At 38.6% G+C, this 70,178-nt stretch overlaps 4 protein-coding genes across 4 annotated transcripts in view; 3 read left to right on the forward strand and 1 right to left on the reverse strand.

Moving 5' to 3' along the window:
- Window positions 1-28,377: 28,377 nt before the first annotated feature.
- LOC134654315 (histidine-rich glycoprotein-like) lies at window positions 28,378-29,323 on the forward strand. Its single transcript, XM_063509781.1, has one exon. The coding sequence runs from the start codon at window positions 28,512-28,514 to the stop codon at window positions 29,235-29,237; it is 726 nt and encodes a 241-aa protein (XP_063365851.1). The 5' UTR covers window positions 28,378-28,511; the 3' UTR covers window positions 29,238-29,323.
- Window positions 29,324-35,710: 6,387 nt separating this feature from the next.
- Window positions 35,711-36,592, forward strand: LOC134650970 (histidine-rich glycoprotein-like). Its single transcript, XM_063505937.1, has one exon. The coding sequence runs from the start codon at window positions 35,861-35,863 to the stop codon at window positions 36,590-36,592; it is 732 nt and encodes a 243-aa protein (XP_063362007.1). The 5' UTR covers window positions 35,711-35,860.
- Window positions 36,593-43,478: 6,886 nt separating this feature from the next.
- Window positions 43,479-44,487, forward strand: LOC134650964 (histidine-rich glycoprotein-like). Its single transcript, XM_063505924.1, has one exon. It carries the CDS (start codon window positions 43,636-43,638, stop codon window positions 44,422-44,424), a length of 789 nt encoding a protein of 262 aa, XP_063361994.1. The 5' UTR covers window positions 43,479-43,635; the 3' UTR covers window positions 44,425-44,487.
- Window positions 44,488-69,182: 24,695 nt separating this feature from the next.
- Window positions 69,183-70,178, reverse strand: part of LOC134654322 (histidine-rich glycoprotein-like) — a 1,117-nt gene continuing 121 nt past the window's right edge. The window contains exon 1 of the mRNA XM_063509790.1: window positions 69,183-70,178. This exon is cut by the window's right edge and continues 121 nt beyond it. Coding sequence (XP_063365860.1) covers window positions 69,272-70,075 — 804 coding nt within the window. The 5' untranslated portion in view covers window positions 70,076-70,178 and the 3' untranslated portion in view covers window positions 69,183-69,271.

Here is a 70,178-nt window from a genome sequence, read left to right on the forward strand (position 1 = left end):
TTTATACTATTTATTCGATGCGGCCTCTTAATACACGACAGGTCGACGGGACGCGGTCCTCAATCCAATCTGCGCTCTATCTCTAAAATATAGAGTCCATCTGCTAAAGGAAATCAGGGTCGGATGACATTCTCAGATTTCCTCAAACACGTTTTTGACTCGTGTAAGTCGAAATAATGTTATTTCCTTAAATTTAATCTCGGCCAATCAAGAGTTAATTTTAGGGTAAATCGTATTACTTGTTCCAAGAATCCTGATTTCAGATGTTTAACAACATGTTACAAGTTTTAATCATAATTTGATACAAACTTGAAGGTCGCTCACGCTGATTGGTGGCTAAATGAAGTGAATGTTGTGCGTGAAGTGCGCGCCAATTATCAAGACGATCATCAAGGTCGTATCAAAACCAGTTCAAAACTGTAAAAAGTTGTTTAAATCTTAATCGGACTCAAGGCATCAAATATTTACATTTTTAAGATCGTCATATCAAAGAAATGTAGCGCGTGTAGTTACTAGGGCTATCCAAAAGTCCTATTTAATCATGGTCCTTAAATTTTAATGAATGAATGAATGACACAGCATCGGAAACAACGAAAAATAATCAAGCAGTTTGGAGTTGAACCTAAATAGTCTCCGCTTTTCTAATAAACCAATGAGTCTAATAACCAAATAAATTTGACCCTTATGTTGCTATATTAAATTCTGAATATCATATAATACTGTGTAAGCAATAACGCTAACTAAACTCCCAAACACTGCAATCTAATTGTCGTACCTACTTCTAAGTAATTCCCAACTGCAATTATCCAGATAATGCTAAAGAGATTTATCCAAAATAACATTTAGCGAGGCCGAAGTTCTTAATGAAATAAGTTAGTAATCCTCGGGTAATTCGTTTAGCTGCCACACACAGACAGATACGTAGTTTGAAGGCTTCCGGGGATCGCTTTTAGTTATAGACGGCGAAACTTTTACATTTAAACAATGGTACAATTTGAGCAGATATAGCAATAGTTATTTGTACAACAAGAGATCAAAATTTGATATTTCTTCGAGTGCTTATTTTGAGTCCCGTGCAAGCGAAAGATTCTATACTAGATTCACGAGCGTAGCGAGTGAATCTAATTTAGAATCTTGAGCGTAGTAAGGGACTCAAAAGCGCACGAGATGTAAATAACTTTGATCTCGTGTAGTTCACAAAACTTTTCACCTCAGCAGTGAGAACATATTAGAGAACCCGAAAAATGTATTCCTTCTTCATCACTTACCTATTCACTCATGTTTTCTTAAGGCGAAACAGGAGCTGAGATTTAAATATTTTAGGTAAATATACCCGTCTCGCTAACGGAAGCGGCTCCTAAAACTAGTGCGATAAGGACAAGGCGAAAACTCCTGCGTAAAAATCTCAAAAATCGAGGTTTCGTACTCGACTGTTTCCTCCTCCAAAACTTAACCAATCGTAACCAAATTTAGAAATCTAAATGATTATGAAATTATCTGTGTCGGACCGTTTTGATTTTTTGGCTAATTGATATCAGTTTTGAATACCACGCCTCTCATTGCGGCATAGTCAATTAGACCATTTTGGCCATTTTTGAAGGGCTCTAGCGCTTTAAAAAACAAAAATATCAAAAAAAGCAAAACGGTCCGACACAGATATTGACAACATTAATCTGTGTTGATAAAATCATTGCTCTAGCTTGAAAACCCACGGAGGAAACAGTCGAGTACGTTTGTATGGAGAAATGACCACTCCTGTTGGCTCTTAAGATATACCAACATTAAGTTTTCACCTCAGCAGCTCGAACAAGGGTACTTTGTGTAGGGTTTTTGGTATTTAGCATACCTATTTAATTCTATTTAAAGTTACGGGTAGTTTGAAATAAGACCTAGCATACCTACTTAACAAGTTTTTAAAGTTAAGGGTAGTTTGAAATTGAAGACTGTTATTGGTTGGGTATAAAAAGAAAGACACTTGGCGGACAGCTCTCTTTGGTTGTTGAGTCGTGCTAGCAGGCGGTTGTCAAGAGAAGAGATTATTGTGAATTGGAAGAAGACAAGAAAATAAATGGATAAATATCTTCAAGGTGTTGTTATTTTTACACTTCAGAAGTGTGCAGAACGTAAGTACACGCCTACTGCTATTACTTATTGATTTAGTGAGATAACTGATAACATGACCCTTATTCTGAGCTTGGAGATAATTAATTAACTATACGAAATTCTAATGGATTACGTAAGAAATATGGTACTGGTAACATTTTTATTTAATTTAAATGAGTACCTGCATCATAATTGCATATCAGTTAAACTTAGGTTAGTTTGACCCATAAATGTAATTAAATGGACATAATATCAATGTGTAATCATAAGAATATATGCGTCAGTTGGTCGAGAATTCAAAGTATTCAACCACCATGCCACCGACAGCTAGGCATAATAATGTTCAGTTAACAAAATCAAGTACACGTGTTCTTCTTAATAAATAGATACGTGACTGTAGTTATTAACTTCTTTGCTACTTACTTACCCACACACATGTGGGAATTAGGCAGAATATGTCAACACGTGGGTCTTGTATATGTGTTGGTTGGAGTATTCAAGGGTGCCTTAATTTTCATTATTTCTTCACTACGGCGCATAGTTTCAGAGATAAATTGATATTTATGATTTATAACCAGGTCTCGCAATTTAATTGAAGATTTTGAGTTTTGATTTTGATCCTTAATGTTAAAATTTGTGGAATATAAGTAGATGGCTTACTATGCAAACGGGGCATTGAATTTTCAGTCATTTTTTTTGCTACGACGCATAGTTTTTGAGATAAATGAATGTTTATAATTTGAACTACCATTAAACATTATTTTGTCATATAATTCCTTTATAGTTTATAAGGTATTATGATATAGTATATAGGTATATGTAACACCGGATACTTTTACGTTTCATGCCGAGTTGTTGGAGAATATGGCTGACGATGACTCATGATGATCAACGGCGCTTGCGAACACCAGAAGCCTCGGTCTTCGCGAAAGGGAATGTAGCTGGAATAACAGCGGCAGTGAAAAAGGAATCCAGACCGAAGCAGAGTCCTGTTGTGAAAGTCAGGAGTAACCCCGCTTCGACAGCCTTAGCGAGAGGCACGCGCCACTGGACATCAGGTCATGTACACCTACTTTTACTATTATATTATGAATGATTTGATATGGTAATGTGTGTTAGATACCGTGAATTGCTTGACTTCATCTCGTTCATCGACATCTAGCACATATAACATAAGTATAAGATGAATATATTGCCAGAGGATAAGTTGAGAAAAATAAATTTGATGAACCGATAGAAACTATTACTTGTGTACCAATTATGAGAAATTTTTGCCTAAATATGTCAATGCGATATAATAACGCGTATATATCTTATCTTACGAAATAATAGATACGATCTATGAGTGGTTCTCAGCCGGTCAGGCCTTTGACCAACGTTTGTGATTTCTATTTGAACTGCAAGGAAGCTCCACATTTATAATGCCATCTGATTATAAACAAAATTGGACAATAATTAGCTCATTAACGGCACAATTTTCTGTGAATTGATAAACATAACATACGTTTTTATTAATAAAAATTAATAAAAGACATAGACAGGAATATAAAACTAAGACTAACTACAATTAAAATAACTAAATGTGAATTGATTGATTTGTTGCTTTGTTTATTTATTGGTCAAATATCGAGTATCGAGTATCGAGTATCGAGTATCGAGTATCGAGTATCGAGTATCGAGTATCGAGTATCGAGTATCGAGTATCTAGTATCGAGTATCTAGTATCGAGTATCTAGTATCGAGTATCTAGTATCGAGTATCGAGTATCTAGTATCGAGTATCTAGTATCGAGTATCGAGTATCGAGTATCTAGTATCTAGTATCGAGTATCTAGTATCGAGTATCGAGTATCTAGTATCTAGTATTGATAGTCATTTGGTTTATTGAATTATGGAGTCATTTGGTTTATTGAATTATGGAGTCATTTGGTTTATTGAATAGAGTCATTTGGTTTATTGAATTATGGAGTCATTTGGTTTATTGAATGATAGAGTCGTTTGGTTTATTGAATTATACGAGTCGTTTGGTTTATTGAATTATACGAGTCGTTGGTTGATTGAATTGTAGAGTCGTTGGTTGATTGAATTGTAGAATCGTTGGTTGATTGAATTGTAGAATCGTTGGTTGATTGAATTGTAGAATCGTTGGTTGGTTGAATTGTAGAATTGTTGGTTGATTGAATTGTAGAATCGTTGGTTGATAGAATGATTGAATTGTAGAATCGTTGGTTGATTGAATTGTAGAATCGTTGGTTGATTGAATTGTAGAATCTTTGGTTGATTGAATTGTAGAATCGTTGAATGATTGAATTGTAGAATCGTTGAATTATTGAATTGTAGAATCGTTGAATTATTGAATTGTAGAATCGTTGAATTATTGAATTGTAGAATCGTTGAATTATTGAATTGTAGAATCGTTGAATTATTGAATTGTAGAATCGTTGAATTATTGAATCATTGAATTATTGAATCATATTTTTAATTCATAGGTTACTGCAGTTAATGTTGCAGCATTACATTGAAGTGATTTTAATATGATGATTTTAATATAAGCGATAATGAAGAGTGCATGGTTGAACCTGTTTACGAGACCTTGATTTGGTTCATAAGCTACTAGAACTCGCCACAATTAAACCGAGATCGAGGAGGATTGATGGCCTCTTATTGGTTATATTATTATGTTTAAATATTATGTTTAAATCATTACTAGATAAGCTGATATATTAAATAATGCATGAACTATAAAAAACTCGTCAAATAATAGTAGATTACCATTTAGGCAGTTTTTAAAAGAGACAATTTAATAATAAGAGATATTAATTTCAACTGGGAGGTTATTAAAGACACGTATTGCGGTAAAGAATTCACTTTTATACTTTTACTTATTGCCGAACTTGAAATTTGATAATTATATTTATACTAGTGCGCAAATCGTAATTAAAAGATTTATTCTTAATATTTTGTGTTTACAAAAAGGCGAAGCTCCAGTAGAGATCTACACTCAATTAACGCAAGTATTTCCTTGAAGAAATCTCTGAGTGGATATTGGTGATACATGTTGCGTGGGCAGTTTTCTTACAACCTAAACATAATTACAACGTCGTCGTAGTCACCCCAGTAGTTAAATGATACCATATTTCAGTTACAAAATGTGCGATTCCATGGTATACATTTCTGATTGTATTCTAGAACAAGTCGGAAGGTACGGATAGGTAAAACATCAGGTTTTTGCAGTTCTATTGTTTATGTCTGCCATGTAACATTTGAAACGTATAATTTATTTAATTCAACGTGTAGAGAAAATATTACTGGTCCTTTTTCTGCGGAAACACGCCTATTTAGGTGCTATGTTTATTCCCGAACTGCGGGATTTGGTATGCTGTAAAGACGTTTAGTGAATTAATATACTGTTCAAAATATAAAAAAATCTAATAGTCTGAAAATCCCAACGCGTCTTGCAATTGACGGACTAAGTACTTTGTCAGCTTGGATAAATACTAACAAGCTAGAATATACGACCTTCTCTGAAAACATTGGGAGGGGAGCTATTAGGTATAGGTTTTTAGTACCAGATGATTGAATTAATGCATTGATAATGGGAACATAATAGGTCAAGTTGTACACAATAATTACTTAATTATCGCTGTTATTCATCATAGTAATATTTTATAAATTATAGTCAGGGTTAAAGTTACTGAAAGGTTCTCGGGAAATATTCCTGTCTCAAGAGTGAGGTTTATAATTGAAGATTTCTTGACATGATAATGGAAAATGATGTTGAAGCCACGAGAATTTGATTTGATTCGTGTGCTGACACAGCTGAGTACTACCATTTTAGAAAAGATTTGAACTGGTTCATATTATATATGGCAGGAAGATTGATAGTGCTTCAGTCACGAGAATTGAATTGGTTCGTGTACTCTGTTGTTTCAGTCACGAGAATTGAATTGGTTCGTGTACTATCTACCTGTAGATAGAGATGATCATTACTCATGAAAATCGAATAATAAATGGCAATTAATGATCTGTTACCCTGAATTACTAGTCAAGGTGTACACTGTTGTGATTATTAACCCAATGTTGGATATTTTTAGCAAGTTGAGCGCCGCACCTCTACCGGCGTCCCCCGCCTCGCGCCGCCAGAGTCCGGTGCGAGCCGTCTCCAGCAGGAGCCCGCCTCGCGCCGCCAGAGTCCGGTGCGAGCCGTCTCCACCAGCGCTCCCGTGCCCCGGCCGCGCCGCAGCCCGCGTGCGCTGACCTCCAGAGCCAGGACCCTTCTCACCGCTCGATGATCGTCCATTCTGATAACATTGGTGTCGGCCTCTGGTCGATGTCGAGTGGATGTCTCCGGCAGAAGAGTAACAATTTTAACCCTTCGTATGCTTTAGTCAAAATTTACCACTGAATTAATAACCTTGAAACTGTAAATTCTAGTCCAAATTGTGTGGCAGGCATACGAAAGGTTATTTAGATGATGTTTTTGAGATTTTGACTTGCTGATGTCTGATTGAAACTGTTTCGTATCCTATGCGATTAGTGTATCCACTGTTAAGTAGTATACGTAGTCTGTCGGCCAAGTGTAGGGTTTCCACCTGGCACGTGTATGAGGACATACACGGAGTCAGGTGGAAACCCTACACTTGGCCGACAGACTACGTATACTACTTAACAGTGGATACACTAATCGCATAGGATACGAAACAGTTTCAATCAGACATCAGCAAGTCAAAATCTCAAAAACATCATCTAAATAACCTTTCGTATGCCTGCCACACAATTTGGACTAGAATTTACAGTTTCAAGGTTATTAATTCAGTGGTAAATTTTGACTAAAGCATACGAAGGGTTAAAATTGTTACTCTTCTGCCGGAGACATCCACTCGACATCGACCAGAGGCCGACACCAATGTTATCAGAATGGACGATCATCGAGCGGTGAGCAGGGTCCTGGCTCTGGAGGTCAGCGCACGCGGGCTGCGGCGCGGCCGGGGCACGGGAGCGCTGGTGGAGACGGCTCGCACCGGACGTGCTAGCAGGCGGTTGTCAAGAGAAGAGATTATTGTGAATTGGAAGAAGACAAGAAAATAAATGGATAAATATCTTCAAGGTGTTGTTATTTTTACATTTGCTACTTAAAAACAGTGAGCAAAATCGCATTTTGCTCACTAATGGAGCAAATTCGCATTTTGCTCATTTTGTCTCACTCACACATTTTGTGTCAAACAGTGAGCAAAATGCGATTTTGCTCACTGTTTTTAAGTAGCAAAGTACCCTTGTTCGAGCTGCTGAGGTGAAAAAAGATTTGTGTCGTTTTTGTTTTATCATTCGTTATTTGAGGACAATTACCTATGTTATTTTTCTACCACATCCTTCATTTTTAATGAGACACTACTACATCTACACAATTTTCCTATTAATCAAATTAGCATCAGAAACAACGAAAACATAAACGCCCCTATAATGAACATGGCACCAATAATGAGATGTACACCACAAATTCTGTAATATAAGGATTTAACTGCTGCTTAAGTTACGTTTCATCAATTTCTGTTAGTTTAAAACTAAATGGCGCTATACTGTGGGCATGGAGAAATAAAAACAAACTTTTAATTTGTTAATAAATTATGTATATTGAAACTAATTGAAGGGATGTTTACAAAAACAACATAACTGCTTAGAGCGGTTGACACTTTTTAAGAACATTATTAATCGTTTCAGGTGTCAACCAGTGTAGTCAGTTATGTTGTTTTTGTAAACATCCCTTCAATTGCAGTACCTACCTTTAAACAAACTCGTCGAAAACATAAAAAACGAATAGGACATTTACTTTTTAATGCGCAAAGCGGTAGAAGTTTACAGGTATCAGTGAAATATCTAAAATTTACCAAATTTTCTTTTAGATGTCTCATGATTGGTGCCGCTACCTACTACATATAGGACCTATGTGTACCTATAGGCTGACATGTCTATGTGTAACGCTATAAATGGTCTGAAACGTCGGGATGTATTTTACATTCATTATACGCGATTTAATCCGTTTCCATAATTTTATTTCATGAATAACTACTCGTATCGCGGTAACCGAAGAAAATTATAACGTCAGGTGACAAACAAAACTTAAGTACTAATTACAAAAAAATCAGACAGCAATATTTCAGAATTTGGAAAAAGTTTGCACGTACCTAATTTTTAAACAGCAAACAACAGCTGACGAACTCCGACATCAATTTACATGCCAAAACATAGGTTTAAGCATAAATTTGTCGCGAATAATATGTACTTCGGATGCACTATTCTTGCATTGTTTAAGAGTTTCAGCACAGGTTTATCTCGGGAAACCTTCTTCTGAACCCATAATTGAAAATATTGATTTTGTCAAATTTGGTTACAATTAAGGAACATAATGGATACTTGTACCAGTTGTACCCAAAGAAAATGACGAAAATCTTTACCAGTATTGCCTAATTAAGCCATGTAAATGCAAAACTCAGTGCCGCACTATGTCGTGCACCTGTAAAAAACAGTTTTTCTAACTCACCGGTTCGCCACCTCACTTATCTCCAATGGCCGCTCACCCTTATCCAAAGCCAAGTTAAAACTTTGGCTTAGTAAGTTACGCCGTTCATTGGATAATAGGTAGTTGGGCACTTAATCTCTCCTGTCGGCTGCCGCGCTAGTGGTATTGCCGGCTACGACCAAATAAATTGGTTTCTATTTCAATAAACCTAAGAAAATAGTTTTTATTCCTCCTACTAGCACAATCTATTTTAGTGGCGATATTCGACCTTTAAATGTTTTATCTTGATTTGACAGTACTTACATAGCACATTGCATCTCATTCGCTACAATCATGTACCTGGGCGTTTTTTTTTGTTGTCCCCTACACTTTTTTTTTTCAAATTTGGGATTTTTTATGTTATTTCTACTCAGAATCACGAGCTCTTTCTATCCTAATACGAGAAAAAAGTGTCCCAAAATTTCCATACATTTTTCGATCTTTCCATTTCGCGACCGTCATACAAAGTCTATGAAAAATGGTGACGAAATGGAAATAAAAACCTTAGGACACTTTTTTTCTCCTATTAGGATAGAAAGAGCTCGTGATTCTGAGTAGAAATAACATATAAAATCCCAAATTTGAAAAAAAAGTGTAGGGGACAATAAAAAAAAACGCCCACCTAAGTACGAGCCAGATCACATAGATTGTTTAATGTCAAATAATGGACTTTTACAGTACATCCCGATCCTGATAAAAAAGAAAAATGTTGCTTAATTTTGTATGGAACATTGACACGTCACGCACTCACAAATAGTTTTATTTACGATACCAGTGAGAATTACCTACTCGCACGTGTATCGTACAACGTTTTATATTTCATAACTATGGCCTTTTTTAATTTTCGTCGTATTTACCTACGTAATGTGCTTATTATAGCACAGGGTTTCATAATGGAGCACTATATGTACTGTAAAAGTCCATTATTTAACATTAAACAATCTATATGATTTCTCCCACATATCGGCTACTTAAAAGCTTAAAATTCCTTTGACGAAAGGTATAGCTTTTACGAACGGTCCTACAAAGTTAAAATATTAAATGTGACGTTACCGCTTTATTTCAAAGAATTCGTACGGCACAAAGTTGTGCTAATAGACTAAGATACGGATAAGGTATTTATAACCTCATCTGTTATTTGATTTAGGCAAATACTGTACATATATGCATAAATCATACGCTGCATAAATCATCTGTTAAGATGGAACAGGCCTGATGATGTTATAATATAGAAGTTACATTGAAATATTGATTACTGAGGAGGGTGTTTTCTATGTACTTATTTAAGTACTTATATGTATGTGTCTACTAGCTGTTGCCCGCGACTTCGTACGCGTGGATTTGTATATTGGTGGTTATAAATTCTACATTAGCTTAGAACATTATGCAGCAAAAGATAGCAGTAGGGACGGTTAATCATTTGTTAATTATTATACAACGCATGAGATTTGTCTTTCACAACCTGGCTACGAAGTTTCAAGCCCCTAACTGAATAAAATTGTTCTCGATAATCTCGATATAATCTCTCTCAACCCCCAGAAGATTTTCAAGTCCACTATTTAATAAAACCTACTACCTAACTACCTATTTACGAAGTTTGAAGTTCCTAGCTTTAAATAAAATTTGAACCCTCTACCAACCCTCAACCCCTGTTTAAACTTATAGGGGATGAATTTTTAAAAACACTGAAATTACTTTTCTTGTATTGTAATAATATGCCTTTATACAACGATTAAAGTCCCGCACTCCGATAAATATTTGGGTTCCATACAAATTTTCGACCCCCTTCACCACCTTGACCACCTAGGGGGATGAATTATCAAAAACTCTGAAATTAGTTTTCTTTTCTCTTAATAAAATAACTTTTTACGAAGCTTCAAGTTCCTAGCTTTAAATAAAATTATAACCTATACCATCTTTCAACCCCTTTTTAACCCTGTTATGGGATGAATTTTTAAAAACGCTGAAATAAGTTTTCTTGTGTTCTAATACTATGGCTTTATACAAAGATTTAAGTCTCGCACTCTCAAAAATATTTGATCTCCATACAAACTTTCAACCCCTTTTTCACCTCCTCGGGGGATGAATTTTTAAAAACGCTGAATAGGTTTTTATGTTTTTTAATAAAATACCTTTTTACGAAGTTTCCAGTTCCTAGCTTTAAATAAAATTTGAACCCTATACAAACTTTCAACCCCTTTTGGACCCTTATAGGGTATGAATTTTTAAAAACGCTGAAATTACTTTTCTCGTATTCTAATAATATGTCATTATACAAAGATTCAAGTCCCGTACTGACAAAAAATATTGACCTCCATACAAATTTTCAACCCCTTTTTCACCACCTTAAATGTTGAATTTTGAAAAACGCTAACAATAGTTTTCTTCTCTTTTAATGAAATAACTTTTTACGAAGTTACAAATTCGTAGGTTAAAATAAAATATAAACCCTATACAATCTTTCAACCCCTTTTTAACCCTTTTAAGGGATGAATTTTTGAAAACGCTGAAATTATTTTTCTTGAGAATTAATAATATGGCTTTATACAAAGATTCAAGTCCCGCAATCTAAAAAATATTTGATCTCCGTACAAACTTTCAACCCCTTTTTCACCAACTCGGGGGATGAATTTTTAAAAACACTGAAATTTGTTTTGTTGTTTTTTAATTTAATACCTTTTTGCGAAGTTTCAAGGTCTTAGCTTAAAATAAAATTTGCACCCCAAGACAAAGTTTCATCCCCTTTTTTACCCCCTTAGGGGTTGAATCTCCTAAAACGTCGCAATTCCTTTTTTTTGCAATCGGCTATTATGCCTTTCTAAAAAGTTTCAAAGCATTGGTAATGGATTCAAACTTTCAACCCCTTTTTAACCCTGTTAGGGGATGAATTTTTAAAAACGCTGAAATTACTTTTCCTGTCTTATAATAATATATACCCATATACAAAGTTTAAAGTCACACACTCACAAAAATATTAGATCTCCATACAAACTTTCAACCCCTTTTTCACCACCTTGGGGGATGAATTTTTGAAAACGCTGAAATTAGTTCTGTTATTTTTTAATATAATACATTTTTACAGAGTTTCAAATTCCTAGCTTAAAATAAATCTTGAACCCCATACAACCTTTCATCCCCTTTTTAACCCTTTTAAGGGATGAATTTTTAAAAACGCTGATATTACTTTTCTTGAGTTTTAATAATATGGCTTTATACAAAGACTCAAGTCCCGCACTCTCAATAATATTTGATCTCCGTACAAACTTTCAACCCCTTTTTCACCACCTCGGGGGATGAATTTTTAAAAACGCTGAAATTAGTTTTCTTGTTATTTAATTTAATACCTTTATGCAAAGTTTCAAGGTCCTAGCTTAAAATAAAATTTGCACCCCAAGACAAAGTTTCATCCCCTTTTTTACCCCCTTAGGGGTTGAATTTCCTAAAACGTCGCAATTACTTTTTTTTGTAATCGGCTATTATGCCTTTCTAAGAAGTTTCAAGGCATTTGTAATGGATTCAAACTTTCAACCCCTTTTTAACCCTGTTAGGGGATGAATTTTCAAAAACGCTGAAATTACTTTTCCTGTCTTATAATAATATACCCATATACAAAGTTTAAAGTCACACACTCGCAAAAATATTTGATCTCCATACAAACTTTCAACCCCTTTTTCACCACCTTGGGGGATGAATTTTCGAAAACGCTGAAATTAGTTTTCTTGTTTTTTAATATAATACATTTTCACACAGTTTCAAATTTCTAGCTTAAACTAAAACTTGAACCCCATACAACCTTTCATCCCCTTTTTAACCCCCTTAGGGGTTGAATTTTTCAAAATCGCTTCTTATCTCTTGTACACTTTACAAATGCAACCTAGTGTGCAAATTTCAACTTTCTAGCTTTTGTAGTTTCGGCTCTGCGTTGATGAATCAGTCAGTCAGTCAGGACACTTGCATTTATATATATAGAAGATTACATCGCCGTTTAGTACCTACAACATACGCCTGATTGTGCTTACTGTTGAGGTAGAAAGGTTGATCTGTGTATGATTAGTTAGTTTGTTTTTGAATAACTATCGGGCAAAAGTTTTATTCTGTGTATGATTGTCCCGTAATAATTATTTCTGAACCACTGTTTCTCCACACAGTTTAGCCGAGGCAACGCATGTGCAATTTCTCAATTCAAGTAGGTATGTATCTATTCGTATGCATTTAAGTCTTATTCTGAATACTCTAAATCAAATAACAGATGAAGGTAGACACCAGGGATCGGATACCGATATTTTTTGTAAGGGAACGAAAACGGTATTTTTTTGTTCTTTGCTAATTATTTAATTTCTAATTGGGCAATCTAATAATATGAAGTTGTTACCTAAGAACACAACTGAGTATAAAATAATTCGAAATATGTGGTTATATCGAATTTTTTGCAAAAAACCGGTTCCGATCCCTAGTAGAAACTCAACGGCTCTCCTACTATAACGGGGAGCACCGGTATTTATATAAGTCATGTCAAACGCTCCAGGGCTGAAAGTTTACTCATATTTTTTGTGTTTGACAAATGACCGCCGTAACGGGACTTGGGTAAAGTTTCACCCCTATTAATACCCGGTTGGTTACCCCTCGATAGTGATGTTCGGTAACTGGGAATGTTTCCGGGATAAGTAAAAAAATATTTATCAAAGGTAAATACATAAATTGTGTAAGTATTTGAAAGCCTAACTCCAATCAGTACATGTGCAAGTGTCATTGATTGTGTACTTGTCCCGTGTCTTTCATCTCGGTACTCGTACAAAAACTAAACTTCGCACACTTGTAATTAAATATATTTAATATAGAAGAAAGACAAAAAAATAAAATAAATAACACTTGACCATCGATAGACCTTATATCTTTGCACTAAGGTTTAGATACTCATTGTCAGTTTTTTATTTTTTATTTTATTTATTTAATACAGTGCAAGCTTACAGTACTACACCAATTCGCTTACACACTAGAAACATCTATACATTACAAAAAACAAAAGAAAAACATGCAAACAGATACAATGTCAAGAAAGATAAAACTTACAAATTCAGTCAATTACAATATTTTTAAGATTAAATAATGTCGAGAAAAATAAAATTTACAATTCAGTCAATAATTTACAATATTTAGAATTAAGAAAGAGTCTAGCAGTATTGCATAGGCATGCTAAACTATTAGCGAACATGTCAGCATCTGCGTACTGAGCGAGCATTGAATGAAGACTCCATAAAGCGCGCGAGGTAGGAGCGTGCCTCGCGTAGCATGTGCGAGCGGAAGGCCGCTGCAACAGGCATGGTCAGCGGCGCGGCGCTACCGCCCCGTCCACATCCTGAGGTATTCTCTTAGGAACTACCAATCCCATCCTCTCCAACACCTCTGGACTGTCGACTCGATGATGAACGACCGAGAGATAGTGAACTAAGAGTAACAATTTCCTCCTCAGTTCAAGCGTATCCAGCCCGACCATCCCCGATACAAAGATGGAGGGATAGAGGTACGGATAGTACCCATAGGCTTTTTTATATAACCAGCGAGCAAATTTGCGCTGTATTTTCTCCAACATTAGAGAGTACTTGTCTTCGTAAGGATCCCACACAACAGCAGCGTACTCTAATTTGCTGCGCACATATGCGTTATAAAGAACTTTAGCCACTCCAACATGAAACTGTTTACATATCCGCATAACAAATCCTAAAATTTTACTAGCCTGCTTACTAATATTAATTACATGTGTGTGAAAGTCAAATTTATCCACAAGAATTAAGCCTAGGTAGTTAAGAGTCTCGCGAACCTTCCGCCAAAAAGTCGCTCCCAGACAATCGATGTTACGCTACAACACTTACGACAAGCTTAAATAACACAAATAAGATATATTTATGTCAGTAGGGCTAAGATAGTCGGCTCTTTATCATTTGTCACCATGCCTGTCACCTTCTAACAAAATAATATGTAAGTGCGAAAGTGACGCATGTCATGATAGGTGATAAAAATGCGACCGTGATACCGCTGCTGGTAGCGCTTAGTTTTTGTTGCTAAAAATGCAATACAAAGTAAAATAGAGCGCGTAGAAGTTTTGCATGTATAACTTTTACTGGCTCTATTTTACTCTAATAACAAATGAAATTATTTCTATGAAAATCATTTAATTTGTGTTATTTCAAGTAGACACACTACTATTTACTTCAGTTTGGCTCTATTTTCTTTGTATATATTACAACTCAACAGTGTGAACGATGGGAACATTCCCAACGCCCGTCTCTATCCCCTGATGCCTTTTTTTCGTAACACCGTTGAATGATCTTTTACTTTTAACGCATTAATTCTTACAAAGTTCTCGTTTAATTCCATACATCACTTGTGATGTTGGGGCGCTTGCTTGTTATATCAGGCTTCTTTTTAGGGTTCCATACCTCAAAAGGAAAAAACGGAACCCTTATAGGATCACTCGTGCGTCTGTCTGTCTGTCCGACCATTACGGGGGACTTTGATTTATAAGGTGCAGTGAAGTACCTACACAAATAAGCTAAATAAAAGTGTAAAAATCGAACACTATTTTTAAATGTCTACATAGTAATTTCAAGCGATAGGTACTTTGTGGGTATTGTGAGGAGGAGAACATTGGCCACTTTCCAGGATATTTCAGTAGCAAGTGCAGACGTGAGTACGGGAGGCACAGATCATACAACTATTACTTTAGCAGATACGCCATTGTCAAAAGTCTTGAAGTCGTGCTTGACATATACGGAGTCGCGCGCGAGAACGCATGTCATGTTGAGCGGTATGATTCCATATTGTTAGCACCATCAGCGTGAGTCTCTATAACGCTCGTATTTAAACAAGATGAAAACCATATAACATTTTTACAACAAATTCGTCCCTCTGTAATAATGGGTTCAAGATTTGACCTGACTGACGAATTCGCGAGTTGATTTTCCCCCGTCAATATTAAAAGTATAATTAGGGACAAGCGAGTAACAGTGCTTTGATCCTCGGTCTTTAATTACAGGACACGGTTCAGAGAATAATATGAAACATTATTAAAATAAAACAATTACTTACTAATTAAAATTAAAATGTTATGCCTCTATTAAAGATTGCCCAGTTTGCTCAGAAAAAGATGAACGATTCGCTTACTTGGATTAAAGGTGTGTTAAGAGAGAAGGTGTTAATAGATCGAGCAACAATTTCTACAAGGGAACGAACAAGAAAGCAATGAGGACTGGAGAGATGACATAAAAAAGGTATTGGCGCCGTGCGAAGTGCATGGTGGGGGTAAGTAAAGCGATCGCAGCGCATGTGGTGGTAAAATTAGCACTAACGGAAGTTAATTTTATAAGAATAGGTATAGTAAGTTATCCTTAAAAGATAGACATACACCTGTACTGTAGTATTTTCTAATTTGTGGCTCAGTATTCCATATCTGCTTCGATCCCCGGAACGGCCGGAACGGGCCGACAAGCGAAGGGCGAGTGGCTAGTTCGCAGTTTGTAATGAGTTGCGAACAAGCTTTTCGGCAGTTGCTCGATGCTCTGACAAGTGGCCGCTTCTCAAGTTTTGGATACTTGAAATTTCAGAAATTGCAGTTAGTGGAAATGTGCCTTTGGTGAGTAGAATTTGTTTTTATGATGACTCATAAACAAATTTGATGGTATTTTCCACTGGAACCGTAAAATACGGAAGGAAGGAATTATAAAGGTGACGTTCGGATATGTATATTTTTACTGGAAGCAGTATTTCTATTCGCAAAATTTACCATTTTATTCTTGTTCACTAGCTTCCTTTCCCGGAAGCATTTTTAACCAATTCGCATATTTTCCTATTACATATGATCATATTTCAATAGCTTATTTTCCTGATACTTAAACTTAAATAACTTTTCTTATTATCTGTAATGTAAATCAATATTGTTCAATAAAATATGTTGGTTCTGGTTGCAGTTCACCTAACACACTCCTCGCTTCGCTCGTCGTCGTACCTAACTAGGCTCTGTCAAATGACACTCTTTAGTGATTGTAAACAAATGAAATATAGCGGGAAATTATGCGAATGGTTAGAAATCCTGTTAGGGAAATAATCTATTGATAAATAAATATATAGGAAAATATGCGAATTGATTAGAGATGCTATCGGGAATGGAACCTATTGAGAAGTTAAAAAGTGGTAAAATTTGCGAATGGCACAAATCGTAACAAAAAAAAAACGATGTTCGGAAAATAGTAGCACCACTCGTATTAACTACCCCGTACATTATCTGTGATCACTGCTATTATTAATAGGTCAATTCTTACCGGTGAGGTGCCAGCTATCTGGAAATCTGCTTTGGTTACTCCATTGCCTAAGGTGGATAATGCATACGAACTTAAAGACCTTAGGCCAATAAGCATATTACCATTCTTATCTAAGATACTAGAAAAAGCTGTTTACGATCAATTATACCAGTATGTAGAGGACACAAATATCCTACCTCAAATGCAATCAGGCTTTCGTAAGGGAATGGGTACCATAACTGCTCTAATTGATGTCGTTGATAATGTTCTTTCTGAACAGGATTCAGGTAAGGGTACCTGTTTGGTACTTTTAGATTTTTCGCGCGCTTTTGACTGCATAAATATTGCCTTGCTACTCTCAAAACTGAGTTACTATGGAGTAGACTTAAAGTCATTAGCTTGGTTTAGTAGTTATCTTGGCGAGCGAACGCAGTCTGTCAAACTGTCAAACGAAAATGGTATTCCTTCGGTTTCTGACGCCAGATCTTTAACCCGGGGAGTCCCCCAGGGCTCTATACTTGGTCCACTGTTATTTATTATTTACTGTGCAGATATAATAAAAAGTATTAATTTCTGCAAATACCACCTATATGCTGATGACGTACAACTGTACTTTTCAACCCGTCCTAGTGACCTAGCCGAATCAATTGACAAAATAAATGCGGATCTGGAAAGTATATCTACTTGGGCTGATAAAAATGGATTATTACTGAACCCTCTCAAATCAAAGTTCATAGTATTAGGTTCCAAATCACAAAGATCAAAAATTTTGGATCTTGATCCAAAGATAAAAATAGGAGGTTCATTAATAGAACGAGTGGAGGAGGCTAGGAACTTAGGTCTCGTGATCGACAGCCAGTTGCGGTTCGAAAAACATGTGAGAGAGTTGGTCAAGTCGTGCTTTTTTCGCCTGAAAGTCTTATACCAAATTCGAAACCTCTTAAGTGAGGAAGTACGTAAGACTCTATGCGAATCACTAGTTCTCTCCAAACTAAATTACGGGGACATAGTGTATGGGCCACGTCTACAAGACAAAACTCGTCGTCTTATACAGCGAGTTCAGAATGCCTGTTACCGTTTTTGTTATTCAGTCCCGCCTAGGAGTCACATTACACCGCATCTAAATAAGGCTTCAATACTTAATATGACATCTCGCAGACACCTACACCTTGCAAGTCTTTTGTTTAGTGTCCTGAACGACAAAAAACCGGAATATTTATATTCGAAAATACACGTTTCTTCATTCCACAGACGACATGGTACTAGATCCACCAGGCGTTGTCTTTTAGAAACACACCCACACAAAACTGTCGCTTTTACAGGCTGTTTCCGGTATCTCGCAACCAAGTGCTGGAATAATATCCCTCCACCATTAAGATGTCTTAAAACAAAACAATCGTTTAAGTTTCATTTTAAAATATACCTTTTAAATAAACAAAATATAGGAATTCCGCACGGGTATTTGGTTGCAGATTACCGGATCTAGTCTGTACCTATGTGTACAATACTTTATGTTATTGTAGGCCGTTTTCTATCCCCCATCCATATCATACTACATATACACTAACAGGCACCACACTTTTACACAATCCGTAGCTAATTTATTATTTAATAGGCAAGTTTCTAAATATTTTTGTATTTTTGTATTATTAATTTTTACTCGATAATCTGTCCGTGATCTGGGTTCTAGCAGAATTATCAGTGCTTCACCCGAAAGAGTGGAGCGTATTACTGAGCCAGAACCCTTTTGTTTTGCTGCAACGCACACAGCACATTTATTGATACATCTTGTTCCTGATTTTAGTTTTAGTTTGATATTGTTATATATTGTTTCTGTTTTTTCTGTCAATGTGTGTATTGTGGCAAGCTAATAAATGGCTAATAAATGGTTTATCTATCTAACTGTTTGGACGTTCAATCCGTCATTTATTATCAAGGAAATTGACAGTTGACATTCGAATGCAATATATTAGATTGCCCTCAACCTGAGACGCTTGTATACATATGGATGGTGGGCCCGCCAAAACATAATAGTTCTATCGAGACGTAGACTACTACACCATTTCTTTACATTAGCGCAGAATAAAAGATAAGAGTTTACAGTAAGCCGACATTCGTTAGGCACGTAACAAGGCCCGCGGGCCGCACACGGACCTCGCTGGAGTCGCTGGGGCTACGGAAGGGCTCGCTTGCCGCCTACTCTGATTAGAGACAACCCGATTGATCGAGCTTTATTTGATAACCAGAGATCGGACAGATTGGCGTCATTGCTCATAATAATGTGGACATGACTCCAAATTTGATTAAATAATTAATCATTTAATAATTTTAATTAATTTTTTACCTGAGATTTAATTTTGTTCCCTAGTCAATAAATAGCACTTAAATATATTTTTGATATAAAAAATGAGTACCTACAGAAAATTTGGAAAACATACTGTTTTTTTTTAATAAATTTACATTATAAGAACTCTTTGTGTTATTTATTGATTAGGAATCAAAATTAATCCTCAGGTAAGAAATTAATTACATAATTAATTACTTAATCAATTTTGGAGTCATGTCCACATTATTGCGAGCAATGTCGCAAATTTGTCCGATCTCTGTTGATAACTGTAGTAAAAGTAGCAGTGATATTTAAAGCTTAAAACTTATTACATTACAGTGGAACAAAAGATAAGGGGTATTCGTTAGACACGCAAAACCGTTATTTGTTTTTGTGATAACCGATCCAAGCGCAGGTCAAACATTACTAACATTCAAACAAACATCACATAAAAACAACAGGATCAATTTACTACAACTACTGAAATCAACAACCCTAGGTATTATTCAATTTTCATTACCTACCATAAAAAATATAATGAAAGCATCATGCCTGGATTGGATCGATGGAAGCCCGTAAAAATGAATTCTTAATTTAGTTGTCCAGGATTATTACTGTTTCGGAGCGGTGCTCTAGAGGCCAATTCTGATTCGACAATTTGTTATTGATGTCATGAAGCATCTTATGTGCACGAAAGATGTAAGCGAAATATTATGAGAAAATTCCGGTTGCATTTAATAAAAGCTTCACGCTTGCACTTAATGTTAGATGCCTAATGATACGACTTAATTAAGGTAGCACCAAAGTAACATGAAATGCTTAACAAATTATGAAATCAGAATTGGCCTCCTAGGATAAAATATGATAAAAACAAATAGAGTACAAATGAAATCTCTAGCAGGTTTAATAAACCGTTGCGTAATTTAACAGACAGCCATGATAAGGGTTGTCATAAGAAAAAATGTTATATCCTGACATCAGCCTGAAAATCCTGACATTTCCTGGACGGTAATTTTTCCATCCCAAAAACGACCTTATATCAAAACCATTCGTGGGCCACTAGCCCACCACTAGCCCCAATATCCTGTTGCTATCAGCATTACATTCCCTTTCCTCTACCCAACTATCCAAACTATTGTCTAGCTTTTAGCGGTTAGTTGAGGTTTCAAAAAACCCTGACTCGCCAAGTCCCTACGCGATCCTGAGCAAGGATCGAAAACTCTGACATGTCAGGGGAAATCCTGACATATGGCAACCCTAGCCATGAGTGTCAGATTTATTGAATCCCTTCTGTATTGATCCGTTCTTTACTCGTTTTCAGTTATTATTTAACTTCGCTATTTGCTGATGCAGACTGAGTAATTGACTATTCGTTCATTTTATTTGGAATTTCCCGAATCACTTAAAATATGCCAATAAGCTGTGCATTTGCATGTATGCTGTATGATAGATATACGTAGCACAAACACGTATTAAAAGAAACGGAATGAGATGAGAGAGCGAATTAGACATAGACAGACTTATGTATGACTTCTATCTTTGTTCTAATCTCTCTTTTATTTGAAGTGTAACCCTAAAAAACCATGCATTGTGATTTTTACAGGGTTCTGTAGATAAAATGGCTCTAACAGATCCCAATTGATCCATGTCCGTCCGTCATTTTATTTCGAAGCTATGAGTACACGAATAAGGAACACCGATGTAATTTATAAGCGTCTGTCTAATTATTTCAGTAGGTAGATAATGAAATAAAATAAAATTTATTAATAGGGTGCGGGGAGCGCCCCATACATGTAACTAAATATGAAACATCAGTGAGGTGTTAACAGTAACAATGTAAGGTTGTAAGAAGAAACAAAAGTAATCTTATACAATCAACTCACATCACAGGTCACGGAAATCGGATTTTCGTGCATATCGAGGTGTTTATATAGCTTCATAGATCTTTATATCTAGGTACAAAATGTAGAGCGCGACATTTCATAAACATCTGAGAAGAACAGAGTTTACAACAGCATCCTTGTACACACATCGGCTGCCACAGCCACTTGTAGTTCGCTACAATTTATAGTTCACAGTAAAAGTTACTTCAACGACGTGTTTGCTCTGGATTTGGAACTGCAATTTTTCCACGTATTAACAGAATTTTATGTCCACAGTCAGTGGTTGCAGTGAATCAAGATTATATTGCTGTTGTTCCGGAAATTTTATGTTCGTTTTGAAAAGTTCACTTGAAATAAATTCGTATTAACCATTCAATATTTTTATAGCATCGGAACACAATTTTTACTTTAAATCGTAGTATTTCTCCAACGTTATCAAAAAGAGTAATAGTGGAAACATTGGAAAAAGTGGAAGGTTTTTTATAAGATGTTTTATCCACCTTTCGCCATACTGAAGTAAATGTATGTCCGTCCCATAGAAAACATGGTGACTCTAGCCAAAGTGTATTATGGAACAGCCAATTTATTTTGTGACTTCGATTTCATGTCAAAGTTAGGTATTGAATAAACACGACTTTCAAATATACGAGTGTTTTTTCTGTAAATATATACTACAAACAATATGGCTGATGAGTGCTAAATAGACAGTTTGGTTGATTATGTAAATACAATTTCAAATTAAAATCCAAAAGCAATTACAAATAATAAAATACGCTGAAACGACTGAAATTAATTACAGGTTCTCATAATTATAATGTCGGTCCAAAAAGTTAAGAAACTTCGTTACCAAATTGTAACACGAAATGATATAGAATTAAAAATAACGCGAAGAGAAAATTGGGAGATATTTTAACCTCCGACGGAGGTTACAATGAGATGATAACAAGGCATTTAGTATTCGAGTCACGGAAAGTCGATCCACCTGCTTTTCATATCACGACGATTGCCGTCCCCCGAGATCTTGTCTCTTGGCGGAATGACAATTCTTGTCTATGAAAATCAATTGGGAGTGAGGGCCGGACGGGCCCGGCTGACGATTTCCATTTGGTTAATGGCTTCCTTTATGTGGATGTCTCTACGTACTTGTAATATTTTTTTCCGCTTTTTCTTTACGATAACGGGCGGTTATGATTGTAAATTACATCTCGTAATTTTTTATGTTTTAGTAGTGCATGCTGTAATAAAATCAAACTTCGGTATCATCTTGGGTCGTCCCATTCGTTTTTCGTGACGTTCTTAAATTAGTCCTATTCTGCTTTCGTCACCCATTCTACATTCGTCACAATCGTCAGTGGCTTTCAATGTAGAACGAGTGACGAAACAGAATAGGACTAATTTAAGAACTTGACGAAAAACGAATGGGACGACCGACGATACCCAAACTGAAAGTTGCATGCACCGTTTACCATGCCGTAAAAAACGTATATTTCGAGACTCTCAAGGGAATCAAAAGTTATAGGGTACTTCCCGTTGACCTAGAACTAAGAAATTTGGCTACTAATATCGTCTAGACGGCACCCTACGTACAGTCAGCATCGAAAGTAGCGTCTCAAAATATGCGTTAAAAGTACCAATGTCTGATAGCTTAGCAAAAAAGGGATATGTCTATATACAGGATGCTTCCTGTAACAGGAGCAATAAATTAAACTAAAGGCTGTACTCCTCAAACTGACCAACATTTGATCAGCAACTTTTAAAAATTATGAATTCTTTAGACTTCCTCTTTTTCATACAAAATTAATATTGCCTTCAATGTACGCTGACATCAGTGTGTTTGACGTTGCTTGTCACGCTTTAATCATAACAAAATTTGCAATACATTGCTTCTTAGAATAAACTTGGTTATTCGTCGACCGCCATTTTGGTAACATCGCCTCGTGATTCATTTCTTTGTTTTTGCTTATTAATATTGTTTAAAGTGTAATATTGATAGCGTATTATGCAGTAAACTAATGTGGAAGTGTGCAGATAATGAAAAATTAATCATGAAACGCGTTTAACCACCATTCTGGCGTCAACGCCGGGTAGCCCACGCGGGTTCTTGTAAAGTCCAGCTATCGCCTTACAAGAACTGAGAACCCAACTACTTACCGAACAACGTCGTGCTCTAGAGCATTTATTTTGGTATTTCTACCTCTAACCGTGGCTGGCTAGAGCCCTAGAGGCCATAGTTTTATACTTTTATACCGTACACTGACTGAATTTTATTATTTACAAATAATTTTAATTCGATCCCACGTGGGATCCACTTTGACGTTGGCGAAATCATCGACAGTATCGATGGAGCCATATTACCCAAAGATTGATTGATAGAATAAACTTTAAAGTGTAATAAAAATCAAAACATGAGTTATTATCAAAAGTTGCTGCACAAATGTTGGTCAATTTGAGGAGTACAGCCTACAGTTTAATTTATTGCTCCTGTTACAGGAAGCACCCTGTAGATAGATAGGTAGAGCAATAAAACTGTAGCAGATGAGATGTTGGCAGATACTTATGGCACGTTGTTTCTTACGGTGCTGTATGTGTACACATCGTAGTGTAAGGCTGATTGAATAATTGTGTTTACGAACTGCATTATTGTTACAAAGACCGAATATGCAAGTTGAATTATCCCGCATCCACGTGACGTAGAATCATCAGTTATTGCCGGCATGACTGCATTTGCGACATAAGCTCAGCCAGGACTAATAGCGAGACGTAATCTGATCATGCAAATACGTGCGGACCATGTATTCTGGCTGTGTGGTGCTATTGCTAGTAAAACAGTGAGTCGACTCACTGTTGTGTGAAATAGTGATCTTAACAAAGCTTAACCTATGTGCATTTTTCAGACTCAGATTGCATCAAAAAACCTTCCAAAGTAAGTGCAATTTTAACTTTAAATAAAAACAAAAAAAACTAATTAATTAAAATATGTAACACTTAATTTTAATACATCAACGATTGGGTAATGGGCTTAAATCTCAGCATATGCCAAGCCAAGGGCAGGTTAAAACATTGCCGTGCTTGTTGGAAAACTTAACAAGAATAAGAAATACCTAACAAGAAAAAAAAATGATATAAATAAAAAGTACAACAAAAAACTAGGTAAAAAGTGCCATTTGATATTCTATGCTGCGCTGCGTAATACAAAGATATGGAATAACAACAATAAAGAATGATGTGTGTGTGTGTGTGTATTCATGTTTTAAGTTAATTTTATATTTTTTTGCTCCCTTGTACCACAGTGCTTGTTGTTGGCGTGAATGTGACATTTTTAGATGTAACAGGGAGAGTGATTTAACCCAGGGCAACGTAACCGTCGTAATCAGTTACAAGAAAAAGTTGTTAGACCCAAGCCACGTACCTTCGTTTACTATTACTTCGTTGTTTCGTTTTTTTTTCGTATTTGGCAAACTGTTACCTGATAGTTACAAGTAGTCCGATTAGATATAATAGGGCTACAAGGCCGATCAAACTTCTTTGTTGCGATGATTAATTTGGCATAGTTATCCCATCATTATTTGATGCTACAGATAAACAAGGCAAAGAGTTAATTCATTGTAACAAACATAAATCTATTTTTATGTTTGTTAAAATTTGTTTGTTTAAGTTTTGAACATGTATGAAGTAAATAATTATAATAAACTGAAATTAAAAAAAAAAAAAAAAAATAGTAAAAAATATATTAACTATAGTCCCAAAGCTCCCGACTATGGTCCAAAATTATCTTTAATACCTTCGTTTAGGTGTGACTATTATTTGAAAGTCGTAGTTTAAAGGCAAAATATTTGTATGAATGGATGAAAAAAACTCAAGAAAAACATTGTATTCAATTTGTGGACCATAGTTGTAGTAGGCACCATAGTAAGTCTATTGGAATATAGTTGGTAGGTTTTACGGTAGCTAATTTTAAAAACCTAAATTACACTGGTTCGACAGACTGTTCGACTCAGGGTTCCGAGCGAGTGGTTGGAATAGCCTCTGATGTACGGAGGAGTGAAAATGAGTTTGGCCTGCTGCTAGGATTCTGCTTTTGGCCACTTCAGGCGGATCTCAATCCTACAGGCGACGTCAAACATACGTTTACATATTTTGCCTTATTACAAAGGAGTAAGGTACAAAAGTGTAAACATATCTTTGACGTCAACTGTACAAATTAAATCCACCTTCCCCGTTCCATCACTAGGGAATGCAATCACGATCCAAGATTGGCGATTCGAAATTTCGCGCGCAAAAAATTCCTAACATGTTCGTGGTTTTTTCGATTTTTGACAAAGTTGCGTTCGGCGCTCGAGGTCACAAACTTGGATTATTCAATGGGCCAACCACATAAACGAGTCTGCAAAAAATCAAAACTACCAGATTTGACGCAAACGCTAAATTTATAAAGTTACTGTATTAAATAGGAAACAGGTGAAAATCTAAGTTCAAAGGACTTTAATCCGTCTACCATTTAATTGAATGGAAACTAATTTTAAGATAGATCAGTTATTATGTACATATATGGGGTGTATTATTCTTAAACGATACAAGATTATCCCCATTAGGTACTGCAACTTTTTGAGAGCTTATGAGAGCAACCAAAAATTCGCAAAAAAAAATTAGGTGTTCCATACTAAAGATCAAGGTGACACAATGTATGGAAACCAGTTATTTTTTGTAATTTCAGAGTTGATGATACAGTAAAAGTTGATCATAGAAATGAGTACAATCGCCTACATACACTCATGTACAAATTTAGACGTACGCAAAAAAAAATTACTAATTTTGAAATGACTTTGGGCGCTGTCATCCAGTCATTACTTACTTAAACTTTTTTTTTGCGATCCTCTTAATTTTTCCATGAATATATTTGGTATCATCTAAAAATATCACCCAGTATACATTTTTTAATCCATCTCAATTTTAATAATGCAATTACCTAAACGCAATTAACTCAATTATCTAATTCCCAGCGTGTTCGACCGCCGCCGGCGCCGGCGCCCGAATGCACTTGCGCTTGTGCGCCGGCGCGGAAACGTGACGCAAGATGGTCACAAGAAACGGACAAAAGGAAATCAGGGCGCCGCGCAACCGGACCTTGACATCGAGTGCCCTTGACTCCCGTGAAAAGCGAGCGAGCATGCCACATCTGTATAGTTTTTTCACCTGTTAGATAAAGATAGAAAAAATATTTGACATATCACAATGAAGTTTTTACAAAGGTCTGACACGACAGTATTACCTTGCCCATCTTTATCTTGATCATCTATTATTTTAAAGATTTACATACATTGTTGGTTATTGCCACATCTGTTTTTGGACATGTACCTATTATTTAGATAAAGAAAAAACCGGCCAAGTGCGAGTCGGACTCGCGCACGGAGGGTTCCGTACCATCAACAAAAAATAGAGTAAAACAAGCAAAAAAACGGTCACCCATCCAAGTACTGACCCCGCCCGACGTCGCTTAACTTCGGTCAAAAATCACGTTTGTTGTGTGGGAGCCCCACTTAAATCTTTATTTTATTCTGTTTTTAGTATTTGTTGTTATATCGGCAACAGAAATACATCATCTGTGAAAATTTCAACTGTCTAGCTATCTCGGTTCGTGAGATACAGCCTGGTGACAGACGGACGGACGGACGGACGGACAGCGGAATCTTAGTAATAGGGTCCCGTTTTTACCCTTTGGGTACGGAACCCTAAAAAAGATGCATAAGTATTACAAGTTTTTTAACCACCATGATCATATGCCAGGAATACAAACGCATATACTTACGAAGTTTTTTGATAAAAAAAATTAGGCATGTTAGAAGTTGTTCAACACATAGGTAGAAGTATTTTACAATGTAGCTTTTTTGCAATTCGCATTTGTGTCGAAAATCTAATTATTAGGTAGCAATTGTCAAATAGCACATGTTCAGATCAATTATCAATAGACATTTCAAGATACTAGATAGGCACTTGCAATTAATTAAGTGAATTTCTAAGAAAAAACACAAATACATTAAGTAGGTGTAAAACTGTGCCCCTAGATCTAATAAAATATACTTATCTAATAAAGAAAACGCCCCAGCCAAAAAAACCACTGAAGACTGATGATTCTGCAACTTCAACTAGTAGGTATAATTATTTCGAAATCTAAAAAATAATAATCGATGTTCTTGTGAAATATCTCACCTCTTGTAAGTTTTTGTAACATATTTAGGTACACTAATACTTCTATACCTATTCGTGTATGAGAAATTCCCAGAAAATTATCATTCTCGGGATAAAAGTGTTTGAAGACACCCTTTATGCCGAATGTCGTTGGTGTTTTTAACCCCCGAATTGTAAAGAGGGGTGAGGTGAGGGGTTATATGTTTGATGCCAATATCTGTCCGTGTGTCTGTCTGTCTGTGGCATCGTAGCGCTCCGACGGATGTGCCGATTTCGATGCGGTTTTTTTGACATGAAAGCGAGTTATCTTGTAGTAGCTATGTTTCATAGAAATCGATCCACCAGTTTGAAGAGTACCCATCAGCTCTTATTAAAAATGATGTAAGTACTTAATGTAATTTTGGCGTCAAATGGATTTTGTTGGCATATACCTACTTAGCGTAGGGGGTTTCTAAAATTTTAAATTTAATAATTATGAACCTTAGAAATTTGACTCAATTATTTTATTGTGACTCAAGTATCAACAAATTGTTTTTCGTCTTTATCACGTAGATAATAATTAGAAAAAGGTGAAGTTTTAGCAAAGAACAAATATTGTATGTATAGCAACGTTACACACTGGGACTAGTTAGGACTAATTTTTGGTATTTCCTCAGTTGTCATTTCAAATAATATCATTCCTAGCAATATTGGTGACAAAAGAGCTGGCAATTATTAAAATAACACCCTTCCTGCCTGTTGTCTGCGTCTATCTTTAATGAATTGATTTTCCTGGAGGTGTACTTTTTACTGAGGTGTATAGAGATAATAAAGAGCATTCTATCTGTATACGAGTATTACGCGAGTATTTTTAACGAAACAAAATATATTTATATTGTAAATAAAATTATATACATATTGGATTTCTTTTGAATCGACACTATTTCCAGTAACTGAAAATATAATTTTGAAACCCATTTAATCGAGAAGGCATTATATAGCGCCACCTATTACATCTAAGACACGTTGAACCTAAAGTTAATTGACTTACGAACCCGCGCGGACATTACCTTGACATTAAAATGATCAATCAAAGAGTATTGCAACAGTATATAAGGCTAGAGAAAACCGTAACAGGCATCATTTGGCAATCATTGCCCAACAGAACCAGGAGCACAGGAAACCATGAGAGCAATCACTGTGGTGTGTCTGGCAGTAGCCGTGGCGGCCGTGGCGGCGCGGGACCCGCGCTACAAGAGGAACGCGGACCTCGAGGAGGCGGCTTCCCACCACTGGGAGAAGGGTGGCGGCGGCGAGCACCACGGCGACCACCACCACGAGCACGGCGGCGGCGGCGAGAAGGGCTACAAGGGCCACCACGAGCACGAACACGGCAAGAAGGGACACTCCCACCACGAGGGCCACAAGGGCCACTACGGCGAACACGGCGGCCACAAGAAGCACCACCACCACGACGACGGCCACTATGATGAGCACCACCACGGAGAAAAGGGAGAAAAAGGACACGGCTTCGAAGAAAAGGGACACTTCCACAAGGGACACTCCACTAAGGGCCATCATGGTGTACACAAAATAGACGAGTTCAAGAAGGACAAGCACTTCCACGACAAGCACGGCGAGTCTGGCTTCGAAGAGGGCTACGGCGGTCACCACCACGAGGGCGGACACGAGAAGGGCGGCCACTTCCACAAGGGACACAAGGAGGGCGGCCACCATGAGCACCACCACGGCAAGAAGGGCCACCACGAGGAGGGAGGACACCACCACGACCACAAGGGACACCACGACGAGGCCGGCCACCACGAGCACTGGAGACACCACGAGGGACACGGCGGCAAGGGCGGACACGAAGACCACAAAGGCTGGGACTGGAAGAAGGGGCACAAATAAGTCACCTGTAATTGTTTAATTGCTCACGCATTTGTTTTTGTTAATGTTTTGTGATACGGAATGAAATAAATTATTTAAACATTTTATATACCTTATTTATGCGAATGTCAATGTGTTGCATTGTTTTTCATTCCTTTTGATAGGTATTTGTTAATATCACCAATGTAATATCTGACCAAATGACATTACTAAATTATTAGGTACATGATAATAATATGTATGTACAAATTTACTTATTAGATAAGTGGTTGACTCGATAGACCGGTGAACCCTTACCACTGGTGATCCCTGGAATGACCCAAAGTAGTCTCCTTAATTCTAAACATTCCTTTTGTTGACTTTATTCGTCACATAATTTTCCAAACAATCACTGAAAGGTTAAAAATCACCGCGATAGAAATCGTATCGGAAATACCACATATTAGTCCAGCATCATTCCCATCACCAAGTCTTTTCCGCCGCAGACTTTTGTTTTTAGAAACAATTCTGCATTGCGCACATTCCCCACTTACATGTGTGACCGGGCAGCAAACAGGCAGCAATAAACCTGCCCTGGCTGCAAACGCAAACTTTTTGCATTACCCTAGTCTACAATTCTTGCAGCCGGGTTGCTAAGTTGCGAATGCGAGCTGAAACCTAAGTAGTTTATTTGTAGAAACTGCTAACAATGTACTTTTTCATTCACGGGATATTTTGGCGAGCTTCATCTACTTTTATTTTAAGTATGTTGGTATTCTCATCAAGTTTATTTGTTTCAATTTATTTACGAAACAAACAGTCGTATACAAATATGTTAATTATAACAGATACCCAATTAGACTTATAGTTCCACTAGCTTTTGCCCGCAACTTCGTCTGCATGGAATTAGTAACAGCATCTAAAGTAAGTATAGCGCTTGGATAATGCTAATAGCAATCGTTCAATTTGCGCATTGCTTACTTCAATTATTAGGCAATTCATTAACTCTTTCAATTCCACCTCCCTTTGCACTCTCTTCAGGGATGATTTCCGACATCAAAACTAGCCTATTTCCTTCTTCGGGACTCAAACTATATCTATGCCAAATTTTAACTAAATCGGTTCAGCGGTATAAGCGTGAAGAGGTAACAGACAGACAGACAGACGGACAGGCAGACAGGCACACTTGCGCATTTATAATATTAGTTTGGATTAAATGTAAACGACTAACATAAAAAGTCGTAACAGTGTCTATTAGGCACTGCGCAATTGCACATAATAAGGAAAAGAAACAAATACATAACTAAATAAAATAGTTAATATCAACCGTTACCATTTAATTATACATATAACTAAATGATAACGGTTATAAATACAAATACACTTATTCTGATAATTTCAGAAGTATTTGATTATAATATACCTACACTACTAACACTGTATATACTAACACTACTCCGGGGTTAAATGTTTCATGATTTGAGTTTTAAACTGAAAAGTATAATCATGTACGTAGTCATAGTACGAAAAAAAAAGCCATTCAGCCATTTATATTTAAAATACAATAAATAAAGTTTGCTTTCTGAGTGAAAACATCCAGCTTGCAGTTCCTAATAGTGTTGGTAGGAACTCGAGTCTATTGAGTCTAACTCGACTCGTTTTTACAAGTTTGCGCTGAAAAAACATCCAAGTCTTTTAAGTTCCGAATTTATTGAGCCTTTTTTAAGCCCTTGGAGGGTCCAAATCTCCATCAACAATTTTGTGTGTTTTATCTAACAATATACCTAAATGTAAATACTAGTATGTAGCAGTAAAGAAAATAAGCGTTACTGCATGGTAGTCAGCTGCAGAGATAACTGACATCCTGCATAGAAATTTGTTTGCAAGAGGATCAAGTATCTCTGCAGCTGTACCTAAACATGAATTTTACATGAAGACAATAAACGGGTCTCTATTGTTTCCCAAATAGTTTTAAGTCATAATGTATTGTTTGCCCGCATTTTCGTTAGTCATTATTTATTGGTTCAAACCTAACCTAACCTAACCCATCTAAAGTGTCATTCAATAGAACTTGCTAACTATGTAAACAAAAGTTACTAGTAAATTGACATTCAGCGTCAATTTTAGTATGGCGGTTTGTTTACATAGTTAGCAAGTTCTATTGAATGACACTTTATAGGATAACCTGACGAAAATCCTGAAAAGTTAACGGTTTCAGTTTTATGACTAATGATAATATGACAAACAATACATTATGACTTAAAACTTTATGGAAAACAAAGGGACCCCACAATAAATACATAAACATTGGGCGACATCTTACACAGATAAACCTAGCCCCAAACTAAGCAAAGCTTGCTATGGGTATGGGTACAATTATTGCATTTTTTTTGTAAAGTCTCTAGAGTGAGACCAAGATAACTTTGCAACGACTTTGATAGCGCAGACGGTGCAAGTGTCATTTATGCGTCATAATTTCATAGAAGTTTATTTTAATTCTTTCTAACAAATTGAAAATAACTTGAATACGGACTTAATTAAGTTTTTTTTTTAGTGAAAACTTCTTTAGCGGTGCTGGGCACTTTTTGAGGTGGGGAAAAAATGATAAACTCGAGACAGCGTAAGGCGATCACCGGGCTCAGCACGGTTCCATTTTTATCGACTATCACTATGTCCGTCACTTTCGCACTTACATACTTGTTAGAACGTGACAGGCATGGTGATAAACGATAAAAGTGCTACTAGGGCAGGTGACCGTAAGGTTTAGATGGCCACTCATTTAGATGGCATTTAAATCAATAAAGAAAAACTCAATGACATCATTCAATAAAGCTACATCTTATTAAATTATACAACGGGACTTAATCGCGTATTACGCGATTAAGTCCCGTTGTATAATTTAATAATGTGTAAAAATCGTGAAAGTTTAAATCAGTGTTAAGCTACATCTTGATGAAATCGCTAATAAAAGTGAACTCTAGTACTGGTGAATAAAACTCAAAATAATATCATGACCAAATATATTTAGATGCGAGGTCTGCAAGGTAACTTTACAATTTCTATTCGAATTTTAAACAATTAACGCTACAGATTTGAATTTCGAATTTTAAACAAGCTCACCAGCAACCAGCGACCAGCAATTTCGGAACTAAAGTTTTTCAATAGAAAGGAGGATGGATCAATTATACATAGTGCTGCAGACATTTTGGACTAGTCATTGAGTTTTCACTTCTGTCGGCACTCCCGGAGTGCAACCCGTTGTTTTTTTATATTATAAATGGGCTTACTTATGGCCACAGACTAGCCGAGGCGAAGACGTGGCCTACGATGGAGCGAGCCTGCCCAGAAGGTGCCTGTCCACCCTTGATTTGAAGGTTGCCGGGTTATATGAGAAATATAGACGCCGGCAAGGTATTCCTTTCCTTGGCAGTGCGCATAAGAAACGAGGAAGCAAAGCGCTTCGTGCGAATTGGTGGAATATCTACCAAGTAAGGATGGAAACCGGCCGTGCGTGTAAAAGTCCGATGGTAGAATGGGGACGGTAGAATAAGCTCGTGTAGCTCTTAAGCATACTCCCCGAAGTGCAACCTGTAGAATACCTGTATATGAGTCTTCCAGCAGACAACTCAATAGACTCAAAAGACTCGAGTCTTAACCAACACTAGCTCCTAAACAAGCAACCCGGCTAGTAATAGCCAGTACCTGCATTCGGGATGCAAATCCGGCTTCATTCAATCTGCGAACGGCCGCTCGCGCTCGGCCCCCGACTTAACAATAACGCTACCAGTCGCTACACTTTGTATATGCCTAGCGTCTGCCCGCGACTTTGTCCGCGTTGAAGTTGTTAAACTACGTCCACCCCCTCAAAGGATAAAATTAGAGATATTCAAACATTCACATATATGCAGGCGTGGTTCACTCCGCGATTTCGTCGCTTTGCTACAGGTAGCTAAAAGTACATCCGTTCCACACCAATTTTGGTGGCTAGCCATAAGCCGCGCGTGGCGCTGTCACCACCTAGCGGCCATATCTGTGCTGATCGTAACAGACGCGTTTTGTTAGAGAGTGAGTCTTCTGTACCTAGTACTATTATTTATTCTTTGATATACAGTGTGTAAATCCAATACGGGCGAATATTTAAACTGTTGTTAGCATAGGACCTAAAAAGTATATTGAGATAGATTTGACTTAGAAATGCAATGAAAATTTTAACTATACAAAATAATTTGGCCCGCAATGTAATACACCACACAAGTTACGGAATACGAGCTTTTTAAAGTAACTGTCAACGCTTGTTGGCAGTTACAATAAAAAGCTCTTATCTCGTAATGTCATGCCATATTATGTTTCTTAATGTTTGCAATACATTGCTGCTCGGTACATGTGAAAAAAAATAGTTACGGGGTCATAATTAAGTGTAACTTAAAAAAACTTCTTAATTCATGATTAGACGGGTAAATTCTATATCTGATTTAATTTATTGCCCGTATTGGACTTACACACTGTATGTAATGGTGTCGTAAAAGTTGATTTAATTTTCGGGCTTTACCCAAAAGGCTTGGGTAATACTAGGTATACCCAGGTAAACTTAAGTTTGTTTTATAAAATTGTTTTCACTTTAAATATATTTTAAGTAACCAAACATACATTTTATATGGCAGTTATAAGCTATTTCTATAAAAAGTCAACGTAGAATAACATTTATTTTAACAAACTATGCTACCATTCGCCTGGCTCCAGAAAAACAACAGAAAAGTTGATCCAGCCTTCACAAAAAACAAGACATTCGCAAATAGGCGATGATCTTTCAATTAATAAGAAAACGACCGGGGCCCGTTTCTCAAAAGCTTGTAACTTGTAATACAAGCGGATGTCACTTTTTGACAGCTTTTGTTAGAAAGGGACTTCCACTTGTATTACAAGTTACAAGCTTTTCAGATACGGGCCCCAGATATAGAAATAAAAATACTTACACTTGCTTCTCTGGACATGCATGCCAGATGTGACCATACCTTTTAAATGAGGATAAATGCTTAAAACTTGAAGCGGATGGCGTAGCAACTGTTTCTGTCTCAATTAATAAGAAACGGGCCCCATAAGTTATTTGACCGCCATGGTCCATGGACGGTGACCACTGAGTTTAGTAACTGAGCGCTTCCGTGTTTCGGGCACGCTGAGCCGCTGATACCGGCTGTCTATGCCGACGCTAAGCTCGAGTGCCCAACGTTATTTATTGCAGTTTTGGATCACACATGAACCAAAACAATTTAATCGGATTATATGGTGTACATTGAATTTTAAATACATCCCGAATTGTTTTATTTAGCGTGAATGGTAATTGCGGTAACAGGCGACAATATTTTTGAAATAATTATACCTACTGCTCAAACAGCGCAAGCCTATGCTTACTTTACTCGTAGGAATACTTACGTATTTATCAAAACATCACCTGTATGATTCTGGTTAAGTAATAACCACTAATAATAAAAAGTTCAGGCGGACTAAAGAAAAACAATTAGGTACTCATTGTAAAATATTGTGTGACGTTACGGAACCCTCGGCTAGGCCGGAGTTTTTTTTAATTAACGGGAACATGTGGTTTAAGTTTATCGAGGCTAACCCATATATATGTAAAATGTTGAATTTCGCTGAATTTTATTTTACTTTTTTACTCCAATCATTTTTCCTCTGAATCTAAAAGCTTTTTAGTGAAAGGTTTAAAAATGTAAACGTTTAAGTTGGATTAATTTTGTATTTTAAATAATATAAATGTTTTACGAGTAGGTAGAGTAAATATAATCTACGAAATGAAAATTGTGCAAACGGAGACATTTAGTGAAATTATATTTTATAAAATAGTTAAAACATAATTTTATATTTACTACTTTTCATTATATGACATCAAAATGCACTATATATATAGACATGTTAAAATTCGCTATTTTATGATAAATTAAAACAGTTATGCTGGGCTATTTAAACTTATTAATAGTGCACTGTACAAACAATTAAACATAAAAATATATATATCACACAATAACTCCGTGGAATGGATGTCGGGATGACCCCTCGAGTCAATTATTTAACGTCACCATAACTACATATATCTACTTATTCGTAGGTTCCTACTTACATTCTTATAAGGTTTAAACACTTAGTTATAACTTATAACAGTTATTTTGGCTGTTGTACTAGTACATAATCTATCGATATAAAATATTAAGAAATACTAAAACTCAAAAATATGGTCTCCAATTATAATGTAAAGTAAATTTATGTAAAATTAAATTTTCACTGTAGTTTGGTACAAATCAAACTTGGAAACATCGTACCTAGAGATGTTGCATGATTTGCATGTTACTGTGTTCTCTTTAACATTCAGTCAGCCACAATCATCCAGTTTTTTCTCCTGAACCAGCAGAGCAGCTGTTATGTTAGACTACTTAAAATACACTTTTTTATTATTATTAACTATTACTGTTTTGGATTCCTACATTTTCAAGTGATGTTCTCTATCGGAAATACTAAATTTAACTAAGAGTTCATTACAGTAACCTTGACTCTACTAAGCGACGCAAACTTTCCTAACCGCTTTGCTATCGGTATAAAAGGACATTGCAACTGATGCAGCTATCACTCAACAAGCTCACTTCAGTTGACTAACCATGAGAGTTAGCGTGGTAGTGTTGATCGGTCTAGCGGCGCTGGCCGCCGTCGCCGCCCGGGACATCCGGGAGAAGCGCGACGCCGACCTCGAGCCCGCCGCCTCCCACCACGGCGGCCACTGGGACAAGGGTGGCGGCCACGAGCACCACGAGCACCACCACCACGACCACGGCCACAAGGACCACAAGGGACACAAGGGCCACCACGAGCACCACCACGGCAAGCACGGCCACCACCACCACGAGGGACACAAGGGCCACCACGGCGAACACGGCGGACACAAGAAGCACCACCATCACGATGAGGGCCACCATCACCACCACCATCACGGAGAAAAGGGCGACCACGGCCACGGCCACGAGGAGCACGGCCACTGGCATAAGGGCCACGACACCAAGGGACACCACGGCATCGAGAAACACGACGAGTTCAAGAAGGACAAGCACTTCCACGACCACCACGGCGAGAAGGGCCACCACGAGCACCACGGCGGTCATCACCACGAGGGCGGGCACAAGAAGGGCGGCCACTTCCACAAGGGACACAAGCACGGCGGACACCACGAGCACCACCACGGCAAGAAGGGACACCATGAGCACGGCGGTCACCACCACCACCACAAGGGCCACCACGGCGAACACGGCCACCACGAGCATCACCATGGTCATCATGACCATGGCAAGAAGGGCGGCCACGAGCACCACAAGCACTGGCACCACAAGGGACACTAAGCCATCCTCGCTAATGCCAAAACTGTTGTTATTTGTTGATTTTTTTCTAACGACTGTAAATATTTGTTATGTTTATACGAAGATGAAATATAAAAGTTTTTTATACGTTTACCTATTATTGCTACCTTCCTCAAATATAAATGAACCAATGTCAAAATAATTAAAATCCCAAAACAGGCATTCAATTAATAAGGCTTTCAATTTTGTACTATTTACCGACACGGTTCACGTCCGATAACAATGGTTATTAATTATTTATAGAATACATAAGTAGTTAGGTAATAGGCAAAAATATAAAACGCAATTACACTTTTTACGACAACACTCCCAAAATAAGTAACAAATACCCATCACTTGTGTGGATTTAAGAACCTTAACTAACTCGGACAACGTTTTCTTACAACCATTTAAGTGTTCCATGAGTACATGAGACATAATAGTAATAAAAAATCGGTTTATTCTCACGGACAAATTTAGAGGAACGCAAAAGAAAAGGTTTGATTACTGGATTACAGCTGAGCAACTAAAGTAATTACAAAATTAGTAATTAAACTTTTTTTGCGTCCCTTTAAATTTGTTTATGAGTGTATAAGTAAGTACATATATTATCCACAGTCTTCACGACACGACTGACTATATAAATGTGCAAATCAGAAACAAGCCTCGTTATCACTTCTGCCCGAATCAGGTAAACCTAGCTAAAAGAGCCCTAAAGCCTAAAAAGCTAAGCTAAGCCTAGGTAAGCCGTTGTCGTCTAAACAGTTTAAAATATGTCTCATGAAAGTTTAATATCGATTAAGTCTGTATCAATTAATCAACCCCTGATAATTATCACAAACCCCCTTTATCGTATTAGAAACAACCTTTTTATGTAATCGCTCATAATCTAGAATTAAATAAAGCCCTGTAAAAGGCTCTGGTTTATTCTACTAATGGATAACGGTTTTTCTTTTGTGAAAATAACAATATGTTATCTACTCGTACGTATTACATATTTAACAAGACATTAGTAGGTATGTATGTAATATGTAATAATATGTAAACTTAAATATGTAAAAATTATGTGATGTTATATTACTGACTAGCGACCCGCCCCGGCTTCGCACGGGTTAACAAATTAATCATAATCCTTCCTCTTGAATCACTCTATCTATTAAAATAAACCGCATCAAAATCCGTTGCGTAGTTTTAAAGATCTAAGCATACAGATAGACAGACAGACAGACAGACAGCGGGAAGCAACTTTGTTTTATACTATGTAGTGATAAGAACTCGATAATAAAATCACATAGCAGCAGTGATAAATACAGAACAGTTAACTTTGACATGTTTATGTTATTTCTACTCATGATCACGAGCTCTATCGGTCCTAAGTAATAGGAGCAAAATGTGTCTCTAGATTTTTATTTCCATTCCGTTGCCATTTTTCATAGACTTTTATAGAAAGATCGAAAAATGTATGAACATGTTCGGACACTTTTTGTCTCTTATTAGGTTTAACCGAGCTTGTGATTCTGAGTAAAAATAAAATAAAACTACCTACCAAATTTGGATAACAAAATTGTGTATGTACTAGGTACAACTTGAAATTAAATGCCTATATGAGCCTAAATAAGTAAGGCCCTTTTTGTGCAAGTTATTTTCGATACAAGTGCGAAAAAGAGGAAATTACCTATTCGCACGTGTATCGAACAACGTTTTACAGTACATATGACCCTTTAAACTTTTGACATGCACACGAAAAGTGCTATTTTACGCACTAGTGCGGAAAAGTAGCCCCATATGTACTGTAAACATAATTATGTACACCAACAAGTAGAATGGCCCCGCTAAACTCGGTTCAATGTATACTTATTCTATAAACAGGATGGTTATAAAAAAACATTAACAGTTAAACATCGGCTTTTGGTGCGTAAGTGCCGGCAAGGGCCCTCGAGCTCGCGTGGCGAAGGGCACTAAATTAAATTAAAAACACGCCCCGGCGAAACTAAACTGCCTATTATTACTTAGTCAGCTTACTTATGAATTATGCCTGATTTTTAATGAAATTCTTGCGTTATTTTTATTTATGCTAGACCGATATTGGAATATTGGGAGTGTAGCTGCCATAGTACCTATCTTTAAATGTAAATGTATCGATATGCTCATACATAATACAATTAACTACATATTAACCTATTATCATCCAGATAAATACTTACTCTTACATTCTTATTCAATATTCTATTTAGGGATGGACCAAATATTCAGTAATTATTCGGTACCGTAAAATGGGGTGAGTAGGGGCAAAACTGACATTCAAACCTCGATAACATTTTATTTTTACATATGCAAACTGAATGGTATATACATATAATAAGTGTTTCGGACGTTTGTATTTTAGTTTTTATTTTATTTTGGGTAGTTCCATTTCATAACTTTGACGATAAACAGGAAACCACCTCACCCTGTAGTCCCTCGTAATTGGGGTGAGATGGGATTTCATACAAAGGTGATTTTGGAAGATTGTTGGATCGATTTTTTTTATTATGAGTATTACTATAGCTCCATTTAAAATTGGAATACATTATTTTTGTAACAGTAGCCTTAAAAGCCCATCTCACCCCCCTTTCATCCCTTCTCTCCCCGCGGACCCTACTCACCCCATTTTACGGTATACAGCATATTCGGCAAGGTTTTCTGTGTTCAAATTCGGCCGAATTCGGTTACTGGTTGCGACTTGCGACACTGTAAAATTTAAGCTCTTCCAGAACTTTTCAAGTTACTCTGTCTTCCCGTTGTCATTAAAACGCACGATAAGACATGTTAAATTTGTTTTGATTAGGTACCTACTAAGGTTCAAAACTTGTTTGCGAGTCCCTTGCCTTTTGACCTGTTAATTTTATGGGACTTTCTTAAGAAGTGGTTAATTTTATTTAAGAATGTTATAGATGAACCTAATAGTTCGGCCGAATATTCGGTTCGATAAGATTTGAACCGGACATTCGGCTTCGTATTCGGCAAATTCCATATCTCTAACGGAAACGTCGGGAAGTATTCTAAATTCATTATAAGTGATATAATCCGTTTAAGTCATTTTGTTTCATGATAACAATCGCGGTAAGCGAAGATAATATTTTCCATATCTCTAGTTCTATTACATTTTATTTATCCTTATCGTTTTGGTACCTACTTCCAATTTGGTTCGTACATATGTAATTAATAAGGGAGCCCCGAAGACCGATGCTAAATCATATAAGGCGAGCCCACAACTATTTGTGATACTTTTGATTCGGATTAAAAATAATATGTTATCTTCGAACTAGCGCCATATGGAGGTACCTACATTACACGATTACATAGATTTCCTTTGCTGAATCGAATGTAAAACACCACAAAATCGACCTGGGTACTTCGCCTTAAACAAAACCAAGATTGAATGCGAACAATCCATTAAACCGTTTAAAGAAGCCAGTGGTATCAATAGCCCCGTAAGTCGGGCTTTTGCGCGTAGAGACTTCGAGAGATAGCCGACGGCAACTTACATGGCTTATACTCGAGCAGGCCAACTCTGATTTAACAATTTCTTAAGGTTTGGACCTTCTTTTGATACGACCTTGGTGATCTCACACGCTATCCCGCTTGCAGTTATGTGCACGTATATCTATGCATCAATAACAAATTGGATTCAGAATCGGCCTCCAGTTTTCGAACGAAATTAAGCTTCGATAACAACCTTTAAGCAGTTAGGCTAAACTGAGTGTACTTCTTTAAGTATCCGGCGATAAATATAGCACATCGGTCTTAGAAAAGAGACTTGGTTAGATAATACCCTACGCTGTACAAAACAGTCTGCCGATTTTTGCGGGGGAGGGGAACGTCAAATGTATGCGTAACGTAAAAATAGCCATGTCAGATAAACGTCAGTCCATACATTGTGTATGACCGTTGGCCGCCTATTTTCGACAGAGGGGAAAGCCTGTTAATGGCTACTCCGTTTAGTTGTATCCTCCAAGACTTGACATAATCTCATAGGTACATTTTACGCTTACGTAATTTTTAGGGTTCCGTACCCAAAGAGTAAAAACGGGACCCTATTACTAAGACTCCGCTGTTCGTCCGTCCGTCCGTCCGTCCGTCCGTCTGTCACCAGGCTGTATCTCACGAACCGTGATAGCTAGACAGTTGAAATTTTCACAGATGATATATTTATGTTGCCGCTATAACAACAAATACTAAAAACAGAATAAAATAAAGATTTAAGTGGGGCTCCTATTACAACAAACGTGATTTTTGACCGAAGTTAAGCAACGTCGGGCGGGGTCAGTACTTGGATGGGTGACCGTTTTTTTGCTTGTTTTTTTTTTTGCTTGTTTTGCTCTATTTTTTGTTGATGGTGCGGAACCCTCCGTACGCGAGTCCGACTCGCACTTGGCCGATTTTTTTTATTAATTTTTTTATTAGCCTATTAGTGTGTCCCACGTAATTAGTCAGCTTAAATGTTTTCAGGCGTTTTGCTTGTATAAACAAACTACTCGATTCAAACACATGCACGAACTCATTTGTCAAATAAGAACATAACATAAAGTACCTACATAGATACTACCGGCCGTATGTCGCCTTGCAGCGTAGCAATCACAGATGTAAAAATCTATAATAAATATAGGTAATAATAATTATTATACATATTGTAAAAATCCTAACCCGAATAGGAAAATTAATAAAGGAATATATATGTATATTATATAGAGGCGTTTGATCAAATAAAGCAATGAGTAAATAATTAAATATCTGTACATTTTTGGCTCCTCTCATATGCGTACAGGCAGAAGCATGATAAATGATTCGTAGATACACTCGCGTGACGGCAAATATGTACACTTCACGTTGTTGCCAATTACACGTAAAATGAGAAATCTTGTTTCAGTGACATACCTACTGTTACTACAATGTATCCTAAAAATCCATAAACATCCATATCTAGGTACATTATTAATACACAATTTAAAAAAGATTTCCGTTCTTGTTAATTGTTACAATTTACAAAGCTTTCATGAAAGCCCTAGGGCGTCAGTCTAACGAAAAATTTAAAAGATAATTACCACAAATCTTGTGAGAAGACATGATTAGGGTTTGCACGACGGATCCGAAATGTATGGGAATATCCGCGGATCCGGATCCAGATCCGGATAATTGCATACATTTCGGATCCGGATTGCAAACCTAGACATGAAAATACGAAAATATTTATAATTTTATCCTTAAAAATGTATTCATACACCTTTTTTCAGCCGGATTAGAGTTTCTAACTTCCGAATAACAGTTTCAATAGTAACAACTGCCTTTATATATTCCCGCCCGTAGACACGAATGTCGCTACAGTGGAGACAATGCCGCGGCACGCCCTGCGGCGCAACACAATACATCGGGGTGTTCGAGCCCCGAAGTGAGCAAATGTGTAAAAAATAATGCAACCGACCCTTAACCTCCCGAGGGCGATACGAGCGCATACACGTCTACGACATCGATATGCTAGAAATGCATGTGTAGCAATGTTACATTTGTATTTTTCATGTTTTAGGTACTTTTTGTTATTGCTAAGAACAATGGTGAATCCAGAATTTGATTTCACGTGCATGTTTTATATCCGTATACCTCTCATACTCGTAATCTTATGGCGACTCGTAATCATAGGCGTAATTAGAGCAACAGAGAAAGATGTCCACAATTTGAGAACTTCGGTGTGGGCGGTTATGTTATAGCCCCAGATATTTAGCCGCGAAAGGGCGCAGTTCCAACTCAAACAAAATTACTTGCACTCGATGCTTCCTAACAGGTCAGTTACTGCTGTCGCCTACCGAGTGTACAACTCGGGTGCATTAAGTAGGCTGACTGCTATATTTATTAGCCACTACATAGTAATTGGCCACTCTTAACAATTTAGGAGTGGTCAATTACTATTGCCAATAACTATAGCTGTCACCTAGCGTTTTACGGCGGTTTCTTTTTAATAATGTGCCGTCGGAAAGCTTCTAATTGCAAAATTTCCAGATGTAATCATTTCGGTAACTTCTCATAATTTGGCGAACGAAATTTTCGATAGTCAAATATTTCTTTATTTCTTGTGATTTCTTTATGATTTTTTCCCAATTTTTAAGAAACCACCCGCAGCCTGCAGATTTGTACTCTCGTTACAAACGTTAACAAGTTTAGTTAACGTCTACATCGCACTTTTAAGATGAGCATGCAATGCAACACGGCTCAGGCTTCCTGCAGGGATACGTGCGTAAACAACTAAACACACCGGTTGTATAATATGGAATTGTATGTGAGATCACACATCGCTTGCGCTGCGTATCCGTAACTGCAGGCGTAACGCTGCCTTTCCACGCGGAGATGAGAGGAGACGTGCGTGAATCAACCAATAGCATTGATTGTAAAAGGTGACCTTAAATCCAGTTTTAATTGATAATACCAAATATATTGTTGTCACGAGTCTCGAGGTCTTATAATACTGGTTTGCTGCGATGCGCTCGGTATGCTATGCGATTAACAGCCTTTATTGAAGCGGAACTTCATGCTGATATTCATAACAGCATTATTGATTATTTAATAATAACTAGAAATTGCCCGGCTTTCCTGGAAGGAAACTTGTGTATCCTGTTTAATTCATAGACTCCATAGCCTGTTATTGAACAACATATTATTCCGATAAAGCATATTTAATTATAAAATAAGTAATCATCTATAAGCACTTACCTAATTCTTTAAAATATTATCTGTAACCTAGTAGGTAAGTATATAGGTACTTGTTCTACATAGTTCTGTAATAACCTTCCCTGGGTTCATAGTATGCCAAATACCTAAATAATATAGGTACACGTACTCGTATAGTTAAAAGTTCTTGTTTAAAGAAGAGAGACTATTCTTATTTAAATAAAATCAATCTATCTTGTCAATAAACTGTTAGGGCATTTGCTTGACCTTGACAATAATGTGAGTGCAATCACCGGAACCCGGCTGCAATTCGTTGCCCAACAGCGGCACCGAGAAAACACGCCACAATGTCTATAAAACGTGGACGCGGTAACCCCGTGACAACAGAGCGCAACCGAGCCGCAACCATGCAGGCGATCCCCGTTCTGGTGTGTCTGGTGGCCCTCGTGGCCCTCACCGGCGGCCGCGACCTGCGCGAGAAGCGCGCCGCCGACCTCGAGCCCGCCGCCTCCCACCACCACCACGAGAAGGGTGGCGGACACGAGCACCACGCGCACCACCACCACGACCACGGCGGCAAGGGACACAAGGGCCACAAGGGCCACCACCATCACGAGCACGGCAAAAAGGGCCACCACCACCACGAGGGGCACAAGGGACACCACGAGGAGCATGGCGGACACAAGAAACATCACCATCATGATGACGGCCACCATCACGAACACCACCACGGCGAGAAAGGAGAAAAAGGCCACGGCTTCGAAGAGAAAGGCCACTACCACAAGGGACACTCCACCAAGGGACACCACGGCGTCCACAAAGTAGACGAGTTCAAGAAAGACAAACATTTCCACGACAAACACGGAGAATCCGGCTACCATGAGGGTCACGGAGGCCACCACGAGGAACACGGCCACAAGAAGGGCGGCCACCATCACAAGGGACACAAGCACCACGGTCACCACGAGCACCACCACGGCAAGAAGGGACACCACGAGAAGGGAGGACATCACCACGACCATAAGGGACACCATGATGAGGGCGGCCACCACGAGCACCATCACCATCATCATGGTCATGGCAAGAAGGGCGGTCACGAGCACCACAAGCACTGGGGACACAAGAAGGGACACTAAACCAAAGTCATTTAATTTAGGCGTAGATCATTTGTTATTTTTTTTACTACAATACTTATACATTATTTTATAGGTACGTCAATAAATTAATATTGTTGAATTTGTACGAATGCTGTTTTAATTTATAGGTGTTCTCACAGATCATTATAATACTAGTAGGTAGTGTTATCATGTCGAGTACCTATTTTCAAAAAATACATCTGACAATGTTGGATTTTTTCTAATCAAAATCATGAATACTTTTAAATTACGCAAAAAAGTGACACTTTTTGCTTAATTTAAAAGTATTTACATATACATTTATTAACAAGTTCCGAACTTAGGAAGCCTTTGAAAAAATAGTACGAAGCAGCTACAATTTGTTATTTGTCCCGACAAATACCCGTTACCCGTAACTGTCATAATAATAAATTTTAGTTTTAAGTTTGATATTTAGTTTGCACGACTGCCCAAACAAAAAGAGTGTATTGTTTTATAATATGTACACATTTTCCCGCGCGTGTACTCGTACTCACACAAGCCCCGTTCAAATCAAATAATGATCTAAAAATACTTGGATCAAATTACTGTAATTGCGTATTGCGTATGAAAAATGAGGAAAATGCGAGCTGTGCCTGTTCTGTGATAATTTTATTTATAAACTTTCTGATTTTTTTGTCGCTTTCATGACCTATTTGAAAGCCTGGCAATATCTTATTTGGCCCTCGCCATGTTGCAGATTTTCAGTGGTAAGTACTAATTTATTTTACTGACAAGCAGTACCCTTTGACACCAGGGGCCCGTTTTTCAAAAGCTTGTAACTTGTAATACAAGTGGAAGTCCCTTTCCAACAAAAGCTGTCAAAGTGACATCCGCTTGTATTACAAGTTACAAGCTTTTGAGAAACGGGCCCCAGACGTTTGAGGTTAGTCGTTAGATGAAACCAATAGACAAAGAGAAAACGCCGAAAACAGCGAAGGTTTAGTATTATTTAGGGTTCCGTTTGGCATCCTTCATCCTTGGATTCATAGGAGTACCCTATGGGTAGAAATAACAAAATTTATAATATCAAAATTATGTATTAAAAGATAAGAAAATGAATTTAAAGTAGTATTACAAACTCGCCATATTACAAAACGAATTTAGCAAGGAACTCCAAAAAAGAACCGTCACCGGAACTGATTTGTACAACGGGACCCAAAAACAAACCTTAAATCCACCAACCATAGATTTTTATCTCACAAACTTTTAACTAACCTTTTTAAGCCGACTAGCCGACTGCAGCGGGATGGGTAATTTGTTAAATTAAATTCGTACAGTCCTGTTTTACGACTTTTACGCTGTGGGGAAGTGTCGCTTCATCTTTCTACGTAGATTTTTTAAGTACTTATAACAATATTTCTTTAGAAGTCGTAGTAGTAATAACTTAAAGCACCTAAGATATTTTTTTTATATGTTTTCGATGTAAAATATGTAACTTTTGGCGTGGTAACTCATGCTAGGCCTAGCTTAGTAGCAAGTAAGTTTATACCTAAACATTTTATTGCATGAGACAAGTAGGTATAGTCAAAGATTTTAATTTCCGATCCATTTTGCACCTTGTCACAGTAACGATAGTATGAGGTCTCTAGCGACTTTCATATTGATTGCCACTGTGACAAGGTACGAAATGGGGTCCGAAATTAGTTTAGTTAGCACTTTGAGTGTACATAGCAGAGATACATCGTGTAGTTATAGGGTTATTCAAAGAAAAATTACGTAAGAGTACCTAATCCTAACCCACTCCTAACGTCCCATTTGAAAGTTCTTGTAACGCGTTCATTACATACATTTTGGTGCCGTGACCACGAAAGTTATTTGTAACACACTTTTACTAATTTGAATTGAAACTAACTAGTATGCGTAAACAAAATGACACTATAATCATTTTGAAACCATTGAGTTGATCTAGTGATGGTACCAGGAGGTGGGTCTTATCTGATTCGTTTAAGGAATTGAAAATTTTGGGGGCATAAATTACAATTTTATCTACAGATAATAATTGAAGTTTTTATATGGTGCCTACTGCTTTGAATACAGGCATCGGCATGAGCCAACAATGCACATTTTTCGTAAACAACTGTGCAGTATTTACTTGTTCGTCTATACGGCTTATTGGTCCTGACGACGCACTCGGTGTATGGTGGCAATAATGTGCGATTCACAACAAACGGCTGACGGCAGAGCACGTCTTTAGAGTCATAGGAATTTGAACTTTATTTACCAATAGTTACGTTCCATATTAAAATACCAGTTAAAACGTTCGAGGGCAGTGCGCTTCGGCGCTCCCATTTAAAAATCGATTGTAAATACTGTATGGTAGGTTCAAATTTCTTAGACTCTAATAAGACAGCCGGCTTCAGCCTAGGAATCGTACCTAACAGTCCTGATATCGTGTAGCTCTTGGCTTGAAAACCCCCTGTTACGTACTAACAGCAATATTCTTAACTCACTAAAGTCGATCACTAATCTGTGAACCTTATATCTTCGGAACAAGGTTTGAAATAAGTTAACAGCGTGAACGAGGGTACGTGAACACGCACATGCTCGCTCACCACATACCGTCTTTCATACAAAAGCAGGCGAGTTACGAGCTAGCTTATAATGCTTCAATATATTTCTAAGTAAGTCTTAGGCAACCTTAACACGTACCTATTTCCGTTTAGGTCCTTACAAACGTAAAGGGCCGGTCAATATTACTTAATATTTTCTTTAGGTTGGAAAATCACGTTTGAGGTATTTGTGTAGCCATTGTACTAATGTTAACACTTAAAATGGCTTACGCTATTTAAATACACTTCATGCGATCAATTAATATGTATTGTACTTGCTATTTAGCAATGAAACCTAAGTATTTAATATATTTATTTATGAACTTAATTTAGTCATCAAACTTAAGAATCACACAAATATGCAACGTCTACATTAAACTAATTAAAAAAGACAGCAAACTTTTATGAAAAAAACTAATTCTTGAAAAAAGGCATCTATCAATTCATTCATTCTGGTGGTAGCCACTTAGGACTAAAATCGATACCTAAACCACTCGTTTCACACCAAAACTTTTTACAGAACTTTTATTTCGTTTTGGTGACACATTTAGCACTTAGTTTAAGCAAATTTTGCATACACTATGTACTGCAGTCCAGCTCCACTACGGCAAACAATTCAACAACAGTTAGCTCCTGAACATACGAACATAGGGTTGACTCTCATATACAATAAATAAATAAAAAATAAATAAATATTTGCGGACAATCTTACACAGATCGACCTAGCCCAAAACTAATAAGCACAGTTTGTAATATGGGTACTAGGCGACGATATACATAATTACATACTTATACATATTACAAAATTCTTAATCTAGGGTATAAAAGTACAGATTAACTAATATTAAATGTATAGGCCTACCACTTAACTCAGGTGGCTGATAAATACAGAAGGAAGGCGTAATGGTTTTATAATACATACATAAAAACAGTTAAAGCCTTCAACCAAACCTTAATTAACCGTAATAACTATATTTCACCCAAAATAGTTGGCAACCCTAGTAGCTGTAAAATTAAACCGACTTTTATTCTGCAGCTTTCTTGTTCTTCCGAAATATGGGCAGCGAAATTAACTGTTAACTAGTGCAATTACACAAACGCCTACTCGTTTTATGTGCGCAATGCTGTTAATTGCTCCAGATAAATCACTTTAGAGACGCGGTATTTTAATGTCGTAGTTTAAAGGGGCCCACTTTTTACCAGTCCGCCGGACGATATACGCCTATACGCCTGTCAGTTGTTCGGAGCTGTCAACTTTTTATTCTAACTGACAGGCCGACATCGTCCGGCGGACTGGTAATCAGTGGGCCCCTTAATACAAGATAAAGATAGATAAAAACAATAAAAAAAGGTACCTACTTATAGTATTTTATACACACTTGTATTTATTTTCACTGAATATAGGTATTTGTACTTAATATTTGTAGGTATGTTATTATGTGCTTCAAATCTTGTAACTTAAAGCTAAGCTAATAATTTTCTTTGCAAATAACTTACTAATCGACCCATTTTCATTGTTATTGAGTGTAAGCATTTACGTTGTTATGGTAATAATTATCACCACACCAATGTTACCAATGTTCCGAATATTATTCCGACAGGCGGAGCAGAAAATTGTGCTTCTAACAAACGGGCTTGCAACGTCTGGCGAAACGTAAAGGAAATGCTAATGTTGGAGGTGTTGTACGAATGACACTGCTATTTGAAGTAGGTACCTATTTATTGATGTGAATATAATAAATAAAGTGTTATTCTATGAAACTTGCTAACTATGTAAACAAACCTCCATATTAAAATTGTCTCAGAATGTAAATTTACTAGTCACTTTTGTTTACCTACATAGTTAGTTCCATTGAATGACACATTAGTGTGTTCAAACCTTGCAATGTAATCTACTATTATTTGCCTAGGAATAAGTATAATAATGGCACCTTTCTGTAGGTACTAAATACAAAATACATTACCTTTATGTGCTTAATTAACTAGGTATTTGGTAATCGTTTTGGAAAAAATAGTTTTGACGAAAAAACGGACTCTGTTTCTTTAGGAGACCACCAGTTAAGCATACAATAGAAATAACATAGGCCACTTCCTTTAAAAATTGTGCAGCCAATGAACGGGTTTGCAAGTTACAACGTCTGGCGACACGTTAAGCAAACGCTTGTGTTGGAGGTGTTGCCGAAAGTATACAAAAGGCACTTTGCTATTTGAAGTACTTTGGTGAATCTTTTGAGAGACACACACACTATAGTTCGTTTTTTTAGCATTAGAAAGAACTTGAAAGAAGGTAAGCGATTTTGACATGTCTTTTAATTGAAAAACACTTTTTAAAAATCAATAACTATTACTTATGAAAGCAGAAGACTATAAAAGATCGTATTAGATTCATAATTGTTACATATTTACCGTAACTTATTTTTTGTTTCCTCGCTTGTTGGCTGGCGGAATTGATTTTAAGTGATGATTATTACAACTATAAATTATTAAATTTGTTAAAAAAAATTATACTCAAGTCGACACTTTAAACTCTCGCGTTTAGTACTCAAATAGGTATTTATTAATTTTAACGGGTCCTCAAGTCGAACCTCGGTAAACTGAAGTAATGGCTGTTTCCTTAAAATTCATGTTACCGAGATCCTACTGTTCATAACGGTGCACCCTTGCGTGCGGCACTTGATCATTCCCTCTACCTCAGAGCTGCCGGCGGAATTTGTCTCGTCTATTCGTAAATTTAACGCGCACACACACACACACGATACGTCGGAAAGGGTCACCACATGAATACATATTTTAAAGGGCCGGACAATTGTCCTGATTAATTTATTATTGCCAACAATCGAATTTACTAAAGTGGGCACACCTGGCTAGTGGCTATCAAAATGGATAAATTTATAAAAATGTTATATGAAGATGATGACAATTCGAGCTAGTCCCACGATAAGCTGGATAACGATAAATAAATAGGGATTCAAATGCATATAAAACAACCGCTACCCCATTAGCACACATAGCATCATACAAATATTAAGAAAGAACAAAAATGTAATATAAAAGAGTATGATCATTTCTGACGTGCAACCGGACGGACTTTTGGACATACTCCATTATCTATTCCGCACTTTTATAGAGTAACTAAGAGTTCCAAATTCAAAATCAAAACCACTGGTCTCAGGATGACAAAGGAGGAGGAATATTTTACCATACTCGTACGACCCGGCAGCCATCACCGGCCGGATCACGAGTGATGGCAGCAGCACCAATAAATCTGCCTCGAGCGTGATGTTACTAAGCCGGTCTTAAAGGAGGAACAGTGCTGACGGGTGATGACCCTGACACCGGGCCCGGCGGCCATCACCGGCCCGATCACGAGTGATGGCGGCATCGCCCATAAATCTGCCTCGAGCGTGATGTTACTTAGCCGGTCTTAAAGGAGGAACAGTGCTGACGGGTGATGACCCTGACACCGGGCCCGGCGGCCATCACCGGCCCGATCACGAGTGATGGCGGCATCGCCCATAAATCTGCCTCGAGCGTGATGTTACTAAGCCGGTCTTAAAGGAGGAACAGTTGTAACGGGTGATGACCCTGACACCGGGCCCGGCGGCCATCACCGGCCCGATCACGAGTGATGTTAAGAGGGGGTCAGTTATATTAAAACATATTTTTTCAATTACTTTGCGCTCTAAAACCGGCATTGCTGACGTAGGCGAGAAAACCGCTAGCCTCAAATGGGACTGCGCAGATCACGTCTACCGCATGCATACGGAGAGGTGGGCTAGCTTAGCCACCAAGTGGATGCCGGTAGAGGGACGTGGACGGGGCAGACCCAAACGGAGATGGCGGGACGACCTGGAGAACTTCCTGAACCGCCGGAGGAAACACCAAATCGGGAGTCGTGGAAATCAAGGGGAGAGGCCTTTGCCCAGCAGTGGGACACTCATATAGGCTAAAAAAAATTTACGAATTAAGCCCAACCAAAAGAGACTCGAAGGAACTGTCATATTGCCCATACGACGCGACAGGTATGTAACTATAGGCAGTGACTCTAAGTAGATAATAATAGTTGTTATACTATGTATTATATGTGGCCGTTAATATCTAATGAATCCATGGGCTCAGTTTAGGCGTCAGCACCCATAAATTAGCTTCGATCGTGTTACTAAGCCTCACACTCGCTCCTAATTAGTTTAAAGTCGGTCGATGCGCGCTTATAGATTTATATTGTGCACTTTACGCTCTAGAGCGCTAATTTCACCGATATTTCCGCAGCGTCAACATTTTCATAAAGTTAATCAGTGTGGAGATTTAACGCTATAAAATGGAGAGCTTTTTTTACCTGACTAAATACGGGAAGGCTGATTTTAGCGGTCTAAATATGGTTAGCACGATAGAAAAAAAAATATGATAACGCCTAATTTTCATTAATTTTCAGTTAATATCGATACCATTTACCATAGCAGTATAATTTGAGTAATAGCTAGTGATATTGGCAAGTGATCTGACGATCACCATTTAATTGAGATTTAAGTATAATTTTTAAGAAAAAAAAACCGACTTCTATGCGGCCCGGTGAAAGATTACTGTAGATGGTGCGCTATGTAGAAAAGGAGGTAAATTTAATTTAATTTTCTAGTAGCATTTCGTTTCTGTAAGGCTCGCAGTTCTAACCTAACCTAACCCACTTTTGTTCGGTTCTGTGAGGATAGCAGTTCAAACCTAACCTAACCCACTTAACGGCGCATGCGGTGCGGTGTACGGGGGTTTGAGCGGGAGGGGTTTGGCCTCATCATACTTTATACCTACATTTTATGGTAGGTAATCATAGTGGTTTATTTAGTTTAGGTATCATAGTGGTTCTCCGGGTCAAGGTACGGGTCTGAGTCCGAGTCCGGGTCCGAGTCCGAGTCCGGGTCCGAGTCCGGGTCTGAGTCCAGGTCCGAGTCCGAGTCCGAGTCCAGGTCCGGGTCCGGGTCCGAACCGAACCGGATCCGGGTACGAGTCCGGATCTGGATCCGAGTCCGGGTCCCAGTCCAAGTTAAAGTCGAAATTCGAAATCACCAAACGTGTACTATGCGTCGTTGAAGAGTTCTGTTCTGATCATCATCAGCAGTTACAGTTCATCAAATGCGACAGTTTTTAATGTTAATGCTTTATTTTATGATGAAAATACAGAAAATTCTATACGTGTGCCTTTAAGATTTGAGAATTTCCCTAGATTTCTCGTGGATCCTGCTGCCACCATGAAGCAAACACAAAGACAGCTGGATATAGACTGAGGGGCTACCGCGAAAACCGAATTTCGCAAATTGCGGCGACCTTTCTCATTTACTCCAATGATGGCGTAATTAGAATGACAGAGGCCAAAAGTTCCCAAAAGGCCAACAACGCTTTATGTGTCACGGCATATCCTGTCAATGTGACTATGCTTTCAAATTATGTTTATATCGGCTCGTTTGCGCCCATAGCAGTAACGCTTCTATAGAGTTCAAATGAATCTAGGACACTTACTAAGCAATTCATTTCCACATTTATCCAACAACGCATCTGTAAAATATGGGACTACTACGGGAATAACATAGAAAATACGTGCTACCGAAACTATCTGTATTAAAGGAATGAACATCGCAAATAGACAAATGTCAACAGAAGACTTATCATAACCTACATGCAGTATGCATACAACACACCCTCACACTTATTTAAGTAGGTATACTGCATCCCAGAATTATAACTACTTAAACATTAATAACAAAACAGTTTTAATCAATTTCTGGCATAGGGAAGTATCTAACGGGTTTTAAGGGCCGACCATAACTACTAGTACCCGCTTGAGCTCTCGGCAACGGTACCGCTTGTTCAGCAGCGGCCGGCTCGGGCCCGTGCTCATGCGCGGCCGCGACACTCGCGCCTGCCGAAGCCGCGTCGACTGGACCAGACACCTCACCGCCAGACGTATCCCAATCAGGCCACACCAACCGAGTACCTGTACGATTGTGCATACTGAGCTTAATTTGGTCAACATGTTTTTTGACTAGCGTACCATCCGCCCTTTTCACCATGTAATTCCTAGAGCCTACTACCTCTTTAACTGTACCCTTTACCCACCTATCCGGATTGGCCTGCTCACGCATGTGCACTAGGTCCCCAACTTGAAATTGACGTTTGCGACCCCCAGCCGCTCGAACTTGCCGCTCTTGCGCGCGTTGCACAGTACGCTCACGCTCCTCCCCTCCACGAAGTAAATCTAATCGGCAGCGCAGCCTGCGTTTTTGCAGCAATAGCGCAGGAGAATCGCCCGTCGTGCCATGGATTGCGTTCCTGTAGGACATCAGGTATGCTTGCAAGGCTAAGTCGATATCGACCCCCTCTCGCTTTGCTTTCTTGATTGCTTTTTTACAGAGCTTCACGGCGTTTTCGGCAGCGCCGTTAGACGCGGGATGGTATGTTGGTGTAAGTATTTTTTCAATGCCGTTTGATTGCAAGAATCGATCATATTCTGCGCTACAAAATTGAGGGCCATTATCTGAAACAATCGACCTAGGCAAACCAAATCTAGAAAAAGTTTCACACAAAACTTTAATCACCGATGAAGCAGTAGTCCTTGACATTCGGAAAATCTCGATCCATTTTGTCGTCGAGTCTATAATAACAAAAAAAGATTCGTTTTCAATAGGGCCTAAAAAATCAACATGTAGACGCGTCCATGGTTCTGTAATATAGGGCCACGGCTTGGGCGGCGCCCGCGGCGGCGCGCTGCTCTCAGCCACGCACGCGGCGCACTCGCGGCACACGCGCTCCACGTCCGCGTCGATGCCGGGCCACCACACGTAGCTGCGGCCGTGCTCTTCATTTTTACCATGCCGACATGGCCAACATGTAGCTCTTGTAGAATGTTATTTTGATAAACAGTAGGTACTATCACCCTGTACCCCCATAGTATACACCCGGCCTCTATATACAGCTCGTTTCTGCGGATGTAATACGGTTTAAGATTCTCATCATCGCAATAAGTCGGCCATCCCGAAGCAATATACATTTTAACTTTTACCAGAATGGAGTCTTTGTCCGTTGCTTTTTTAATATCCGTGCTTGTAATAGGTAAAAAGTTTTGCACGTAATTAAGATAAGTTACCTCCGGTCGTACTGTTCTATCGGGTCCGGTAATTAATCGCGACAAGGCATCCGCTCCATTTTCTTCACTCCGAACATACTCTATGTCAAAATTATACCCAGACATGATCACCGCCCATCTCTGTAGTCGACTCGCAGCCATAGCGGGTATTCCGGCTTTGTCTCCAAAAATGGTTACCAGGGGTTTGTGATCCGTCTTCAAGAGAAATTTCCTTCCATATAAATACTGGTGAAATTTTTGAACACCATATATAATCGCAAGTGCCTCTTTCTCAATCTGCGAGTAGTGTCTCTCCGCTGAACTTAGCACTCGACTCGCATAGGCGACAGGCCGCTCGCCGCCGCCGGCCGGCGTGCGGTGCGCGATCACGGCGGCTACCCCCGTGCTGCTCGCGTCCGTCGTCAGCACCAGCGGGAGCTCGCTCGAGTAGTGCGCCAGCACCTCACTCGACTGCAACATCTTTTTTATTTTCTCAAATGCGGCCTGACACTCTTTACTCCAAACAAACTTGACATCTTTTTTGAGTAATTCATACATCGGAGATAATATTGTGCTCAAGTTTTTAACAAATTTTGCGTAGTACATTATCATTCCCAGAAATGATCGCAACTCTGAAACATTCTGTGGACTACACATTTTATTGATGACTTCTACTTTACTTGAGCATGCTGACACTCCATCTCTTGAAATAACAAACCCTAAATAGGTGACCGACTCTGCGAAAAAAGTACACTTCTCTTTCTTTATTTTCAGACCGTACTTTAGTAATCTGTCAAAAACCTGACAAAGTATTTTTAAATGTTCATCGTCATTTTTCGCCGTTATGATCACATCATCTAGATAGACTCCTACCGAGGGTAAGTCAGCAAACATTTGTTCTAGTTTACGTTGGAAGATGCCAGGACTCGACGCGAGCCCGTAGACGAGGCGATTATACTGAAATAGGCCTTTATGGGTATTAATAGTGGTAAATTTCTTGGTATCATCCAACGGAAATTGCGCATAAGCCTGACTTAGATCGATTTTAGAAAATTTGTCCCCGCCGTTTAATTTTACCAACAGATCGTCAATCCTAGGTAGAGGATACCTATCTATTTCTAGCCATTTGTTGAGCGTAAGTTTATAATCAGCACAGATACGAATCGAGCCGTCCGATTTGACTACTGGTACAATTGGTGTGGCCCAATCCGAACACTCGACCGGGGTTATGATGCCGTCACTCACCAGCTGGTCCAGCGCGCGGTCGACCGGTTCGCGCAAGGCAAACGCTAGAGGGCGTGCGCGCAAGAACACGGGCGTCGCGCCGTCTCGCAGCCGAAAGCCCACCGGCTCACCCGTGTAGCACCCCAGCCCGTCTTCAAAAATCTGCGCGTATCTGGAACTGAACGAGTGCAAATCAAATTTCCCTCCCGTAACTATACTATTACACGGGAAACTGTCGCGGTCCACAATACCGAGCTCTTCTAACCATTCGCGCCCGATTAAAGACGTCCGCCCGCCCTTCACGACATACAAAGTAAATTCCCGTACCTGATCTTTATATTCAACAACAGGCCTTATTTTTCCTACAATTGTTACAGGCGGACCGGTGTAATATCGCAAAGACAGATTGGAATCTATTAAATCACAGTCAACAAACATTTCGCGATAGCAATCAAGACTAATACACGATATGCGACTACCGGTGTCTACCTCCATTTCCAACTGTTTATTATTAACGAGTAATGTTAAGATATATGGTTTGTAGTCTTTTGAGGGACTTATGTTATAAATTGAAGTAATTACCTCGACGCTATCGTCGGTATCCGAGTCGTTTACTTCTTCGACGTAATTGCCGTCTGCGTAACTCGCGCCGCCCGCGCCAAGTTTAGGGCACATTCTTTTAAGGTGGCCTTCCCGATTACATACACGACACACGTATACGCGAAATTTGCATCCGGCTGTATCATGTTGTCCGCCGCAAGCCCGACAAGTCGAGCGAGTCCAGCCGCTCCCGGCGCCGCGCCCGCGAGCCGCTCCACCAGCCTGGCCCGCGCGGCCCTGGCCCGCGCCCGACGCTCCCGCCGCTGCGCCCGGCGCGCCGCTCCCGCCGGCTGCGCCCTCGCTGTAGCGGCCGCGCGCTCGCTCGCCGCTTGCCGCTGTCGCGTGTCGTCCCTCGCTGCGGCGAGTTTCACTCGTGACAGCATGACATGCTACGGCACCGTCGTCGTTCGGCCGCTTGCCGTTCACCACTGCTGCCGCGTTCGTCTCCGCCGCTTCTAAGGCGGTGGCTAGTTTATAAGCTTTTGAGAAACTAACTTCATCTTCCGCAAAAAGTCTCTGTCTGATCATCTCACTAAACAAGCCACAGACAAGCTGATCCCTTAAATTGTCGTCTAATCCCGTCTTAAAGTCACACGTTCTAGCCAACTCCTTCAAAGCTGCCACGTAGTCCGATATAGACTCACTTTTAGTTTGCGTTCTTTGCCGAAACTTGTACCTCTCAGCTAATATGCTAGGCGTTGGCTGCAGATGTTGTAGCATAATTTTTTTGATGTCATCATACTTCACTTCGTGTGGTTTCTTTGGTGAACAAAGAGTCACTAGCAGTTCATATGTAGGGCCGCCAATAAACGTAATTAGTGTAGCAACTTTCTTTGCTTCCTCGATATCATTAACAATAAAATATTGTTCAAGGCGGTCCACGTATGACGACCACTTATCTTTGTTCGCGTCGAATGGTTCAATTTTACCGACCCCCATTGCGCCCACACGACACCACACGCTTATGCACAATCCAACATCGAGAATAACATGAGTTCAGCTCATCGCCAATGTAAAATATGGGACTACTACGGGAATAACATAGAAAATACGTGCTACCGAAACTATCTGTATTAAAGGAATGAACATCGCAAATAGACAAATGTCAACAGAAGACTTATCATAACCTACATGCAGTATGCATACAACACAGCATCTTCCAGAACTAAGGTCCCGACAACTTGATCCCCGCTTTCATGTGTCGATGCTTTCATCATCTTTTAGATCTACATTTCCAGACCATTGAAGCATCTCATTTTCCCATTTTGCACGATTATGATGCTTCCGATCCGATCGTTCGGGGCATACGCAAGACGCGCGTACCGTAAAAGATAACGTGATGAGTATTTACCTTCGCTGTAAATTAGTGTTGGTTATAACTCGAGACATGTGAATTATTGGATTGGAAATATTCGACTTAGGTCTACAATCCAATGCTTGGTTGGTATTAAAAAAACAGACCGCAGTAAAGTTTTTCAAACGATTTCAATTAGATATATTTTTATCATTTCCCTTTATAAATTGAGTACCTACATTTAAATAAGCTGTGTAGGAATGGAATGAGACGCCGATTGGGAACTAGTGATTTATTGGTTGTAACTTATAATAGAACAATATCAAGTTATACAAGTGAAGTACCTAGCTACAAAACATATGACGTATGAGCGGAAAGTGGTACGCTGTGGCGTTCTCACTCCTTGCTCGATCCCTCAGGGGATGTCCACTGCATAGACTAAAGGTCAACCGAGGATGAAGCTTAGGGCGGTACGTAGCGACGTTCACAACCCGTGCTCATTTATTGGTTCACCTTGAGGATAGCAGAGGCCGTCTCCCAAGCTAGACCGCTAGCTAACGAATGAATATCGGCGGCCGCGCCGCGCTTTTTATACAGTGCCGCGTGCCGCTCGGAGATCTTCGCGCGCGCTCGGCTCGGCCGGTCCGCTGAGCGCAACAAGTAGTAGTGTGCGAGCGAGAAAGTATTCGGATCCGCGCGCCTCGCGAGTACTAATGTTATTCTATCTTGCTACATTCTCCCCCTCTGGTACTCTTTGGCGTCCACGTAAGAGTACCAGGAACAGAAACTGGAACTGGAGTAGTAACGTTTTTATTGTTTCCTTGGGCGTCCTCTTCTTCTAATTGGTAGAACTGGTTCTGGGTTCAGTTCATCTCGTCTCTCAAAGCGGGTGATGGCTGACGTGTGGTATCTACCAATAGATTTCTCAGGCTCATTCAAATTGGCAATTTCATAGATGGAACTTCCGATTTTCCTTTTTATTAAATATGGGCCATCTCTGCGAGGTGCAAGTTTAGCTGAGAATCCACTTTCTTGGCGACTTAATGGATGTGTTTCCACCAAAACTAAATCTCCTGCGAGATAACCAGGATCAGGACGTCGTTTCTGGTTTGATATTTCTCTGTTGTTATCTTGCATTATCTCAATGTTTTCTTTTGCTATGGTTAGGTCTCGTGCTAAATTTTTTAAATGTGGTGTGATGTCTGTTATAAAATTTTCTGATTCCATAACTTCATTAAAATTATGCGTTATTTCAAACGGAGTTCTCATTTCTCTTCCATATGTAAGGTAAGCTGCTGTAAATCCCGTACTTTGGTTATATGCTGAGTTCATGGCAAATCGAATTGTGGGTAATGTTTCTGGCCATCTATAGTGCTTATCTTTAACCATGATGCCAATTTGTGTTTTTAAGTCCCTGTTTTTCCTTTCCACTACATTAGGCTCCGGGTGATACACTGGGCTTAATATCTGCTGTATATCCAAGCAAAATGTCAATTGTTGCATAATTGCTGATATGAACTGTGTCCCATTATCACTTGTTATTTTACGTGGCAAGCCATAACGTAGAAATACTTCATTCAATAGCGTCATTGCACATTGTTGTGCTGTTGCCTCATTTAGAGCAAATAATTCAACCCATCTAGATGCCGTATCTTCTACAATAAATATCCATTTTTCGTTCTTTGGGCCTTTTGGTAAGGGCCCAAATAAATCGATAGACAATACCTCGAACCGCTGATTATTTGCTGTTGATTGAAATAATCCAGCTGGTTTTTGGTTAGTAGGTTTATATCTTTGGCATTCTAAACAACTTTTTACGTATTTTATTACGTCCTTCCTTAGTCCTTTCCAAAAGAAATTCTTCTCTATTCGTTTAGTGGTCCTTTCTGCTCCGTAGTGACCACTTGTTTGTGAGTCATGGAATTGTTTGAGAACATTGGGTACTTCATGATGTGGTATGACCAATTTGGCATTGTCATCTTCTTGATCTGGAGTGAAACGATAAAGTACTCCATTATGCATGAGGTATCCTCTCTTTAATGACTGAATGTTGTTTTCTGAACCTTCATTTTCTTCAAGGGTTTTAATGACGGAGCGCAGATTTTCGTCCTTCATTTGTTCGTCTCGGATGTTATGTTCCTCCCTTTTTGGCAAGTCAAATTCAACACGACAAATTTCACATGGATCGATGTGTTCTTCACAAGGCGGTCTTGAAAGGCTGTCGGCCACAACATTCGTCCTTCCTGGGGTATATTTGGTTTCAAAATCGTAGGGCTGTAGTTGTAGGGCCCATCGTGCCAGACGACCTGTGGGTGACTTTAGATTCATTAGCCACTTTAACGGTTGATGATCTGTGATAGTCAGGAACTTGGTGCCTTCTATGTAGCCTCTAAATTTGGTCACTGCCCACACAATTGCAAGGGCTTCCTTCTCTGTGACCGTGTAATTGCGTTCAGCCGATGTAAGCAGCCTACTAGCATTTTCAATAGGGTGTTCTTTCTCACCCTCCCCCTGCACCAGAGCTGCACCAATTGCGTAGTTACTGGGGTCAGTTTTTATAAGATGAGTCGCTGCTATTCGACTCAATAATTCTTGAAGCTGTTCCGTAGTTAATGTCACCGCCATTTTTAGTGACTTTGATCCCTTTTGACTTCCTTCCGATTTCCCACTTGTCATTTAAGTTGGGCGCCAGAATGTAGGAATGGAATGAGACGCCGATTGGGAACTAGTGATTTATTGGTTGTAACTTATAATAGAACAATATCAAGTTATACAAGTGAAGTACCTAGCTACAAAACATATGACGTATGAGCGGAAAGTGGTACGCTGTGGCGTTCTCACTCCTTGCTCGATCCCTCAGGGGATGTCCACTGCATAGACTAAAGGTCAACCGAGGATGAAGCTTAGGGCGGTACGTAGCGACGTTCACAACCCGTGCTCATTTATTGGTTCACCTTGAGGATAGCAGAGGCCGTCTCCCAAGCTAGACCGCTAGCTAACGAATGAATATCGGCGGCCGCGCCGCGCTTTTTATACAGTGCCGCGTGCCGCTCGGAGATCTTCGCGCGCGCTCGGCTCGGCCGGTCCGCTGAGCGCAACAAGTAGTAGTGTGCGAGCGAGAAAGTATTCGGATCCGCGCGCCTCGCGAGTACTAATGTTATTCTATCTTGCTACAGCTGTTTGTTTTTTGTAATCGCTTTTAAAACAATAGATAGATAGGATTTGGGCAAAGACTGCATCACACTGTGGGCTGAGCGGATGGAGCGGAGCGAAAAGAGGACATTCGAAGTTTTTGCGAAGACCCTATTTAAAGAAATTATACTAAGTGGATAATGACTTAACTAACATTAAATGTGGTTCCCTCCAATGTAACATTACATTTAAATCAATCGAATTGGTATAGACTTTTGACTGGACTAAGAAAATTGGATACCTATATAAGTGGGCTATTTGTCATTTTGCACTCTATAAAAGTAGAAAAATGAAGTCCTGAAGGCTAGAATTACACACGTTTTTAACCATTTGAAAAGCCTTTCGTAATCTTAAAGTTCATGAAATAAATGCCAAAAGGTGACTAAAACTGTGTGCAGACCTAAACAAACTTAGACAAAAGTTTAAATTACAATTTAACTTACTGTCTAATGCCTATTTTAACAAAATTGAGTCTATAAAGACTTCAAAGACTCAAGCCTTAGTCTTTACCAGCCCTAGTAAATACGCCCAGCACGTGCCCCTTAATATTTATTTGCATCAATTCAATCGAGGTCGGACGGAAAACGCAAAAAGCAAACGAACGTGCGCACGAACCGAGTGTTTTTTCGGTATATTTTTCTCGTATCTGCTTTTCCTAACTGCGATTTCTACGTCTTACGGAAAACCCCGTTTTTCAGTGAGGTTTATGTTGTGGTGTGACGACGCATTTAAATACAATGCATTTTTTATAAAATTTGTTTGAAGATTTGAGAGTCTTGTAAGAAAGTTGTTTTATCCTAATAAGTCTAAAAAGGTTTTAACAATAGCATTAAACACCTTAGATTGTTTCATATAAATAGCCACCAACAACCCAAAGATTGACTCGTAAAAAAAATGTAAAAACTAGTGTTCGGTCAACGGTTTTATAGCTTATCTTTAAAGAACCATCTAAAATTTAATAACCCACACTTGAATAATGGAATAATTTGAGCGAAGCAAGTGATTGTCGAGGAGGCATCACTATGTGCGCCACGTATTTCATAAATGGCGTGTCGTGGCCGTGTGCTCCCCGTTCTCGTTTATGTGGCGAGTGCGGGAGAGGAGAATCCTCGGGACTCGTGTACCATGACATATCTTCGAGATATTTGGGCCGGTTTCTCAAAAGCTTGTATTACAAGACCAGCGGATGTCACTTTTTGACAGCTTTTGTTAGAAAGGGACTTGTAATCACTAATCTTATTTTATACCTTTAAACGAGCAATTATTATATATTTTTCAGGAATCTCGGAAACGGCCCTAACGATTTCATTTGCTATATGAGGGTTTTCGGGGGCGGAAAAAATCGATCTAGGTCTTATCTCTGGGAAAACGCGCATTTTTGAGTTTTTATATTATGTTTTCCGAGCAAAGCTCGGTCTCCCAGATATTCGTCTTTAATCGACTTCAATTCCAAGGAGAGGCTCTGTATCCGGTTGTGGCTATTTTTAATGAGTACCTAAGTGTTTACCCCGTTGATTCCTAAAGGATCATAGCACCAGCAATCTAATGCCAAAATGTTTCGAAAGCGACTGCCTTCTGACGATGAGCCCTGATACCTAACTACCTAAGGTTCTTTTGTATTGGTTGAGGGAACAACTCAAAAGCATTTAATTACTTAATCCTATAGATAAAATGCAACGTTCTCATCAGTTTATGACGAATAAAGAGAGCCTTTACGGACTGGCGTGCTGAGAAGAGTATTTGAAGCTTTTAAAACTGGTTCGTCCGAGCGATCCGCTCGCACGTCATCAGGAACAACGGGCGTCTGGCGTGCGGCGCGGCGCGGCGGCGGTGGCGTGTGCATACTCGACTACTCGTACATGTAGATGCCGGATATTGCCGGCTTGCCATACTTTACCAATATTTAGCTCTGCGCTGTGTCTGGAAGCCGTTGTATCCTGTAACCTGTAATCAAGGAAACGGAATAGAATTCATAGACTACGTATGTACCTACCTAAGTTGCTATATGCGAAATGCCTAAAAAAGTTGCTATTGCTATATGTATGGAAGAAAATAACAACCAAAAACGTTAAAATATATCATAATACGTGTCGCTCAGGTTTTTCAAGTCAAACTGAGAAGGTTCTTACTTTCTCAGATAGGTTTCAACTCACCAAATAAGTGGGTGGCGTTGTTATAATATTGTTCGGGGTTTATAATGTTAAAGATTAGCATTATGAGGGTTAAATATTTTACAATTCTACTTTTCTGTTGTTCATTTGTTCACAATTCCATTGCGGCATGGCGCGTGATTCGGTTAACCCATAATTATATGCGAAATAAATCAACATCACTGGTTTAATTAGAGATTAATTAGACGAACCGCAGCAACTGTTTTACACTAATTAAGAATAAAAGCGGTCTAGTTTCACTCCTCCTGACAACTACATACTGATAAATTTAGTTACTGGTGTAAGAAAATTTTACATCGAAAGTTTTCATCTTTTTGTATGGAGATTTAAACTTTTCGTTTCCAAAACATGCCTTTCCATGAAATATTCAAGAAAATTCTGGGGACATTTTTAACTTTTAGGAAATTTTCGCCAACTTGCACGTTTGTAGTTATAGGTGCCGTTTTTAACAGACAGAGGGAGTTGGTAAGAATTTATTATGGTCAGCCAACCAGTACGTTTGCTGCATGAAGCTCATTTCTACCTATTACGAGTAATTAAAAATGTAATATTAACCTTAGTTTTAAGGAAAACATTTTACGGTATTCAGTTTTTGGAAATTTGGCGGTGCTATGGGGGTTCGCGAGAATCGCGTGGTCTACGACTCACAAAACCAGTAGTTAGCAAAGTTCTAATGTTAGTTTGAATCGATGCTAGTTTAACTACAGGAACGTCAGGAACACAGCGCGCTGTGATAGTCATTAGGCATTCAGCTATATTCTCCCTGGTTAGTTACGTAGAGGTATCTATCCTGGACACGCTAGTCTCATTTAATTACGAGACGTTCATTCCTGCTAGCTAGGTCACCCAATTAAACATTAGCACGTTTGTTTAGAACTAAATACAAACGCTGGCCTTATTTGTTTGTTTTGTTTCAGGCGGAAAACAGACGACCCTGCGCACGAAGAACGAACAGTTGCGGATATTTTTTTTATTAATAAACACGCCGCGCAGCGCACCACTCCGTTGCATATAGGTACTAAAACAATCTAATAACTGTCACATATATAACTTCTAAATAAATGAAATGGTATGACATTAGAATCTTTATTTTCAGGCAACTATTAGCCTATAGATAGAGATATATAAAACGGTGCCCTATTGATATTCCGAGAAAAATTAGTTAGTAACTGTCATAATTACCCGAGAAACCATTGGTCGAAACACAATAGGTCGAATGTTCATTTGGCATATTATTGACTAGAAGAACTTAGAATATTCTTACCCCCGGAGTTACACACAATGTTTTTCATCACACTTGCGAAGAAAGAACTAAATTTTAATCAAAATAGTTATAAACTAAGGTGAGAGTTCAAATATTTTGATGAAGTGTACCTGATGATGATGATTGTTTTGATGATAATGATGATGATTTACTTTAAGTAATATGTTCAGCGATTACTCCGGCACCCATGGTCCGATTTGAGTAAGTTACCTTCGAGGTATTTCCATAATAATTTTCTTCTTTAATCTTTATTCTGAGGAATTGACGGAACTTCTAAATTTTTAAAGGCTGTGTATTATGATTTGGATATTTTCTAAAGTAACTCAAGCATTTCCTCCCGAAATCCACCAATTTGATGTAGTGCAATTGTAGCCTTACGACGAGTCTGACACTACATATTCGCTAATTTCTTCGTAACTTACTTTATATACATATGTATACCTACTTAACGCATTTAATTAAAAAATGATAATATTTTATATCTTATCTTATTTATAGGGGAAGTCCGGGCATAGTGAACACCTTTACCTTTGACTTGACATAACAGAAAAATTTAACGAGGAAGAAATGAAAAAAGTATCAATAATAAGTCTTTATTTAATAATCTTTTAATTTAAAACAACACTAGCCTGCAATGTTTAACAGTTGCTGCAATTTTGAACAAAACGTAAAAAAAGATATTTTATTCGCTTTGCCCAGGGTGCCGGGCAAAGTGAAACTGGCCCCCGGGCAAAGCAAATATTACTCATAAAATCTTAGTGAACTTAATAACTAAGTGAAAATTAATCAACATAAGATCATTTCAATAATATTAATTAGAAAATGCTGTCACAAGTAACTTTTGATATATTTTCACTGATTTCATAAGCATAAGTCTTCACGGCATTTCTGAAGACATTTTAACACAGCGAATCCACGTTCTGATAGCCATTTCTATGACGTCTGTTAGCCAGGAGCTATTATCGATCTTTTTTCGATATTTATATACCATCTGTAACAAAATATTTTCATTAAAAAAAATTACCTAATAAATTCAAAGTGAACACGCTATCCGCTTTGCCCGATCCACTTTGCCCATTCAGTCAGTTAAAGAAATTAAGAATAAAAAAAAAATAACCGTTGGATTGTTTTAAAAGAAATGCGTTGTAAAAGGAAGATACTTTAATAAGCAATAGAAGCATCTTGAATTAAAATTCGAGATAATTACTGTGACAAAATAACATACAATGTACTTACCTTTCAAAATCGAATGTTTTGCACTAAAAACACATTTTGACTCGTCACCGACGACGCTCACAGCGACCGCTCCCTGTGACGCTTGCCGCTCATAGAGCGAAGGATTCCGAACATCATATAGGCGCGTGGTGCGACAAAGTCGAATAGTTTAGGATTGGGAGCCCGAATTCGCTTTGCCTGGGGTGTTCGCTTTACCCGGACTTCCCCTACCTTTTGTTGCGAAAATAAAATTATATGTATAATGTGAAACGTTATTCGACTAAACATTGCTTAAACGAAACAGTTACTCTGCCAAATGGAAATCGTCCGATAATAGTTCAGCTAATTTACACAGAAGCGAACTGAACTGTATGTGAACCAAGAGTTTGCGTAACGTTAGTCGACCAAAAGTTACATTTACAAATAAATGACTCTGCGAAACGATGTTCGGCGAATCGTTGTCGGCGAATCGATAATCTGCTAAAAGTTTCTCGGAGAATCATTAGGTACCCATATAAAACTAGTATACAGAAATTACAGAATACCAAATCCTATCGGTCGAATATCCAATATTCCATGTTTTCGAAATTCTATCGATTGGACGTGATTTACCTAACTAACATCAATCATAAGTACATAGATTCCGGTTTCATCAGTAAAAAAAAATACTTAACGTTAAGGTTCGCGTAAAACGCTTGATTAACGAGTTATTTTTTTTTCATACACCGAAATTAAAAACATTACTAGTCTCTTTCATGTAAGTATTCTTTTTTCGCTTTCCTAGGCGCGACTAAAGACAACTTGTACAATTGTACAAAGCTTCAAGTTTGGAACGCATATAACCTATCTGGAGTTGTAACATCATTGATGGTGAATTAAAGCGCTGCGCTGCTTGCAATAAGCTGCTTGTGGAAATAATTAAAGAGATTGTTTAGACGACAACGGTTTCACTCACTTGAATTTTTAGTCGCTATTGGCGACATGTTTCAGGCCCTTCGGGGATCCATCTTCAGGCTCGAGTGCTCGCGGCGGCAGTTTAAAATATGTCTCACGAAAGTTTAATATCGATAATTAAAGAGATGTCTAAAAATTTATTAATTATTGATTAGCTGTAACTGATATGACTCCAAATAATTATTCAAATATGGGTTTGAGTGCAGGTACACGTTTGAATTGCTGGCCTATGTAGTTTCAATCAATTGTTACCGAAGTCTGCTCAGTTCGAGCAGTAATTAATCCGACCGGTAACGGGACTGGAGAGTTTTGGGCATCATTCATTCTGAGATTAGTGTATTTCGCCACTGTCTAGAGTCTAGTGTAGATATTTTAGTGTATTTCGAGACAAGCCAGTTACAATAGGATAGGTTAGGTTTTTAAGTTCAGTCGCCATCAACACATTACAAAGAACACGCTTCTATTGTTAAGGCATTAGAATGTGTTTTCATATATTTTTGAGCACCTCGGTCGCTCCGATAAATATATCTGGTGGCAACTGCACATCCACATTATCATAATTTATAACGCACACTATTAATATTTCAAAAGTTAATATTTATTAGTTTATTAGTTAGTTAGTTATAATGATATAATATACGAAAATAACGGTCAATTTCTTATGATAAAGGGCGATTTTTAATATAAGAACAGTTTATTGTGCGTTTGAGTGCACCAGAAAGGTCAAATCATCTTGATCATACCTATCTGTTTAAAGAAAACTAGTGTCGCGAAATTTGCCCAATTTTTTGGCCTTATTTTCTTGCTATAGTTTAATCAAATCAATCGATCGGTTCAAAGTTCTCAGTTTACGTAGTATTTAATTACCAGCAGGGTAATTGTGGCCACACTCTGCCGAAGGTAGGCGCAATATTACCCCTAATAAGTGAATATTAATCACCCCCGATAATCTATATTTCATGCAGGGATGTCGTCCTTTGAGACCGTCTTCTTGCCGAAAGTTTGACTGAAGGGTAGATGATGATATACATTATATTTACATACCTATATGAAACAAAGACAAGTTGTTTGCTTTCTCTACATCTCGCTCGGACTAATATGCGAGTACGAGCGAGATGCATAGAAATTAAGTCGTTTAAGTCAGTGCCAAACTGTGGTGGTAGGCGTGGTAGCCACACGACACGGGTCAAATCTCTTGAAATAACGAGACGTTAGGCCCTCCGCCCGACATCGACAGCAACACGCCTGTAACGGGCCGCAGCACGACGACCTGATGTTAACTAGCTACATTTTGTAGCCTGTAAAAGTTGTTTCAGGTTACCTGAACTAGCTATTTGCTTATAAGTACCTAACTAAAGGGTATAGGTTGAAAATCATAATTATTTATACCTCGGGATAAAAATTTCCGTAGGGGTAAACTGATATTCCACAGGAGAAATAGAGATTGCCTTAGAACTACAAAAATTACAAAATACAAGTATAATACACCTGAACAAAGATAATACATTTAATTTCAGACCATAATTGGCAGCTTTTGGACACAGTTAGGTGGTTTAATGGTATTTATTATTGTGACTAAATCAAAAGGTAATATATGTACGAGTGTAAATTAAAAGAAAACCCAGTCAATGATAACACGAGGGTAGATTTTATTCACATTTGTCAATAGCAGTCATTGACGTATAATATCTAAGGACGGGCTAATGGGGCACTAAACATCGTACTAGTTCAGCGGTGCTACCCACGAATTCCAGCCAATCGTGCAGTCTAACGCGACTAGTTTCGACCAATAGCGCGCGTAATGCGAACTCGTCAACCAATCGCGCGCGTGATGCGAACTCATGAACCAATCGCGTTGTAGAGATTTCACACCGCTGTACTGGCACCTGTCATGCCTCATTATTATTGCCCGTAAAGCCAGTCCCTAGATAGCAGTACTTACAGAAATAAAAGTAAAAGTTTGCAAGGAAGGCATTTAATCATTATATATCAGTAAGAAATGAAAGAAAAAATATTACTTCCTAGAACACGAAATATTTTTACTTGTAGACTTGTTGTAGCGAGTTCCCGATATTTATTAACCTACCTACTTTCTAAACAAGCAGTAGCTTTAATAATACTGGTCATAAATACGACTGCTTCATTTTCATTACTTTAAGTAGATAATATCTGCTATTTCTCTCCGAGCACATAGAAATCCACGTCTAAACCCTGCTTACATTTTAACCAAGATTAATTGGAGCGTTCGCGTAATTCATTTCTATAGTAATCTACCCGATGTAGATACTTTCTTAGTCTAGCACGTAGTTATCTGACCGGGGGGGTACCTAGACAGTGGCCAGATAATTATGCACAATTAATTTGTTCCAGCAGCCCCGCCGGAGGGAGGATCTCTCGATTCCCGTGATTAAAATATCTCTTTACCCTCCGAGTATTACCGTAGGCACTCTATGAATTATTCAAGCCGTTTTCAACAAAAGACACAAAGCGATTTTCGCTGTGATTAACCCGATTATATTATAGCCTTTGGATTTGGATATGTAGGTAGGTGCATGCTCTAATTAAAATATCATACAATAGAGCTCGATGGTATCTTTATTAATGACTGCTTTTTCGAATAAAATATCTTGCAATTTAATTATCGGATTTCTAGGGACAATGATAGCGGGTTATGGTGTTTTCATAAGTACTAAATTTAGGCTCGAGTACCTATGATCGAAGGTGACGATCGCTACGTCTACGGAGTCAGATACGATTACTACATGCCCCGTTAACGAGCCTATTCGCTTCGCTGTTCTTGCCCAAATATTCTTGTTGCGCGTCTTGCTTCAGTATAGAAAAATAAAAGAGCTATAGAGCCGGTTGTGGTAAATTCGGCGAATTGAATAGGCACTATTAAGGCAAGTAGCACGCTTATCCTTAGCAACATTGATATAATATGTAAGTACAGTATCGAATATCATTGAAAATTTAGATCCTTACATGACCTCACCGTTAGGTAAATGGCGCCACGAGCCGCAACTATTTATCGCGAGGCGACATCAAAATTGCCGTTTAACGCCCCACTTTTACGATTCGAGCCTCAAATTATGTATTAATATTACGAACTAAAGTAGACTCTTAAACAATTTTAAAGCACTTAACTATAAATAAATAATTTTTGGCGAATAATTTACGAGTATCGTAACGAAGACAAATGCGATCGCACCTGGAACTTTGCAAACCATAAGTAAACTATAGTTCCAAATGTCATCAGTGACCTTTCTTGTAGCCGTATTTCTTGTGGTGTTCGTGACCACCTTTGTGCGCGTGATCGTGATGATGACGATAATGTTCGTCGTGGCCGGCGGCCTCCTTGTGGCCCTTGTGCTCCTTGTGATGGCCTCCCTTCTCGTGGTGGCCCTTCTCGCCATGCTCGTGCTCGTGATGCCCTCCATGATGATGTCCCTTCTTGAAATGCCCTCCCTTCTTGTGTCCGTGCTCCTCGTGGAAACCGCCATGTTTTTCTTCGTGACCGGAATCACCTTCCTCGTCGAAGAAGTGTTTGTCCTTCTTGAACTCGTCCAGCTTGTGTACTTCGTGATGGCCCTTGGTCGAGTGGCCCTTGTTGTAGTGTCCTTTTTCGGCGTACTTGTGTCCCTTCTCGCCCTTCTCGCCCTTGTGGTACTCGTCGTAGTGTCCGTCCTCGTGGTGGTGCTTTTTATTGTGTCCTCCGTGATCGTCGTATTCCCCCTTGTGGTGTTCCTTGTCGTGGTGCCCTTTTTTACCTTCCTCGTGATGGTGATGGCCCTTGTATCCCTTGTAGCCTTTCTCGCCATGGTCGTTGTGGTGCTCGGCATGGTGTTCTTTGCCGGCTCCCTTTTTATGTTCGTGGTCGTGATGATGTGGCTTTTTATGTCCAGTCGCCGCGGGCTCCTGGTCGGTGGACTCTGCTGAGACCTTGTCCGGGGAGACCTTGTCTGGGTCGAACCGGGATTTAGAAGAGGGCAGCCGGCGGGCGTCGACAACTCCAAGAATCAATATCAAGGCGAGTGTACAGAAGACGAGCGGCCTCATGATGCGGCGATCGCTAATGCGGGTGTTGGGTTCAATCTCCTTGTTAAATTGTCGTCTTGATGATGGTGCAGCAGTTTTATATCAGGCGTTGTGTAAGCTGCGG

The sequence above is a fragment of the Cydia amplana genome, chromosome 1, assembly GCF_948474715.1.
Source record: "Cydia amplana chromosome 1, ilCydAmpl1.1, whole genome shotgun sequence".
Lineage (NCBI taxonomy): Eukaryota > Metazoa > Arthropoda > Insecta > Lepidoptera > Tortricidae > Cydia > Cydia amplana.

What these genes read in the sequence shown, in the direction of transcription:
- LOC134654315 (XM_063509781.1), top strand. Translation starts at nt 28,512, where the DNA reads ATGAGAGCAATCACTGTGGTGTGTCTGGCAGTAGCCGTGGCGGCCGTG.
- LOC134650970 (XM_063505937.1), top strand. Translation starts at nt 35,861, where the DNA reads ATGAGAGTTAGCGTGGTAGTGTTGATCGGTCTAGCGGCGCTGGCCGCC.
- LOC134650964 (XM_063505924.1), top strand. Translation starts at nt 43,636, where the DNA reads ATGTCTATAAAACGTGGACGCGGTAACCCCGTGACAACAGAGCGCAAC.